Here is a 72,089-nt window from a genome sequence, read left to right as displayed (position 1 = left end):
GAGTTGACTCCGGAAGCGCGGCAAGCGCTGCAGGAGGTCCAACGGGCTGTTTCCGCTCGTCAGGTTTATCGAGTGGATCCCTCCATTGCTATCACTGTTTACATTACTATTCCAGACCTCCATCCTACAGGTATCATTGGCCAGTGGAATGCACAATGGCCTGATCCTTTGCATATCCTAGAATGGGTCTTTTTGCCTCACCAGCCAAAAAGGACGGTGACCACAGTGTTTGAATTGGTCGCTTCTCTGATAATCAAATGCCGTCAACGGTGTTTGCAACTGATGGCTGCGGATCCTGCAGTAATTGTCATTCCGATCTCAAAGGAATACTTTGAGTGGAGCCTCATCCATAGTGCTCCTTTGCAAAGCGCGCTGCAAAACTTTTCAGGGCAGATCACTTACCATCTGCCCAGCCATAAATTACTGCAGCTGGCAAAATCGACCGTACTTTCCTTGCGGCCGAGAAATAGCCGAGTGCCGGTGCAAGGACCCACCGTCTTTACGGATGGTTCAGGGAAAACTGGGAAAGCCATTGTTACCTGGAAGGAGGATCGGAATGGCAGGTGCTGAAGGAACACGAGTCAGGCTCTGCTCAGTTAGTTGAATTAAGGGCTGTTACCATGGCTTTTCAGCGATTCTCACAGGAACCTTTGAATTTGGTTACTGACTCTGCTTATGTAGCAGATATAACTCAACGCTTAGATTGTTCACTTCTGAAGGAGGTGAACAATGCGGCTCTGTTTTCACTGTTGCAAACCTTGTGGTCTGCGATTCAGGCTCGAGTGCATCCGTATTACATTCTGCACATTCGAAGCCACACCAATTTACCAGGGTTTCTAACAGAAGGCAATGCCAGGGCTGACATGCTGGCCAACCCTGCGTGGGTAGGGCCTCAGCCTGACAAAATTGCACAAGCCAAGGCATCGCACGGTTTCTTCCATCAAAGTGCACATACCCTGCAGAAGCAGTTCCATTTAACGCCAACCGAGGCGCGCGACATTGTCAGCGCTTGTGCTGACTGTCACGGACTCGCTGCGCCTTTGCCAGCAGGGGTAAACCCCAGAGGGCTAAAAGCCTTGCAGATTTGGCAAACGGATGTAACTCACATCCCAGAATTTGGTCGGCTGAAATATGTGCACGTGTCTATTGACACTTTCTCCTCGGCTATGTGGGCTACTGCTCACACTGGAGAGAAGGGCCGTGATGTCATTGCCCATTGGAAATTGGCTTTCTCAGTCCTGGGCGTGCCAGCTTCTGTGAAAACCGATAATGGTCCTGCCTACGCCTCGGAGAAGACGCGGCAGTTTTTACACCTATGGGGTGTAGACCATACCTTTGGTATCCCACATTCTCCTACTGGCCAAGCCATTGTCGAACGCGCTCATGGTACCTTGAAGCGTGTTTTGGACAAACAGAAAAGGGGAATGCATGGAGAAACCCCACAGAGCCGACTAGCAAAAGCTTTGTATACAATTAATCACCTTACAGTACCACAAAATTCAAATAATCCTGTTATTCTGAATCATTTTCTCTCATTGCAGTCTGCAGGCGACAGACAGCTGCCCCGGGCAAAAGTCTGGGTACGGAATTTACTCACTAACCAGTGGGAAGGCCCTCATGAGCTTATCGTTTGGGGTCGTGGGTATGCTTGCGTTTCCACAGATACTGGGGTACGGTGGCTACCTTCAAAATGCGTTCGCCCTGACCTGCGGCACCAGAGGCAGAACAGGCAACCTCCAAATGATGACCAGAACGCCAACCATCCAAATGGCGACCAGAATGTAGATCATCAGCCTAATGACTCTTCTGATGATGACCAGGATGTCAACCATCAGGCAGATGGTCCTTCTACAAGCAGAGACTGGGATGGTCCTTCCACAAGCAGAGACTGAATTTTAAATTTCTTGTTATGGAGTCAGATAGTTAAAGCCTTAAGGACATTTTAGAATTAATAACTGATGTAGATTTCTATTTAGGATTAATAGTAGGGTTGTTATCTTATAAAACAAAAAGGGGGAATTGTAGGTACAAAAATGCTGTTAGTGAGGATCTTCTTGTTATTTTTCTAAGTCCGTGAGAGACTTTTCTCTCTCACAGAAGAGGTAGCAGGGAATGTAAACAACCAAGCCACCTGCAACCTTGGAAAGTCTTGTTTATGGTATAGTAGAAAATATTTTGATAATGGATGTTTTAGGATTTTGGCCAATCACCCCCAAGGGGTGGCTGGTCCTTTGTCCAATTAGACTATGAAGAAAAAAGTCTATAAAAGAGTTTGTAAAATAATTAAATCAATCAATCTTGCTGCACAATTCCTGCCTGCTGGATCTTCTCCTCCTCCTCCTCCCTATGGCTGTGGGACACGGTGATATACCGTAGGAACCAGGCCTGCGGTAATACTGGTCCTGTCCTGACTGGGCCAAGGGCTACCGCATGAGCGATTTCCTGCTTGATCTGGGCGAAGGCTTGCTGCTGTTCAGGGCCCCAGTGGAAATCGTTCTTCTTGTGGGTAACCAGGTAGAGAGGACTCACGATCTGGCTGTACTCGGGAATGTGCATTCTCCAGAAACCTATGGTGCCTAGGAAAGCTTGTGTTTCCTTCTTACTGGTCAGTGGAGACATTGCAGTGATCTTATTGGTGACCTCGGTGGAAATCTGATGTCGTCCATCTTGCCACTTTACTCCCAGGAACTGGATCTCTCGGGCAGGTCCCTTGACTTTGCTCCTTTTGATGGCAAAGCCGGCTTCCAGGAGAATCTGGATGATTTTCTCTCCTTTCTCAAATACTTCCTTTGCTGTGTTTCCCCACACGATGATGTCATCAATGCATTGCAGATGTTCTGGAGCCTCACCCTTTTCCAGTGCAGCCTGGATCAGTCCATGGCAAATGGTGGGACTGTGCTTCCACCCCTGGGGCAGTCGGTTCCAGGTGTATTGCACACCCTTCCAGGTGAAAGCAAACTGGGGCCTGAATTCTGCTGCCAAAGGAATGGAGAAGAAGGCATTGGCAATGTCAATAGTGGAATACCACTTCACTGCTTTGGACTCCAGCTCATACTGAAGTTCCAACATGTCCGGCACAGCGGCGCTCAATGGTGGTGTGACCTCATTCAGACCACGGTAGTCCACCATCAGCCTCCATTCTCCACTGGACTTACGCACTGGCCATATAGGGCTGTTGAAAGGTGAATGGGCCTTGCTGACCACCCCTTGGCTCTCCAGTTTACGAATCATCTCATGGATGGGAACCACAGAGTCTCTGTCGGTGCGGTATTGCCGACGGTGCACTGCTGCTGTGGCGATTGGCACCTGTTGTTCTTCAACTCTTAGCAGTCCCAAGGCAGAGGGGTCATCTGAGAGGCCAGGCAATGTACTCAGTTGTCTGATATCTTCTGTCTCCACAGCAGCTATCCCAAAAGCCCAACGATGTCCTTTTGGGTCCTTGAAATATCCATTTCTGAGTTAGTCTATGCCGAGAATGCACGGGGCCTCCGGGCCAGTCCCGATGGGGTGTTTCTGCCACTCGTTCCCAGTTAAACTCACTTCAGCTTCCAGTACAGTCAGCTGCTGGGATCCTCCTGTCACCCCAGAAATAGAAATGGGTTCTGCTCCCACATACCTTGATGGCATCAGAGTACATTGAGCACCAGTGTCAACCAAGCCGTGTATTTTTGTGGGTCAGATGTGCCAGGCCATCAGACCCACACAGTCCAAAAGACCCGATTCTCCCTTTCCTCTACCTGGCTAGAGGCAGGGCCCCTCTATTCCTGGTCATGTTGCATGTTGCTCCCTTCCAGTGAATACGTTCCTGAGGTCCCTTCAAGAGGATCGGTCATATTATCATTCCTATACCGTCTAGAGTTCTGTGTGCGGGAGACTGGAGCAATGTTGACTCTAGATGCGCTTCTTGTGGTAGTTGTCCCTCTTTTTAGTTCACGTACCCTGGCTGCTCAGCAGGAGGTGGGTTTTCCATGCCACTTACTCATGTCTTCTCCATGTTTCTGAAGGAAAAACCGGAGATTACCTCGTGGGGTGTATCCTCTCTCCCTGGTTGGGGGACGCCGGCTCCTAATGGCAGAGACTGTTGTTGGTTCTGGTGAGATCTGGTAAATCTCTTCCTTAAGTTCCTTTTTCAGTTTCTGATGGCTTTCTTCAGTCAAGCTCCGGACTTGCTCAGCCAAAAGACTTGTTTCCACGGATGAGACATGGGTGCGAAACGGGGCTGTGACGGTGTCCTCGTATATCCTCAGTTTGTTCACCAAGACGCCCACCCTGTCCTCGCCTTCCCTCCATTGCAGCGTTGCCAGGTAACAGGAGTACATCTCTGGTCCGAGGCGTGCAAACCTCAACCACATCTGTGACGTGCACTGGACGCCATCTGGGCTCTTAGGAAATCTCTTGTCTTCTGAGAAAACTATTTCCAGCACAGCCAATTCCCTCAGGCACCGGATACCTTGTTCCATTGTGCTCCATTTTCCTTGGTGCACCTGGAGGTCTTCTTTACAAAGGTACCTGTCCCTTACACTTGTCAGAAGACGCCACCAGAGGCTGAGAGTTTCTTGGGTTCTCCCGATCCCCTGGTCAATGACCACATCCCGGGACAGAGATCCCAGTTGCCTGGCCTCACTTCCGTCCAGAATGGTGTCATTGGCTGCAGCGTCCCAGATGCGGAGCAGCCAGGTCAGGATAGACTCGTTTGTCTGGCGGGTGAATTCCCTCCGCAGGTCTCGCAGCTCACCCAGGGATAGCGACCGAGTGATGATCTCTGGCTCTGCCTCTTCTGCTGGGTGCGAAGGTCCTGCTGCATCCTCGTCAGTCACTATGAGGACTGATTTGGCTTTTGATTTCTTCTTCTGCACGGGGGAAACTGCAATCGGTTTAGGCTGTTCTGGTTCAGTGACAGTTTGTGTGGAGATGCTGACAGTGCTTTTGGTTCCTTTCTCCTCTGAGTCAATCTGCATAGACATGGACGCTGTCGTTTTGTATTTGGTTCCTTTCTCCTCTGTGACAGTCTGTGTAGAGATGGACACTGTTGCTTTGCATTTGGTTTCTTTCTCTGTTGCAAAATGATTAGAGGATCGGAGACATGGATTATTGATAAAACCAAATCAATAGAAGAGCTGTGCAGGCAAAGGCCTGCAAGCAAAGGCCTGCATGAGAAAAAACCTCCATGAGAAAGTGCCTGTGTGAGAAACAGGCCTGAGAAACAAAAAGGGAGTTTTAAGGAGGTACAGTCCTGTGCTGATAAGATATACTGACCATGAGAAGGGAGGAAGATTTTTGATCTCTCAAAGCAAAACATAAAGCTTGCCAAATGTCGTCTTTTATCTAACCCAGTTATGTAGAAGTAAGAATGTGCTTTTGTAAGCTTAAACCAATCAAGAACTGACAAGCGTATATACTGATACTATATAAGTGCCTCTGTATTGCCAATAAACGAAGCTTGCTTATCCATCATATTGATTGTCTGCATTGCTTCCCCCACCCGAAAGTCGGCATTTCTCCTGTGTCAGTCTGCGTAGAGATGGACACTGTTGCTTTGCGTTTGGTTTCTTTCTCCTCTGTGTCAGTCTGCGTAGAGATGGATGCGGTTGCTTTGCTTTTGGTTCATTTCTGTGTGACAGTCTGTGTAGACATAGTATTTGCTGCTTTGCTCCTTTTTACCTCCTCCTCAAGCAGACGTTGCTCCACACTAAGTAGTGTTTTGTATCTAAGCATGGTGTACACAATGCAGGCCATAGAGAAAAAAGAGAAGAGAACTGACAAGAAGATTATACCATCCTTAACATCCAGAGGGAACTCAATTTTTTCAAAACTGCTGTGCCTGGCCTGAAAGGCTGGAAGAAACCACTCTCTACTCCTCCCACCAGGGGCTGGGTGCGATTGTTGAAGAGATCCCAGACACAGGAGCCCAGACTAGGACAGCCAAACAAAATTGAGTATATATTCCGAACGGTATTAATTGCCTCGCAGGTTATTATGCTATAGACATAATAAACCAATAAAGCAATTCTCATACCATTCCCTGGTTTTAACAGGAGTAACACAACAGGCAGGTAGTTCCCCATGTGAGGAAAAATATAGAGAGCAAGATACAGTACCCATGTAGACAAGTTGAGCACCATGGTGAATAGGTTTCTGTTTATACAAAATTGTAATTCTGACTTTTTCTCAGAGCAAGCCCCACATTGGGCGCAAAATTATGTACTAGTTTGAAAACAAACCAGTGGGAGGCACCAAGTCAGAATAACAATTTAATGGAAATTAAAGAAAAGGAAAAAAAGTAAAAGAAAACACTGGTTCAAACTGACAGAGTCAAGATACAACATGAGTCCCAGTCTGGTAGAATGGTGCAGTCCTCTGAAGCGGTGATCCTGTAGTAAAGGGGTCTGCGCTTCCTCAGAAAGTCCAGTGGTGGCTGTGTAGCTCCTGTCCTCTGGAAATCCAGTGGGAAGGGTTGTCTCTGGTGTTCAGAGTCCCAGATTATATCCACGATGGGATGCTTGGTTCCTCCCTCTGGGTAGAGCATCTCACAATGGGGTAATGAGTCATGAGGCCAAGTGTTGATTAGGCTGATTAACAGAAGATAGTCCAGAGGAAGTGTAGTGGTTTGGCCCAAAATACTCATTACTGTTTATGTTCTGCGAGATAAGAATCAGGAGAAATGCAAAGCAGGCACCAAACTTGAAAGAATATAGAGAAGTTTATTAACAGACCTAAAAGAAGGAAAAAAAAATTATACCACCTTCAGAACTCTCCTCCTCCCCCCACCTTCCTCCCTTCTCCCACTGACAATGTAAAAAGACAACCCTTAAGATGTTCAGTCTGTTTACCACTTCCATAATCACCTTGTTCAGTCCATTTAGAAAGAGAAGTCTCTTCTTGCTCGTGCTATGAAAACATTATCACAACAAGACAGCCGCCCACTTCCAAATACTGTTCAGTCCATTTAGGAAGAGGAGTCTTTCTGATCACATGTGAGTCCCTTCCCCCGACTTGCAGCTTTTCCTGCAACTGCTTTTGAGGGTCCACTCTTGAAGTTTTTTGGGGTACAATTTTAAGGTTGAGCCGTTCAGAAACAAAAACAGAGGCCCTTCTCCTTCCCTGGGAGCAAAGGGTCTTCCTCATCTTCATCATTAGGACTATCTCTGGGAGCATCTCTAGGAACTGAGGTTTTCTCCTTTCCCATTTGGAGCCAAAGTCCTCATCTGGTCCATCTCTCCCTGTCCAAACTTCTCATGAAATTACAGCTGCATCAGCATCTGCCTATCTCAGTGCAGGTGCTTTTGCTTACGAGCTGAACACTCCACCCCCCATATCTTCATGAAATTACAACAGGATACTCTGATATAGCATAGCTTCACAACAGAATTTCAGCTTTAAGCATCTCCTCTTTCTCTTCCCTCAGGTTTTCAGCTCTTCTCAGCAATAAAAGGGTTAATCTCACCTCAGCCTTGCAGCTGCAATTCGGCTTATCGCAGTGGAGAGGGGAGAAAGCCGAGCCGCTCCGGCTGCCCACAGCAAGGCTGGGGGGGGGGGGGGGTTTCACAGATTGTAACAGGCCCATGGCTTCAGGATGGCCGTGGCCCGGCCTGGCCTGGCCCGAGCAGGGCCTGGCTGGGGCCCGCTGGCCCCTGCACGGGGCCCGTAGCCACCTGTCCCAGCACCGGAAACGAGAGAGAGAGCTGTGGGGGGTTGTCTATTCTTAAGTGTGTATCACAGAGGCGGTCACAACTTGAAGTGGCTTAAAGAATTGTCCATATTCAAACTGGCCAGCTGATGGGTTCTGTTAGGTCCCAGAGGAAGCTGTAAGCACCCCTTAGCAAGGACATCCCTTCCGGGACTATGCTTGCTAACCTATGACAGGGAGTTATCTCTGAGTCATGCAGCAGGGCATTGATGGGCCATTAACAGAAAGATAGTCTGGGGGGAGGAGGCAAGGAAACACTGCCCCACCTGATTTCAACAGCTCATGAGGATGGTGATAGAATACACTGCAACCCAGGATAGACTGTTTTCAAAAAACATAGGAAGTTTTTTATCAGATATTGTTTTCTCTCCCTCTTTTAAAAAATAGGATCTGTAGTTTTAGCATACAGTAAATGTTAAGTTCTGTTTGTTTCTAAGCCTACAGCAGCAACATCTTCAGCCAGAAGAGTGCCTGCCACCACCCTCAGAACCTCAAACAACCTGAGCTCCCTTTGGGCAGAGGTTTTACTGTAGGGACACAGTGAATGAGACTTTCTGATCACCAAAAAACATGAGAAAACAAACAGTCCTAGAAAGAATATAACCTACAGAAACCTGGGGACATATGCTGCTACATGTCTCAAGAGCCATTATACCAGCTGACACTTCTGTACAAACAAATCCTTCTAAGGCATTCAAAGCTGCTTCAACAAATTTTACAACAGCAGCTGAGAGGTAACCTAAGCAGTGAACACACACTGTGCAAAATACCTTCCTAACTCAAACTCTGTTCTGCCCACTCTGCTTATTCTGTGTATCTGTTGTGCAGCCAGCTCCAGCATGGAATCTGCAAGTACTGAGTCAGCTTGGCCACATCTTTTAAGTCCCACATACAATTTATACTTCATAACTAAGTTCTCTATTTCTCCTTGCCTTCAGGTACTCAACTCATAACTACAGTCTCCTTGCACCTTGTTAATTAGATACCTTAACTTCACATAATGACATTGATGGGAGTCCAGCCGACTAAAATTAGTTGGTACAAACGCAGACCTATTGTTCAATAGGTGGTAACAAACCATTTTTCTGCAACCATGGAGGCACAGGCACTTGCAGCATCATGTCAGACAGTCTGTTGACATAAAAGATGATGGGGGGAAAAAAGTGAAATCGAAACTCAAATCTCCTGCACATCCCAGAGATCTCACAGCTCTTCTCCACTGAGCTAAGATACCTGCTCCAATTCTCTGCATTCCTTCCATCCTTGATGCCTTTTCCTGGTCTTAAAATCAAGACTCAAACATGGTTAGAAGGGAAAAAGGGATTTTACCTTGGAATTTATTTTAAGGATCCTTAGGTGCACTACGTCTAGGTCGAATGCACCAAAATGCACACCACAATGCTCACTCCAAAAGATCTGGTATAACATTATAGGTCTTACTAATTAGCATATTTATCAAAAATTACCCAATGAGAGGCTTGAATGAGCCCCCCTCCCCAAGGAGCCTTCCTCTGGATAGTTCTATCTTAGTTTACAGAATGTGTTCTGGAGAGGACCTTGGGGTCTCGGGCGCACTGATACCTAGCTACGAAGCTTCTAAAATGTTGAGTCTCCTAGCTGAACAAACAAGTCCAAGAATGTAGGCAAAAAGCACTAAGAATACAGAAGATGTAAAAAGGTATAACAGGGGTATAAAAGAAAAGGCAAAAAATCATCACGGCATCATCCTAATAAATAACCCTTAAAATAAGAAGCCATGGCTCTTGGAAATACAACAAATCTATTCCAAGAAGGACACTGAAATGTTTGAAGCATGAAATCCAATCTCCACTTTTTTGAAACAGTCATGAAAAAAGGATGTTTATTGCAAACTAGCCGTTACCCAGTACGAGACCCAAATTCAAGTGATTGCTCCAAATCACATGCATGAGTTTCATTGTCCCATATCCTAGGCCCACGTGATGATAAATTTGTAACAAAGGGAAAAAAAAATAAAACCTGACTAGTTCTACCTGACTAGTTCTACCCAGCAGATTTCTTAGGACAGGATACGAGTCTCTGTGCATGTGTCCTGGAGTGATCCAGAATGTTATATTGTATTCCACAGCTATTGCACCCAAAAATTGCTCCTGTCTCTTTCAGACCCTGAAGTGGGGACCTTGTGTGGGGGGATGCTACCATAGGCATTTTTAAAATCACTCCACCCAGACAGCTTCCTGCTTTTCACCGAATGGTGTTTGCTTTGTGGGCTGTTTGGTCTTTGCTCAGGCAAAGGTTCTTCTTTTCTTTCCTTTTTTGGGTCCTCTTTTTGTTTTTGGGGTTTTCTCCTTGCTTCAAGAGGCTGCAGTCAGCGGGCTTGAGCTGCCTTGGGGCGAGTTGCATGGGTGCCTGCAGGTCACCGCAGGCAGCCATGCACCAGCGAGCCAGCCCGGACCTATCGGCCCCGCTCTAGGAGAGAAGATAGGAGCAAAGTTCTCTTTCTTTGGTGGCAGCTTTGGGTTTGCACCTGTAGCCATTCATAGAAACTGCATTTCTTAATTAGAAATTCTTTCAAAGTGAACTTTGCAAACCCTGCCAGCAGCAAAAAAAAAGCAAGCAAGGTCCTGGGGACAGGGCACCCCATGCCAATGCAAACAGACCAGTCTCATCCCCATCCCGTGTTCCTGCAGGGTTGAAATTTAGCACTTTGGTATCTACCAGTTATTTACTTTTTAGTCTCTGCCTGTTGGCATTCTGTTTGTTAATAAACTGTTATTTTTTTCACTTAAATCTACTTGCACCGTGTTCCTTATTGGTGGAAAGGGATTGCTTGGAATCAAGGGGGAGGTTACTCATTTTGGAGTGCCCACCTCTTTAAATTGTCTCAAACCAAGACACACAAACTCTCTTGCTTTCCATTTGGAAGACAGTATTCCCAGGATATATGCTGATAAGGAAGTACTGTTGCACAGACATATCTTCTAGGGAAAGGAAGAAAAAATAAGGTAGAGTAGAGCTTTCCAGTATTACTGTAGGGAATGGATTAGCAGGGCGAAGACTAAGGTTTCAAATATTTAGTCTCCCTGGATTTTTAACTTCAAACTGAAGCCAGGCACAAACCAATCTTTCATCTTTAAAGTGGAGAAATTGCATCGCCTGCTGTTTGCCAATGTGGAATTTTCACCTAGACCATAAAGAGTGAAGCCTGTAGACATTAAAGAACTTTAGTCCAGGGTCTATGAGATACACATGCTCAGCCCATTTCCTGCCTCTGCTGATAAGTTTTACCAGCACAGGAAAGACAAGGGGTTCATGCACAACTACAAGAGTATCTTGCCCACCCATAGGATCTCTGTAAATCAGACTGCAGGGCTGTGTAGGGAAGCCTGCTGTGTTACCATCCATGGCATGTGACAACAGAATCATTTGTCACCAGTAATACTCACCTGGTACCTTGTAGAAATATCATGCAATTCACTTAGAATAGAACCAAGAACATTAAATTCTGCTGTGCTCCAGCTTCATTATTCAGTACACTACTAAGCATTCTGCACCAGGCAAAGTTTCTAGATTGATTTAAGATACAGCCACAAGCAATAATCAAGTTATGAGGGTGTAAAACATGGAGAATGACAGCAACGCCTGTCCTGAGAGGGAAAATAATTACATCCTCAAGGCCAAACTAAGGTGCAAAGTACTGGTTTAAGTTCATCCACACGAACATCCAACCAGCCTTGAGGTATGGAGTCACATAACTGTCAATATTTACCTCAAAACCTTGTACCCCCTCATCAAGATGAAAGACTGTTTAATTACTATCAGTTAGCTTTTATTACATGCAAATATCACGTTCATCTTTTTAAAAATCATCTGGAATTCACTTGTATCACTAAGTAGCCCTAAGAGCTCTTAAATCAAGAAGCAGCAAGTACTCTTGTAGGAGAGCAACCAAACTCAAAAGTCTTACAGCAGAGAAATATGCTTTCTTCACAAAGACAAAACCAAATATTTTGAGTTACCTCCCTCTTTTTTATCTTCAGTCATTCCCCCACCCTCAAAGTATAAAACCCTTATGATTAGCAATTTGCCAGTAATCATAGACAAGAGCAAGTGATTTTACCTAATGAGCAGAAAATAAAAGCCATGTTTGATTTTCCCTAAAATCCAGCTGGATGCTTTGAAACAATCCTAGAAAGACCATGATTTCACTGTACTACACAGAAGCTTAATTTCAGAGTTAGTCGTAAAATTAAGATATCAACTGTGGATTATCATATAAGGAAGTCTGATTTGAAATGCATTTCTTTAAAGAGATGTTCTTTTGCATTTCATAATGTCTTATCAAAGTATAAATATATTGTGAGAATAGGCATACATCCCAAATTAAGTATTTAGCTGCATGAATCGAATGCTAGAATTCACAGAGCAGCTTTCCCTTTCTCCCTGCCGATAAATCAACACAGGTGGCTGAGGTGCAATTGAAAACTTATTATGTATGTTACAAACCTTACTATCTAGAAGAAAACCTAAATGCTGGTGTATTGAAAAAGAAATTTCTCTGAGGGAGAAAGATTTTTTTCAGCTCACGCTTTTCTGCATGACTGCGTTACAGCTATTGGTGCTATACACAAAGGAAACTAATAACTGCTTTACAAAAGCCCTCAGAAAAGGTCAGGCTTATAACTGATACACACAAAGACTGTCATCATCTCTCCTGTGATACTTAGTTCTCATTAGTTCCAATTACAGGTAACAAATCTGGAATTCAGTTCCCTACCTTCTCCATTCATTCACAAGACTCAAGGAGCATTTCAAGGGAACTTCTGGGAGATGAAAGACATGGAATAAGCATATTCAGTCATTATGAAAAACGTGGCAAGGTAAAGGAGGAGAGGGAGGATGGCAGCAGGAGGCTTGCATCTCCAACATAAGCCTGTGGGGAGGAGAACAATGAAAGAAGCCAAACTTTTATCCTTCCAACTAAGTTGTTAGGAAGTAGAAACAAATGAACTCACTATACTGGCTTGAAGATAATAATAGGAATGCAGCCTGGAGCTTCCTCAAAGTCTCATTAGCCCACAAATCCTTGCAGGAAGGTCTGAGCAGAATGGTATCTCACATAGAGTTGCTGCTTCAGGGAAACTGTCAGATGAACACTGTTAGCTATTTCAGCATCAGTTTAAGAAGGTCTAAGGGAAAAGAAGTTCTACCATGCAAGCAGTACCATCAAGCTAAGACCATCTGTCCTGGTGTGATGACACTTGTTTAGGCAGCCTTGGTCAAGTGAAACCGGGAGCAAACTAAAAATATTCAAAACCTACGTACTATTCTCAGTCAGCCTGAAAACTGTACAAGTTGGTAGCATGCAGGAGTGGCAGCATGCCCAAGCAGTAGGGACAAGGTTATGGTCCCTGAGTGCTTGCCAACATCTGGCAGAGATGCTAAGGGAACACGTTTCCCATTACTGCAGCAGACAAAGCATATCTTAGAGAGCATCCTGCTCCCAGAACTATTAAGCATGAGCACAAAGCATTTATGGTCAAGGCTGTCAAGGCAGAGGGGGCAAAAATGTTTTCTTAACACCTCTCTTTAGCTGCTGTATTTAAATGCATTCCAACTGATTGCAGACTACAGCAGCTTTGAAACATCATTTCTTCTTTTTTTCTACACACCTTATTATGCCTATTTTTTTCCTACATGTGTAGGAATCTGAATCAGATAAAATGCAGAACACTAACTGTAGCGGGTTCCATTTGAACCGGGCAGAAACACAAATTTAGTGTAGTGGTTTGGTCTAAAATACTCATTACTGCTTACCTTCTGTGAGATAAGAATTAGGAGAAATGCAAAGCAGGCACCAAACTTGAATGAATATAAAGAAGTTTATTAATGGACTTAAAAGAAGAAGAAGAAAATTATACTACACCTTCAGAACTCTTCTCCTCCCCCCACCTCCCTCCCTTCTCCCACTGACAATGTAAAAAGACAACCCTTAAGATGTTCAGTCTGTTTACCACTTCCATAATCACCTTGTTCAGTCCATTTAGGAAGAAGAGGCTCTCTTGCTTATGCTATGAAAACAGTATTATAACGAGACAGCCGCCCACTTCCAAATAACTTTGTTCAGTCCATTTAGGAAGAGGAGGAGTCTCTCTGCTCTCATGTGAGTCCCTTCTGCCCCGACTTGCAGGTTTTCCCACAACTGCCTTCGAGGGTCTACTCTTGAAGGTTTTTGGGGTACAATTTTAAGGTTGAGCTGTTCAGAAAAAAAAGTTCTCTTCACCCATCTCTGGGAGCATTTCATCTCTAAGAACAGAGGCCCTTCTCCTTCCCTGGGAGCAAAGGGTCTTCTTCATCTTCATCTTTAGGACTATCTCTGGGAGCATCTCTAGGAACTGAGGTTTTCTCCTTTCCCATTTGGAGCCAAAGTCTTCATCGCTTCCATCTCTCCCTGTCCAAACTTCTCATGAAATTACAGCTGCATCAGCATCTGCCTATCTCAGTGCAGGTGCTTTTGCTTACAAGTTGAACACTCCACCCCCATATCTTCATGAAATTACAATGGGATACTCTGATATATCAGCTTCACAACAGACTTTCAGCTTTAAGCATCTCCTCTTTCTCTTCCCTCAGGTTTTTAGCTCTTCACAGTAATAAAAGGGTTAATCTCACCTCGGCCTTGCAGATGGAATGTGACTTATCACTGTGGGTCACATGACCTCTGCCAGACAGCAGTTCAGCTTTAGCTGAAGTCTTGGCCTTGGCCGCAGTGGAGGAGGGGGGAAGCCGAGCCGCTCTGGCTGCCCACAGCCCTGCTGGGGGGTGGGGGGGCCGTTTCCGCCAGTGGAACAGGGCCCATTGGCTCCAGGATGGCCGTGACCCAGCCCAGCCTGGCCCAAGCAGGGCCTGGGCCGGGCCCACTGGCCCCCCGCACAGGGCCCGCAGCCACCTGTCCCAGCACCGGAAACGAGAGAGAGAAGCTGGGAGTGGGGGGGGGGTTGTCTATTCTTAAGTGTGTATCACAGAGGCGGTCACAATTTTAAGTGGCTCAAAGAATTGTCCATATTCAAACTGGCCAGCTGATAGGTTCTGTCAGGTTATGGGGAAAGCTGTAAGCACTCCCTTGCAAGAACATTACTTCCGAGACTATGCTAGCTAACCCATGACACTAACTTCAGCATTAACAGCCAAATACGTGCCTGTTCCTCTGACATCCATTTGTGACTGAATTTATTGAGAAATATGATGATTTGGTAGCATCAGTTCTAGGACTTGAACATAAGGACACAAGCTCAGAACAGCTGAGCAAAGGACTTCCTTTCTTAGCTACCTCTACTTCTACTTCCAGCAGCCAGCATTCCCAGGAATGCTGATGGAAGGCACGCCGATGTTTGGAACAGATATCACCTAACGCAACTTGTAATCACAAGCCTCAGCATGCCCTCGGGCAGAGGGGACACAGCGTTAGCCTCCACAACGTCCTCGCTGGACGGCTCAGTGGAATAGGCGTGAGATAGATGCGTGCGCTGGCTCCTCCTCAGAGGAAGCACGTCGGGCGGCCGATGGATTAGGCTGGCGTTAGTCCGGAAAGCAAAGAAGGCAGGAGGGGCTTCTGGTGTGGGTTCCAACAGGTTTATTTGCGGGAGGGTCCAGGGACCAGAGAAAAGCCTCAAGAAGAAGCGGGCACACCCTTTTATGGGGGGGTGGAGCAAGGCGGGGAAAGAGAAAACAACCAATGGGGTACAAGCAGAGGGGAGGATACAATTTTTCAGAACAAATGGGGAAAACAGGGAGGCAGGAGTCACAACAGGGAACCAATTAATAACTAAGAAAGGGAGAACTTTCTGGAACAGGGGGAGGTAACTTAAGATTGGGAGCCACCCAGGGGGAGGTAACCTAGATCTCAGTGAACTCGTCTGGTCTGCCTTCCGATCCACTGTCCTGGGTGGTGAAATCCACCCAGTGGATGGCCCTGGTTTGACTGACATTTGATGATTTCAGCCCGAGAGCAGGCTGAGCCACGCCAACATCTCCCCCTTTTTTATTACATTGAAAAGGAAGGGAGGGTTTAAGGGTTTTTAAAATCAAATACTTAAAAACAGGAAGGGCTAATAAAATCAGAAAAATTGTGAACAAAATCCATAAAATGTCCTTTATCACTGATGGGACCCAGCTGCTGAAGCTCCACGTGGATGAAGGGGAGGTGGAAGCAGAAAATAAATTGCTGAACCAGTCCTGTCTTCCACTTGTAGATTTTGTACTTGCTGTTGTATTTCATGTATCTTGGCTTGGATGGAATTGCCTTTGGCGGACAGGTCCATACAACAGAGTCCCTCAAATTCCTCGCAGCTGTGACCATGGGTGAGAAGAAGGAAATCAATCGCTGCTCGGTTTTGCAGCGTCGCCTGCCTTGTTTTCTCCTCCTCAGATAAAAATTTGCTGAGGGCGGAGGACGTGGCTTGGGCATTTTTTCCAAGCCAACAAGAAATTTGCTCAAGCTCCCCAAGGGCTTTGGCTGCCGCCACCCATGGCAGGAAAATTGAGACCACAACCCATTTGGAGTGAGGCCAATTAACAACCGAATCATCACAATCATCTGACATTTTTTGGATGGATCGTTTGGTTCATGCCTGATTAACAGATTGATGCCATTTGAGGAGCTGAGCCCTGTCAGGGGTAAGGGTGGTCAGTCGCCCCAAAGTGCAGGGTCCCCTGGTAAGGTAGGGCGGGATTCCGTTCCACACTCGGTCCCCACAGATCAAAAACAATCCATCCAGCAACACCTTGTTGTGGCCAATGGATCTGGAAACCGACAGGGCCATTTTTTGGCACCAGCCCTTTTTATAGATTTTATTGTAAGGGCTAACCTGGAACTGATGCCTTGGCTTGCTGTAAAGGGAATCGAAGCAGTAAGCTGCTCCAGCAGACCCCTGCAGATGTAACTCTTGGGGCATTGGAATGTCTGTCGGGAGTTTCCACATCCATCGGTCCCAACGGTGAGGCTGGAGGATATGTGTATCGTGGGTGTAAGCAACAAACTCCTCAGCATGCAAGGGAATGCCAATAAGGCAGGTCAACATGGGATCCTTCGCCCCGCCCATGCCTAGACACAGCCCAGACTGATTGAGGGCTTTTGCTAGAGTCACCCACACGTTGTGTTGTGGCTGCGGGATGATCCACGCTTTGCTTTGCTGGTGTTGACCTGGGAGAAGTGGCAGCAGTAGATAGTAAAGCAACACAGGGTTCACCATCTTGTAAGGGCTTTAACTAAAGAAAAGCAGAACAACATATAAATGAGATAAACATAAACAGAACAATCATTAAGTTATGGTTCCCTTAGACTCCCCCTCTTTCAAATAAAACAAAGGGCCACTTAGGGGAGGGAAACACATTAGGGAAGGTGGGAAAGGGAATGTTTGTCTTTGCAGCCTGGGAGGAGAATATCTTGTTTATTCAGGAGGTCTTGTTTCTCCTCCTTTTCCAGGCAGTTGCTACCGCGTTTTCAGGCTGCTTTGGTTTTGAAGTCTTTGTTAAAAAAGGTTTGATCCACTTTCCAGGGATCCGTCTTGGACCCGCTGGGGTGGAAACATACCCATAGCCTCTACCCTGGGTGACTAGGGGGTATGGGCCATGTATTTGTAAAGTATCAGGGTCTTTTATTAGGACCTCAGGTCTCTCAGTCAGTTTATGTTTGGCAGAGTTTGTGAAGTGTCTCAGGATGGGAGGATCAGGTTCCTCATAGGAACAGTTTAAAAAGTTCAAAGTGAACAATGCTTTGGACAGTCTTATGATGGGGGCAGCGATCTCATTGCCACCCTTTTGTTGTTCTAGCAGTCTTTTTAGTGTTTGATGTTTCCTCTCTATGATGGCTTGGCCTGTGGGCGAGTGAGGGATGCCAGTGATGTGATCCACACCCCACTCACTCATTAATCTGTTTAACTCCGCAGAGGTGTATGCAGGGCCATTGTCAGTTTTTAATTTATTTGGTGTCCCCAACACAGCGAAGGCCTGGACTAGGTGGTTGATGACATCTTTGGCCCTCTCCCCACAGTGAGCTGAGGCAAAGGTTGCACCAGAAAAGGTATCCACTGAAACATTAATATATTTCTGGCGGCCAAATTGGGGGAAGTGGGTGACATCTGTTTGCCACACCTCACAACTGCCCAGGCTTCGGGGGTTAACCCCCTGACCTAATGATGGAAGCTGATGTTTTTGGCAGTTGGGGCATGTCGCCACAATGGCTTTCGCCTGGTCTCTGGTGAGGTGGAACATTCAAATGAGAGCTGGAGCATTTTGATGGAACATTGCATGGCTCAGCCGGGCTTGCTGGAATCTGTTAGGCAGATTTGCTAACTCGATCTGCATCGCTAGGGCATCTGCTCTCCTGTTCCCTTTGGCAATAAATCCTGGCAGGTCAGTGTGTGACCTCACATGCATTACGTAAAAGGGTTGCTTTTGGTGGGAGACAATTTGAATTAGCTTCGAAAGCAAGTTATAGATTTTTGGATTCTCCACCTCTCTGAGCGATGCTCTTTCTGCTCTGGACACCACTCCTGCTACATATGCGGAATCTGTTACCAAATTAAAAGGTTCGTTGAACCGCTCAAATGCTCTGACCACTGCAGCAAGCTCTGCAACCTCCGGTGATCCTTTGACCACCTACACATCAGACTCCCACTTCTGAGTGCAAGGATTCCTCCAAGTGATGACAGACTTGTGAGATGCCCCAGAACCATCCGTAAAGATTGTCAGGGCATTGAGGGGTTCACGACTCTGAATTTCTTTTGGAATTAATTTAACGGCCGAATTGAACAATTTGTGTTTTGGGTTGTGAGCCGATATTTGTCCCTTATAACTATCAAAGGCAAACTGGAGATGATTGTTGTTTTGAAGGAGATGGTCGAGTGCATTGGTGGTTAGTGGCAGGTAAACACATGTGAAATCATACCCTGCAAGGGTATGAGGGTGAGACCTAGCCTTTATCACCAAATGAGCCATGAGCTCCTGTGGCGTGGTAATACTTTTGGATGGCTGGTGTGACAGGAAAACCCACTCAATAATCAGAAGGGGATCCCTCTGCACTTTGTCCCACTGGAAAACCAGCCCATGGAGGTATGGCATTTTCCCCAACATTATAAACTGAAAGGGCAGACCTGGGCATAACAATGGGCTTGGCGAGATGACAGCACCTTTTGGACCTTGATGAGGGAGTTTCTTGCCTCTTCTGTCAACCACCTCGGGGATTTGAGATCCTCGTTCCCATGAAGCAGGTTGAACAGAGGGGCAAGGTCCTCAGTCGTCAGTCCCAGGAGCTGCCTCACCCAGTTGATGGATCTGCAGAGTTGATGGAGTTCCTGCAGAGTCTTGGGGTTATCATTGATCTTTAACAGTTGGGGCACCACCATCTGCTCCTCTATTTTTAGTCCTAAATATTTAAAAGGTGAGGTCTTCTGGACCTTCTCGGGATGGATTTCGAATCCATCGGCCTCTAAAGCCCTGATTACCTCCCCCAGAGTCCAGTCCAAATACTGCTGTGTGGGCGCACACACCAAAACATCGTTCCATGTAATGTAGGATCACAGCTCTAGCTGCTCTTTTCCGGACAGGGGACAGAATGCGAGTGACATACCACTGGCAGATGGTGGGCGAGTTTTTCATGCCTTGCAGCAGAACTCGCCAGTGGTAGCGCTGCATGGGAGCCTCTCGGTTGAGGGAAGGCACCGAGAAGGCAAACCGGGGTGCATCGTCCGGATGCAGGGGGATATGGAAGAAGCAGTCCTTGATGTCTATGACTGCTAGCTTCCACTGCCTAGGGAGCATAGAGGGTGATGGCATTCCGGGCTGCAGGGGTCCCATGTCCTCAATGACCTCGTTAATTTTCCGCAGGTCGTGAAGGAGTCTCCACTTGTCTGTCCCCGGCTTCCGGATCACAAAGACCGGGGAGTTCCAAGCGCTGTTGGAAGGCTCAATGTTCCCCTTCCCCAGCTGCTCCTCCACGAGTGCAGTGAGCGCTCTCAATTGGTGTCTTTTTAAAGCCCACTGGTCCACCCAGACCTTTTTATCTGTGAGCCAATTCAATTTCTGAGTGGGGTGCTCCACAGTGGCCCCTACTAAAAATCCCGGGGTTGAGATGGGATCTCAACCCGGGCTCCCCACTGAGACATGAGATCCCTGCCCCACAATGTAAACCCAGAGTCAATAACAAATGGACGGACTGTTGCAATCCGCCCCTCTGGACCCTCAATCTGGACATGCGTCCTGCTTCTCTGGGCAGCCACGGATCCTCCCACACCTGTAACAATACCTTCTGCCAGTTGCAACCCCCAATGTGATGGCCAGTTGTTGGAGGCGATGACCATCACATCTGCCCCCATGTCCATCATCCCTGCTAGGCTGATGTCCGAGCCCTGGCATGAAATCTTGCAGCTTAGCATCGGCTTATTACTTACCACCTCAGCCCAAAGGATAGATGGGTTGTAGTTTTCTGGTGAACTTCTAGGCATGAGGATGGCCTGGGTGAGAACCTGGCCAGCTGCGAGAAAGAAAGGTGGGTTAATACATTGTATGTTAATTGTAAAGAGTCCTTGTGACCCTACTTGGACGATCTCTGGTGTTATTGAGATCTCTGGTGGTGTACGCGTGGTGTCTCCTATAATAAACAAGCAGCAGTCTTTCAGTCCTTCGCAACTGACGGGGACCCGTTGGGGTGTGATGGAGCCCATCGTGGTTGCAGTAGCGGTAGTCACAGTTTTTCTGGTCATGGCTTCTTTATTTATGTCATCACATGGGGCTGCAGATCCGCGCTGGGTCCTCAGTTTCCCAGCTGTACCTCCATGGGAGTGGGCGATGCTACTTGCCCTGGGGAAACAGCTCGGGAACTTTGATTAATTGGGGCTGGAGCTCTGCAGTTCCGGGCCATATGTCCTGGTTTGCCACATCTATGACAAGTCCAGGTTCTGTTTGTCATCCTCTTGTCCTGAGGTGCCGTTGCCTCAGCGGCACCCGCAGCTCCTACCACATTCCCCCTCGTTTTTAAATTTGGTTGGTCAATTGGAACTAAGGTTGTGCAGTGTCGAATCATTTGCTTTAGCGTTGGTGGAGGATCAAGTGGAAGGCTCATAATCACTCTCTTACAAGGTTCATTTGCATTAGCTTTTGCTATTTGAGTGATTATGCTTTCTCTAATTCTTGTATCTTCCACTTGCTTCTCCACCACTAATTTTAATTTGTCAGTAAAGTCAATAAATGGCTCATTTGGGAGTTGCCGAATTTCAGTAAAATTTAGTAGAGGCGCCGATTTAGGGGGCATCATTAAAAATGCTTGCTCCGCCGCATGTTTAACAGCATTTAAGACCGGCTCTGGGGTGTTTCGGGCCTGGTCTTGTGGCTTGGCAAGCAACCCCTCACCGGTAAGGTGGTCCATGGAAACCCCTGCGTTATTAGGGTCTTGCAACAGGATTGGGAGGACCTCTCTTAGTTGCTTTCTCCACCCATCATCCCACAACTCGAATTCGGCTGGAGAAAGCAAGCAGGAAAAAATGCTTTGGAGGTCTGCTGGGACCAACACTGTATTAGTGAGGGTGGCCCGCAGGAGATTCCGGAAATATGGACTCTCCCTCCCAAACTCCGTCTGGCTTTACAGAGTCTTTGAGCCCAGCATGTCAAAGGGTTTCCAAGTGGGGGTTGCCGCCAGCTCGGCTATAAGTAACCGGAGCGGTGAAGGGACCGGAGGAGGCTCCCGGTTCCGGGTTCAAGATGGTGTCGGTTCCGGTTTCCACAGCGTGGGAACCGGAAGATGAGGCGTGGGAACCAGAAGGCTCCTCCCGGTAGGCGGGGGCTGAGGACAAAGAGGAGTGGCCATGGGAAAGGCGGGGACTCCCGACGCAGGGGATGGTACCCGATGTGAAGGAGGAGCTCACAGTCGTCACGTTAGGAGGGGGCGGGGCCAGGAAAGGGTGAGGAGGAGGGAGGAGAAGAGGGTTGTGGGAAGAAGAAGGAAAAAAGGTTGGCTGTGCCATGCGGTCTCCTCCATTTTGGGAGAGTGCAGGAACAGCAGGGAAAGGAGGCAAAATGGAAGACAAAGAAAAGCCTTCGCCGTCATTTTGAGGGCAGTAAAACTGGGAACCGCTTTTTGGGTGAACAACCAAGGAAGACGGCATAGGAGAGCGGGTTTGGGTAGAAGCTGAAACAGCTTGGCCAGGGCTACTTCGGCGGGGTGGCTGAGAGGGTCGAGGAGGGTCAGGGAGACGGTGGCAACCCCGTGCCTCTGGGCAGTTTACACCTCCCGATCTTCTCAGCGAAGGGGTAGTGGAATGAGGAACACGAGGGGGGGAAGGAGGGACTTGGGAAGAACTGGGGAGAACTCAGGGCTTTTCTTTTATTTTCCAATTAGCTTTGTGTATATCTCTCAAAGCCCAGACCATGTAGAGAAAACTCTCTCCAGAGGGATTTCCCCGTTGGTTTAATTCCAATATTTTGTCCCCCACAAATTGCCAAAACGTGGCTGACTTCAAATTAGCAGGGGACATCTGGGGAGAATAAAAGAAGAGCCACTCAACAAACCTTTTCAAAAACCCCTTTGATAACTGTAACCCACAACTCTTCAGGGACTCCCCAACTTGGAGATAAACCTCCCCCTGAGGCTGGGAAAGCTTAGCTCCCATCTTAAATCTCAGCCTCAACTTCCCCCACTACCGGCAAAAAGGAGAAACTAAAGGTAATTTCCCAGGGGCCAGGAATCACAAAAATACTTGCACACACAAGAAGAAGACACAGGCGTCCGGTCCTGGAAACAAAAAGGCACGGTGGGTCCTCCGAGTCAGGCTGTTCTCCTGGCAGGAGTTGGCAACCTCCTCTTGGAGCGCAACTTTTAAAACAGAGCGCGCTGCCACGAGAGGCATTGGCGGCTCCAAATCGCTGACCCTCGCAGCCCCCTGGCAGCGAGGACAATGCAGGAACTCACGTGTGTGTAGTCCCTGTTCGGGCGCCAACCTAACGCAACCGGGGGCTTGTAATCACAAGCCTCAGTGTGCCCTCAGGCAGAGGGGATGCAGCGTTAGCCTCCACAGCGTCCTCGCTGGACGGCTCAGTGGAATAGGTGTGAGATAGATGCGTGCGCTGGCTCCTCCTCAGAGGAAGCACGTCGGGCGGCCGATGGATTAGGCTGGCGTTAGTCCGGAAAGCAAAGAAGGCAGGAGGGGCTTCTGGTGTGGGTTCCAACAGGTTTATTTGCGGGAGGGTCCAGGGACCAGAGAAAAGCCTCAAGAAGAAGCGGGCACACCCTTTTATGGGGGGGTGGAGCAAGGCGGGGAAAGAGAAAACAACCAATGGGGTACAAGCAGAGGGAGGATACAATTTTTCAGAACAAATGGGGAAAACAGGGAGGCAGGAGTCACAACAGGGAACCAATTAATAACTAAGAAAGGGAGAACTTTCTGGAACAGGGGGAGGTAACTTAAGATTGGGAGCCACCCAGGGGGAGGTAACCTAGATCTCAGTGAACTCGTCTGGTCTGCCTTCCGATCCACTGTCCTGGGTGGCGAAATCCACCCAGTGGATGGCCCTGGTTTGACTGACATTTGATGGTTTCAGCCCGAGAGCAGGCTGAGCCACCCCAGCAATCACCCGCACCTCCTGCATTGAATCAGAAAAAATAAAGATAATCAAATCTACAGAGACACAAAGTCACAGATGCCTAAGCACCTGACTTCACAGATGCACAGACTACAATCTATACCCAAGAAGACAGGAAATATTACAACTACACACAGGAGACAAGCCAGAGTTAACAAGCACTCCAATGCTCCCGAGACATGCAGTGATCAAAGCCTTGTCTTTGTTCTACACTCCACAGCTTAGATGTATCTTCACAGTTTACTGAAAAGAATGAAGTAACTGCAAAGATGCATTTTATACCATTTCAGTTTACAAAAATACTCAATGCTTGAACAGAGTACATTTCATTAACAATTTCCAGGCATCTGACAAAAAGATCCTTGCTAAAATTAGAGCTGCCAAATGGCAACATAGGACTCTACAATAGGGAGGAGAATGCAAATGAGGGAGGTAGGATGGCAGCGAAGAACAGATGCGAAACTTGACCAAAAATTTGAAATAAATGAAGACTCACACAGGCACAAAGTCCTGGTGGATAATGATTTTTTTCCCCTTGTAATTATTGCTTGGCAACTGCCAGTCACTCACGCAGTCCCTGGTTTAGTAGGTGCTGTTTCAGTTTTCAATAGTGTTACTTTAAAAGCCAATATAGACCATACACAGGAAATCAACTGTTTCTTCAAATAGTCTCTTTCCTTCGAGACATCAATTCTGCATTAGTTACACCAAAATTCTTTGTTCCTCCACTGCAGGTACACTGTAACCACCACTTTCCAAATTCTACAGTTCTTGTCAGTTAATGGCCCAAACCTTCCTTATATTAAATTACCTGGACAAAAGAATCCAAAGAGCTCTATGCAGCAATGAATGGAAAGCACAAGCCTCGGGAAACTGCTGGAACATCCTACAGCTTCCAGAGCTTGCAGGAATTTCATCCACATCTGAAGATTCAAGCTGAAAATAAAGCATATTTAAATCTCTTTAACTGTCTCCCTGATTATTCATGGACTATCTGGCCTCAGATCTGTTTACCATGGCTAAAAAAGTACACTAGGATAAAGCTTTTCAAAGTCTATACTGATCCCCCACTTTCACGTGTCTCTGTTCTGGAAGCTGTACTTTCCTGGCTGTGATCTGCCAGCTACTTTCAGAACTGCAACTACCTATGTCACAAAGATAAGAAAGTTTCTAAAGCAGCATTGTTACTGTGTTATTGAGCACAACAGTTAATAACTATTTGCTGTCAGGCTCTTTAAATCACTTATTTTACCAGAGCTGCTTTGCATTCCATTCCTTCCTGCATGCTAATTTGGAACATAAATTCTTTTCAGCTGTATCTCATTACTATACAAAATAAGCAGTTCACTACTCCATCACAATTACACAAGTTCATCCTCCCCTTCTATTATCTTCAGTGACAAACCAACAGAGAACTTGAATTTTGCTGGCTTTTATTGTGCCAACAGTACAATAAGGAGAAACCAAGAATGGGCTGTCAAAGAGTCCTGAGAGACTGCAAGAGCCCCAAGCCCCTGAAGTTTTACAGAGTTCTTGTCTATTTCTTTTAGACTCCTTGAAAAAAATCTCATCAATACTCTTGTTTTAACATACACTGAAACTTTACTTAAAGTAGCAACTCTCCACTAGATTTTGATTTACAGAAGTTTGAGTTATGCCTATGACATATGTGCTTTAAATGCTAGGAAGGCTACCTAAAAATAAAAAATGTTATTTGTTTTATATATACAAAAACCACAATAGTGGTATCTGAGGATCTATTTTCCCTAATGTTCAGTAAATGTACTATAGATGCTTTTACTTTTTGCACATCTTTTTAGTTAAGAAATCTTTTTGGAAACCCATAGGTTTGTTTCTATAATGCTTGCAAGAAACAGGTTACTGATGAAGGTCTTTCAGAGAAAATCAAGAAATGCGTCAATACCTCATCAGGATACACACCCTCTCCCCTCAGACAGAGATTTGGGGATGAGAACAGATCTGATTGGGCAGATTGCTGGGCAGAAGCACCCACCATAGGGACAGGCAACAGCACCCACCATAAGGACAAGCAGCTCTAGGGGTGCATCACAGCTCCCCAAGGTGCCAGCAGCCGCCCATGTGGATACGCCTGTGGGTGTCTTCCTGGCACCACGCTCCAGATCCCCGAACACGGAGGACATCTGACACCACACAGTACCGTGGGGGAGGCACCTTCTTCACCCATGTGCAGTGGGGCCGCCATGGCCCCCAGACCTGGCTGGCGGGGGACTGGCAGCAGCCACCAGCACAGTCCTGAGCCCACACAGGGAACGTACAGCCAAAATACAGCATGACTTCCCCAGTGTGCCAGAGAGCCAAAACACAGCATGACCCTCACAGAGTGCAAGACAGCTAGAAAATGGCGTGACCTTCCAAGTGTGCCAGAGATCTGGCGCACCCTAAAGCACAGCATGGTGTGTCCTATTTTAATGGCCGAGGTCCTCTACCTCTGCTGGCGGGCCTTTGGCTGAGGGGGCTGGTCGCCTGTCTTAGCTTCCCAGAGTGTCACAACAATCCAGGAGTACCTGCAGAGAAAAAAGAGAAGAAAATAAGTACAGCGGTGCTTTTCTCACTGCTGGATGAGCAATGATGCAGTACCTCGAGGTTACTCTGCTGATCAGAGCCACCTCAACAGGAAAGCTGCCGGCAGTGACCACCACCCTCCCTCAGACACCGCTGCCATCTTTTTGCATGACACCATCTTCCCTCGTCCCTCTGCCTCCTGCCCACAAACCAAGGCCAGGCCAAGCTCGCCTCTTCTCACAGCTAGAGAAACAATCTCAAGCTTCTTGGGATGTGCCAGGGCCGCCATTGGGCAGGGGCCACTCTGTGTGCTGCTCCGGCCCCTGGAGGGACAAGTCCCAGCTGGGGGCAGCGATCCACCTTCCTCCACCTTCCTCTTCCTCCTTGTCTGTGCCACCCTTTACCATGCTCTGTGTGCCAGTTCTCCAGGAAAATACAGCATTTCCACTATTCCACTACAGCAAAGCATTAGAACAAAGTAATTAAGTCCATGAGGGTTACTCTCCTCCATAAAATTTCATATTAATAATTTAGAATGATACTTGAAATTGTGACAGCTCCCTCACTAAATTACAAGGTTTCACATGTAAGTTATGGCAAAGTTGTCCCTTGCATGTCTATTCTTTATTAAAAATAATAGGAACTTGAAATATTTATCAAAATATCAAAGGAAATCAGACAAGCAAATGGATGTCTTTAGCTTCTGAAAGGGCGTATATGCTGCCATGCCAAATCCTCAAGACATGGGATTTTCTTGGATCTCATATAGTACCACTTGGTCTTTTAACATGCAGTTCTGGATTTCCATTTGTTACAGTTGTGTGGCTGTTTTTAAAGTCACCTAATACTGCTCTTCACAAGCCAAACTGTCCCAGACTGAGGAGAGAACCTCCTCAACTAAAGAGATGAGTACTACCCAAATCTCTACTCTCCACAAACATTTGATAAGCTTTTTTAAATGAAATTGCATAATCTTCCTTTACCATCTCCAGTCAGGTATAACCAGGAAGTATATGATAAAGATACTTCTTAGAGAAATACCTTACTCCTCCATAACATACCCAATGGGCAGTTTTATCCATATATCTTGTATAAATCCAGAGATTCCTCTTTTACCAGGAAGCTCAGAAGAAGGGAAAAAGTATGATTTAGGGTTGTAGCTTTTTTCTGATTTAGACACTACTGAATCTTGCTCTCATTTGAAGACAGGTTACTTTCCACTTTTACTTACTTAAATTTAAAACTGCAAACAGACACATTTATTAGCATTTTACCTCCTTTCAACTTGAAAAAAATCCCATTAGTTTGAAGTTGGGGGAAACAAGGTCAAGTGCAAAGAAAACTACCGAGTATGTTCATTTACAAATACATGTGACACCATCATAACACTAAAGGTACCTGTAATAGTTCAGCTCCCACAGCAGTTTCACAAAGACTATTATCCTCAGTACAGACCCTCCTCTGGATGATTAACAGCCAGAGTCTTGTGAAGTCAGCATGAATCTTATTGGTCCATTCCAGTACATGTTAAAATTATTTTATTTTATTCATGCAGCCAGTTAAGAAGCTAAAAGACAGCTTTTCCATTCTGGGATTCAGTCACCTTAATTTGGTTTTACATATGTGTTTGTGCTTCCCAGTTGAAAGAGCCACTGTTGTGAAAACTCCTAAACATGTACTTTGCTTTTCTTCCTGGTTATCATCACTTGCACATACAAAGTTTATAAATTGAAAGAAAAACATAAAGTAAAAGCCCTCCCTTCATTCCTGTCTGGAGAGGATCAGCAGAGCTGTGAGCTAAACAGCATCCTGTAAGTAGTGCTCACCTGTCTCTGTTTAAATACTTTTACTTACATGCTCATAAGAGACAGGTATTCCTTGGACTTCAAGCAGTCTCAGCTTTTATGTATCTTCACTGGCTTCTTCACAGACAGAAGAGGAGCGGAAAATAATGCTTCTCAGAGGCAGGAGACACCAGCTACTACTCACATGCTAAGTTCTTTTGCTGGAAAAATTTGGTATTCATGTACAGAAGTATTTTCCATCTAGACCTTCCACTTACCTTGCAGACTCTTAGTATTCAGTTCTTACCTTCTCTACAGTCTGTTCCAGCTTTTTTTATCTCCTTAATTTTGCAGGCCCTCATCTTCCAACATCCACCTTTCCAAGAGCAGGCTGTTTCCCAGGGGATCCAGGGAAACATCTCTCATGATCTTGAGCCCAGGCCAGAACTTCAAGGCTAAACTACTTGCAATACATGCCACATTCCTGAACATCCGCCCTCTATAGAAGGGAGGCTGAGCTAATTAAAGAGAGTCATAGTCAGGTGGAGGATAAGCCTACCAAAGGCTCACGCTAGCACTCCCTTTTCCATGCTTTTCCTCAGTAACCCTGTGGATGAAAGAAAACTGGCCGTTGCAGAAAGCCTGGAAATACCCTCCCTGATACAAGGACAGGCTTCCTTCCACACAGGGTGTGCTCACAGGGCTGGGGGAAAAAGAAAAACCACCAAAATATCTGAGCTAATCACATATGAATGATCCCCATTTTATATTTAATTGCCTGTATCGCTTCAGGAAAGAACTACTACCAACTGCTGGAAAACCTGGGACAAGCTAGGGTACTAGATTTTAGGCAAGGTATGAAGCATCTCTTATCTACCATTTACCTACCAAGGGAAAGGGAATAAGCAGAGACTTTGCTGATGAGAGACCCAAAGGTCAGGGATACATCTCACTAATGCTGGCACTCACACAAGTTGAGAAGAGGAAGGGCTGCTTGATTTGTGTTGGCCAGAGAAACCTCACATGCATCCCCTCCATCAGGACTTCACTTGTTCTGTGATAACTGTCCCAAGCACTCAACTTGAGAAACCACATCATTCTGAGCCTCAGGTGAGAGAGCAGTTAGTTTCTGAATTCATGCTACCCAGTGTTTGACTCTATGAAGTTTACATTTTCATGGGCTTTCTTTTCAGCACACATAAAGGGCTTAAAGCGAAAAAGCAAAACTTTCCAAACAACACATTATCAGCACAAAAAAAAAGACTTCTTTAGGTTATCACAGGTTCCACTAACAAGTGAAAACAATATTTTGGGAGTTGTCAACACTTCACTGCAAAGCTGAATAATTGCAAATAGGTAGGAAAGGGAAGAAGGTATTCCCAAGTGAGAGAAGAGAAGGTGGTAAGAGGAAAGAGTCAGCACCTTCAGACAAGGGCAGGAAAAGAATACTTATCACTGTCATCTAATTAGGTCTCGAGGGAAATCAGTAATAAATTCCACATAACAGTGCAAGCTGGAGGCACGAAGAAGTGATTTGGTAGGGTGATGGCAAATCAGAGTATTTGTACTTCCTAGCTGGTGACATACTTTCTTACTGAGAAGCCATGTATTTGAGTAGAGCTTTTTTATTTCCTATTGTGTATTTCCCACTGGGAAACTGCTGTGCATTTTCAGATTGATAGCCACAGAGACCTTCTGTGTTCTGAGCAGCTAAGCCTCAGTTAAACATTGCTGGACCCTGCAGTGTACTTCTACATTAAACATAAAGTATTCTCCTTGGAGTTCAGCCAAAATGCTTTCACATCTTTATTGAATATGGCAATCCCTTAACTATGACTAAAGCCTGATCACCAGTATTTTTGTCTTGACAAAACAACATCATTTTCATTCTGTGGTACATCCATAGAGATGTTTCTTCTTCATCCACATACTTTTCTATTGCAGAATTATGCCTGTGCTGTGATTCCCCTAATGGTCGGCACATTAACATGACCTGTTACAGGGGCTTAGGGGTTTAAAGAGCTGACAGTGACCCTGCTTCTTTCTTGTTTTGCTGGAGAAGGAACCAGGTGATCACACAGAAGCCCTGGCCTACAAGATACTGACTTCTCTGCACTTTCTGAAACTAGAAGAAACATTTCTCTACATGGTATGAGAACTCATCTCCTAGTTACTTGATAGTACAGTGGCCTTAGTGCATTACACTATACCATATAAATACAAGGGAACATACTACACAATCACACTCACCTATATTTAGAGCTCTGCTTAAATATCAAAGCAGCATTACAACTGTGTGTATTTTCAGTATAGACAAAGGTGAAATGTTCACACTGGTGAGAAGAGCAAGATTTAAAAAGCCGTACCAGTCAAGTGGAAACAAGGATGGAAAAGGGGAGATTACGGCATAGAAGCAACTGAGGGGAAAAAACACCAAACCAGCCCAGAGTGTATTAGGTATGTTCTCAAACAAGCAGTGGCAGTGGGAGCTGGAAGGAAGGCCAAGAGGGAGATGCAGAAGGTTGAAAGTGAGATGAGAGGCAGATACACATGGACAGTGGAGACTGCATATAAAGATATAGAGAGGAAAGAAACTATGAGCTGACTTTGGAGTATCTGTGAGAAAAAAAATCAGAGCTCAGGGAAAATGGAAAGATAGCACCAGGACACATCACTTATATCTGGCTGTATTCAGGTGAAAAAGATAAGGAAAGTTTGTGGGATTTCATGGTTTGAACTTCTCAAAAAGGTCCTACAATGTCAATGCATTCCCTTCTTGCCATGAACTTGACATGATTCCTGTCTGAGAAGGCTTTGCTACCCAGTCAGTGTGTTATAGTAAAATAAATGTTCATTTCTGCAGCTTTATATGCCAAAAGGAAACTTCAGCCTCAATCCCCAGAAAGGCAGTGGCACTAAAAAAAGTCACCAGTTTTTGCTGTGGGATTTGAAGAAGCACCATCTGACAGACAGACTTCAGCAAAGGTTGGGCACCAAGTCTCTCACGACAGAAATTCCTCTTTATAACATGAAGAAATACAGGACCATGACTGCAGCATGGGGTTTTCCACTGAGAAATTAAGTATATGTAATAAAGTATTTATTTAGGAAGCCTGCCTGGGAAATTGTGTGTGTATTTAACTCAGTGGAGAAAGCATTTAGAAGTAGTTCAGCCTTGCAAAGATATTGCCCCTCAGTGTAGGCAAGGTCAGAAAGAGGCCTGAGTTATCCAGCACATAACAACCCATCCGCCTTTATAAACCTGACAGCAGCATGGTTTTGTTCTCCTCCTGAGAGCACAGGAGTTGTTCAAGGATTTAAAATGCAGTCAGTTTTATTAGTTCCTGGAAGGAAGGATGGTAATGCTGTAACTCCCTTTAGTAGAAATGTTTGAAATGCCCAGTGACTCCGAATGGCTTTGTTAGTCACACCATCCCTGTAGGGTATGAAAGGGCACATTCTTCCCATTTACTTCCAGACAGTGCATTTGTTTTTGAGCTACTCAGGGTTACAACCTGTGTGTAACATGTTGAAGAACATTTTTGTCAATCACCTGTTGATGTGTTTCCTGCTTTTAACCTTTAATTATTCAATATTCATGTTATAAAAGGTTCTGCATGCCAGTCCTTTAGCAATTTTCCTTGAAGAAGAATGAGCTTGTAAAATGTAAAATCCCCTAAGAAAAAATAAAGGTTTTAATTTCAGCTTACCAGCACCACTTGCACAAGAAAAATGCTACAGATAATGCAACATGTGCGAGTGCACATTATAAGGAAAGCTGCTTATCATATTAGCAGTGTGTGCACATGTGCCTGCATATTTTCTGTAGATATGTCCCTTCTCACAATGGGATTATTCCGTATTTTAAAATCCACAGGAAAAAACATTAGCAAATGGGTTGCCATTTCTTGATGTAAATCACTCAAAGTGCCCTCATTTTCTTTTTTTTTTTTTTCTTTTTTGTGGGGGAGAAGGATAATAGCAAAGAAATTACTGAGATTCTCCCATAAATTTTATTTATGACATATTTTGAGATTTTTATATGGAAGATGTCTAAAAGAAACAGCCCCACATTCCCTGTTAAAGTTATTTCAGAGCAAATCCTTTGCCACAAACTTGACTATTTATTCCCAATTATGGAACAGTAAGAATAGTAGGAGACATAAAATACTCCATAATCTTCTTCAGGTGAGCAAAATTGAATTATTCTGAAACAAACAATAACAAATACATGTTCACCCCCAATACTACAAATGTCTTTAAGATGCTGTACTCATCCAAAGCCTTTTTCTCAACACTTTATCTATATGACTTGTTCAGTGTGATTAGTGGCAGGCAGCCTTGACCCCTTGACCTTGCATTGGCATTCCCAGCAGCATGTCCTTAGCAGTGATGGAATGGTGCTTGCTATTTCCTTTTAGTGCATGCATAGATGTGAAACACTTCATGCAGGATAACATGTTTTAGCAGTCCTACAGGGCTGAACAAGTCAGCCAAGCTAAACAGCTTCAGCTCTTTAAAGTCATTTTGGAGCCACCATGAGGTTGCCAGAAATAGAGGTAAATGGGTAACAGAAACGCATTCCATAATGGGACTAAATAAACTGTGGGCCAACAAACACTTGTTGGATTAAGAAATTTGTTTCTTGCAAGGCCAGCAGACAGTTTGGGGCTGAAAGTAAATGCTAAATTGCAAATGCTGTCTTGGCAGCCAGCAGAGGCAGGCAGGGTAACACTGCTGAGAGTGCTGCTGATGCAGGAGTCAGTGCTCACCAGGGCAGCTGCAAGGGTACATCTCCCTCCATGCAGGGGCTCAGCCTGTGCAGCAAGAGCTGCTGGAGGCACTGGCCAGCCAGCTCACAGAGGGCAAAAACATTACTTCTTCCCTTATAGTCTTCTCTTACATTATTTCTTCTCTAACATTTACCAGAATCCAAGTAAATTTAATTTTTCCCATCCAGGCATTTAAAATTCAAGAGTGATCCCAGAACAGTGTATTACGGAGTACAAAGACAAGGAGTTACTGAATCTTTTTCAGTATAGCAGAAGGTGGTGTGAGCTTCCCTGTGGTACCCATGTCCCTAGTAGAAGGGACACAGGGTGAGAATACACCAACAGCTGACTTTGATTATAAAGGAGCAAGTATCATTTACTAGGCACTGGGGTGCACTTTGTTATCACTGAGCTATAAAGAGTAATTCTGAGGTTATTCCAGTGATTCCATGGAAATGGGGTAAGCTGTCTGTTTTGTTATAGGGCAGGAGAATTTCTGTCTGGTAATTTCCATGAAGCAGCTGCCAGGTAGGGACACATCTCTTGCTTTTGGCAGCAGCATCCCTGAGATTGCGCAGTGCCGCAGCCTGTCCTCGTGCCGATGTACTATAAGGCATGTGCCATAAGGACTGCTGCTGATAAGGGCAGTCCTCTGAGCCCTCCTCCTCCACTTGCAAAGTGAATTTGCAACTGTCCAATATCCAGCTCGTGGTTTTAATCTGCTGTAGCTGTTTTGCATCATGTGATGGGTGCAGAAACTGCTGCAATTGATCTTGTGAGGTTTTGTTTCTTCTGGGCCGTTTTCTCAGAGGTGCGCGGCTCTGCCACACACATGCAGCATTCCTGTCTTGCACAGCAAGACCCCACACACTGCTAAAAGGAGGCTGACAGAGCTGCAGCCACACATTTAAACTCACCCCTGAGAATGGCACAGAGAACACAGTAAGTAGTTGTTCAGAGGGTACGGAACATGCCATACTGAGGTCTGTGTGGGTGAGAGACACACAACTAATCAAAAAGTAAAAATAGCAAGTTGTACACTGAGCAAAAACTCCTTTGATGTCAAGCAGCATATAATATCAGTTGATCATTAAACCCCCCCAAAAGACCAAGAGAACAATCCTTACATGAGCTGCTGTGAGCTGCTGAGGATGCCACCACTATAAATTTCTCTACAGCTACAATCATGAGCATGGCCAGCACTCCCTTGAACTATGCTAGAACAAGCACTCTGTCCATCTGTACGAAAACATTAACTGACTATTTATTCATTTATTTCATCAGTATTTATTGGTCTATCACAGCTCATGCATATTTGTCAGGGCAAATAAACAGTCTTTTTTGACATATCATCCAATGCTACTGTGTATAGTAAAAGCCACCACTCAGTCCACATCAAAAATATTGCCAAAACCCCAAACAATCTATCTTATTCTTGAATGGGGTATAACAAATGGAAGAAAAATACCCCCACATGTCACATGTGTAAAGGGAAGATACCTGTGCAGGTATTAAGGGAAAGGGAACATGGCACAAGGTAATGGGGATGTAGGTCTAGGAAAGTAACCAGCTACCTGACTGCAGCACACAGCAATACTCTGCTCAGTGTATCCGGAGGGCACAAAAAAAAAAAAGAGTAAGGAGTGGAGAAAAGGAACACCAGTCTTCTCCTGACTGCTTCTGGAGCATGATAGCAACTGGGTCGTAAAGAAGCTGCAAACACACTTCAGCAACCAGTGAGAGGAGCAGCAAAGACACATCTGCAAGATCCAGGTGACCTCCAGACACCTGACTGGGATGGGAGTAAGGAGGTGAGAGACACCCACTAGTCCCACGTGAGAAATGCTGTATTTCACACTCCAGGCAAGAGACTGAAAACTAGTTTGGGTGGGAAGGAGAGGTTGAGGATCAACCCTACACCAAAAGCAGAGAGGAAATGATGAAAATAGGGACAGGCAGTGGCTCAAGCAGAGTTAGAAGTATTCCTGGACATGGATTTTTCTTGTGATTTGCAGAATCAAATTCCCACATGCTTTTCTCTTAGTTTATTTTTACTTTGCATTAAGAGTATGGTAAATACCAATTTATTGCTGAAGAGCACAATTACAGGTCATGAAATAGGGCTTATATGCCCTTCTCAGGATTCTCTCCAGTGCATTTCCATTTTAAATTATACACCCATTTTAAAGGACTCCCCTTTAAAGAGCAAGCCCCTCTAACAGTTTTTTAAATATTTTGCCAACATGCCTTTGTAGTTCAGGACAGCAGCAGTGCAGTTTCTCTCCATTTTTCCTCTTACTTTGACTTTCATTTTGTATTTTCTCCTGTTAGTGAAAACAATTTATCTCTGTTTAGAGACAGGTTTAGAAGAAAATACTCTGGAATGAGTGTTTCCTTTAAAGAAAAAGGGCTTCAGCAATCCCTTTTCTTCCAATGTAAAAATGAATACCAGTGTGTGAAAGTGAAAAAAACCCCCAAAACCAACTATTTTGGCACGGCACAGGAAAAAAATGAATGAATGCTAGATACTGAACCGTCAGAACATTACCCCCCACACATACCCCCACCCCCGGCAGAACAAAGAAACCCAAAATAGCAGGGGAAGGAACAAACCGGCTGGCCGCATGGCAGGGGGAACAAAAGGGGACCGGCTTGTTGTCTCAGGAAGGAAAAAAACGTTCACGCAGGAGCTCGGGCAAAACCGATGGGAACCTGCTGAACCTCTGGCGGCGGTCTCCTCCTCACAGCAGATGAAGCTGGTGGGTTTTGGTGTCCTTTCTCTTGTTGGTTCGGCTTTTCCCAAGCTCTGGGGCCGGGCGGAGTGGTTACCGCGGCTCCCCGCAGGTCCCCGTCTCCCAGCGATTGTCTGATCTCGGACCAAAACCAAGCCGAACGGTTCAAGAAAAAGCAAAAGCTGCTGAAGGACAAAAGCCTCTCCAGGCCAGGGAAAGGGGAAAAAAGAAACTTCTTGCATAAGCTAACAAACAAACAAGCTAGTTAAGCAACAAAGCAGCTGCTGATCTGCACCACACCGAGCACGCCGGGAGTGAGGCTTTGAACAAAGCCCGCGCAGGAGCCCCCAGGGCTCCTGCCCCTGCTCCGGACTCACCCTAAAGCGACAGCAGCCATTTCTGGGCATAAGGCAGGCGAGTAGGGAGTAGAGTGTCATCATAAAATCACCCCAAGATACAATTAAGACTGCAGCTTGTCCCATCCTATTTTAAACTGACTTTTTATCTGGATTGTTGCTCCCATTCCACTGTTTCTTGTCATCCAGAGGAGCACTGGCTTTGGATCCCAGTGCCACGAGGCCTTTCAGCAGAGCGTATGTACCCGGCAGCTTCATTGAGTTCATTCTGCTGGAAGGTAGGAATTGTCTTTTCACCAGGGGGTTCTGGGGGAGATGGGAAGGTGGACAAATAATGCTTATACGCAGGTACAAGATCCAAGAAATTACATATCCAAGACAATACTAGGAAAGTCATAATGAGAAGTACCTCATACTTGTCCCTTCGGTTAGTATCATCCTGAACCTGACTTCTGCAATTTCATATGTCTGTCAGTCAATCTACCCTTTGTTCCTAAAGATTACTTTTTAGTCTCTGTATTAACCCCGTCATGGCATGCTTTTCCACAGCTGATACAACCCATGCCTTAATAGCAAGCTGGTACAAAACATAAAACTTCTCACAAAATACAAGCAAGAACTGTAGTTCTCTCCAACAAAGTTAGGAAACCAGAAATTCCTAACAGACTGTAAGAATTACACCTCGGATTTACTAAATGATTTCTACATCATTACTCCTACCCTTAATGCCCCATTCAAGTCAATGAGACCTCAGGTCACAGCAGTTTGCAGAAACAGGTTTTGTAAGATGCAGAATACCGCTGTTCAGCATGTAAAATGTCTACACAGTTTTATTGTAGATTCAGTGACTTAATAGTCTTAAAAGCGGAGTGGATCAATGAGGAAAGCTTTGTGCCCAACTGGACCATGCTCCTTTCTGGAGGTCTGGATCATTGGGAAAGGCTTGCTGCTCTGACCTGCCCACAGCCACGTAAGCAGAATAGAAGTTTGACAAAAGCAAGGTACAAAACCTTCATTCCCTATTCCACACAGAGATTGCAGGTGACTCCTGACCTTCATTTAAAACCACAGGGACAAATCAGATCAGAGTCTTTTCCTCTCCATAAGCTCAGCAATGTAAGCTGTTTTATCCCAGCCTCTCACTTAAAACCTATAATGAATTTCCTGACAATTTAATTTGTGTGTGTTCAACCCTTTGAAGTTTCATTAAACTACTTTATTGGCCTTCTATGAATGATTTAACTATTTTTTCAGTGATAATAAATGACAGGAAAGAAGTAGGTAAACAAAGAGAAATACATAGGCATCTCCACAATTAATTTTTGGGGAAAAAATGTAACCATGTCAGTCAGTAAAGAGTAAAAAATAAAAGAGCAATTACACTTAACATTAATGCAACCTTTACTGTAGAAAAGCTAATCCGCAAAATGGCCATGAAAAGAATGGAATCAGTAAGGCTGGAAAAGACCTCTAAGATCGAGTCCAACCATTAACCAAGCACTGGCATCATACAAGAAATATCGGTTTTTATTGGGAATTCACAAAGTAGGGAAACAAACAGGAGAGAAAACATTTTTCAGCTCTTAATGTCATAAAATGAGGCTTTTTCCTGACTTACTATTAACATCACTGGCAGTGTAGTTATCAGACACAGTGTTCAAGTAACATTATCCCTGCAAAATTAACATTTTTAGAATAGAAATATCTCTGCAATATTATTTCCCATTATGACACTAAAAATGGCATAAACAAAAAGTAAAAATGTTCTTCTCAATGATTTTATCTGCCTTATTAAAAAGTAGATGCTCATAAGATGCAATGAAAGCTATTTAAATCCATCCAAATACACAGTACTTCAGCTAGATAAAGTGAGACAAGAATACATTTCTTTATCAGAACTATGGTGACAATTTCAGCTGGATGACTATAAATTAATTATGATTTACATAGCAAATGTTTAGGATGTTTTTTATTACTTCTGACTGCCTGTGAGTGTTCTCAATTTTTTCCCCTCAGTGAGGAGAGGTTCTAGCAATAAGGAATGTTTTTTGTGTTTCACTGAACAGCAGATGAGAGGAAGATCTCTCTTTTTAAAATATTGGCATTACTTCAGGATACTGAAGTATTTATTTGGACAAATAAAAAGAGACATGAAGTGGCAGTCAAAGGAAAAAAAAGAAGTCACCATTTCCAGGATAATCTCCCCAAAAAATAAAAGAGCAGAGAATGATTGTAGTAGTAAAGTGTTTTTAAAGCTACAAATAGTGAATGCAATTCCCTGCTGTCTCTGATCCTTTGAGACTTTCACACCTAGGAAAATAGAGCACCAAAGGTGAATTGCTTCCACTTTGCAAAGAGGTAACTACATATTATCCAGCCAGTCTTAAGTATTCACTCCGGTTCCTTGTGACAATTGGTGGGGGGTAGGTCTAATGCTGCACCATTCATATTATTCTCACCAAGTCAGAAAGTGAGGGACGGAAACCGTGCCAAAACCGCATCGCTACCATCCCTGCCCTTTCCCCTAAGATAAAAGGGCCATCATGTTTTCTGCCAAGGCAAAGGGCTTCTTCTCAGTTTATAACAAATAGGCCATGTCATATGAAAAAAAGGTGAAACAGGAGCACTGATGATGCAGACTGAGCTGAGAATAAAGATAATCTAACCCTGGCTCAAATACTGTACAGATCCCTTGTTTAACTATTGGGAATGGTAAGAAGGTTATCATGGGTTAAAGCAGGATAGCTAATAGAACAGAAGCATGGTGTCCTGGGTTGCAGTGTATTCTATTACCATCCCCATCAGCTGTTGAAATCAGGTGGGGCAGTGTTTCCTTGCCTCCTCCCCCCAGACTATCTTTCTGTTAATTGCCCATCATTGTCCTGCCGCCTGACTCAGAGATAACTCCCTCCGGACTATCTTCTATTAATGAGCCTAATCAACACTTTGCCTCATGACTCATTACCCCATTGTGAGATGCTCCACCCAGAGGGAGGAACCAAGCATCCCATCGTGGATATAATCTGAGGCTGAACACCAGAGACAACCCTTCCCACTGGATTTCCAGAGGACAGGAGCTACACAGCCACCACTGGACTTCCTGAGGAAGAGCAGACTGTTTTACTACAAGATCACTGCTTCAGAGGACTGCAGCCACCATTCTACCAGACTGCTACCACCACCGTGCCTAACAGGGTGTCAGGTTGTACCTTGACTCTGTCAGTTTGACAGTGTTTTCTTTTACCTTTTTTTCCCCTTTTCTTTAATTTCCATTAAATTGTTATTCTGACTTGGTGCCTCCCACTGGTTTGTTTTCAAACTAGTACATAATTTGGCGCCCAATGTGAGGCTTGCTCTGAGAAAAGGTCAGAATTACAATTTTGTATAAACAGAAATCTATTCACCATGGTGCTCAGCTGGTCTGCATGGGTACTGTATCTTGCTCTCTATATTTTTCCTCACATGGGGAACTACCTGCCTGTTGTATTACTCCTGTTAAAACCAGGGAATGGTATGAGAATTGCTTTATTGGTTTATTATGTCTATAGCATAATAACCTGCGAGGCGATGAATACCATTCGGAATATATACTCAATTTTGTTTGACTGTCCTAGTCTGGGCTCCTGTGTCTGGGATCTCTTCAACAATCGCACCCAGCCCCTGGTGGGAGGAGTAGAGAGTGGTTTCTTCCAGCCTTTCAGGCCAGGCACAGCAGTTTTTGAAAAAATTGAGTTCCCTCTGGATGTTAAGGATGGTATAATCTTCTTGTCAGTTCTCTTTTTTCTCTATGGCCTGCATTGTGTACACCAGGCTTAGAAACAAAACACTACTTAGTGTGGAGCAACGTCTGCTTGAGGAGAGGTAAAAGGAGCAAAGCAGCAAATACCATGTCTACACAGACTGTCACACAGAAAGGAGCCAAAAGCAAAGCAACCGCATCCATTTCTACGCAGACCGTCACAGAGGAGAAAGGAACCAAACGCAAAGCAACCGCATCCATTTCTACGCAGACCGTCACAGAGGAGAAAGGAACCAAGAGCAAAGCAACCGCATCCATCTCTACGCAGACTGACACAGAGGAGAAAGGAACCAAACAAAAAGCAACAGTGTCCATCTCTACACAGACTGTCACAGAGGAGAAAGGAACCAAATGTAAAACAACAGCGTCCATGTCTACGCAGACTGACTCAGAGGAGAAAGGAACCAAAAGCACTGTCAGCGTCCCCATGCAAACCATCACTGAACCAGAACAGCCTAAACCGATTGCAGTTGCCCCCGTGCAGAAGAAGAAATCAAAAAGCAAATCAGTCCGCATAGTGACTGACGAGGATGCAGCAGGACCTTCGCACCCAGCAGAAGAGGCAGAGCCAGAGATCATCACTCGGTCGCTATCCCTGGGTGAGCTGCGAGACCTGCGGAGGGAATTCACCCGCCAGACAAACGAGTCTATCCTGACCTGGCTGCTCCGCATCTGGGACGCTGCAGCCAATGACACCATTCTGGACGGAAGTGAGGCCAGGCAACTGGGATCTCTGTCCCGGGATGTGGTCATTGACCAGGGGATCGGGAGAACCCAAGAAACCCTCAGCCTCTGGCGGCGACTGCTTCCAAGTGTAAGGGACAGGTACCTTTGTAAAGAAGACCTCCAGGTCTTCTGCACCAAGGAAATGGAGCACAATGGAACAAGGTATCCGGTGCCTGAGGGAATTGGCTGTGCTGGAGATCATTTTCTCAGAAGATGAGAGATTTCCTAAGAGCCCAGATGGTGTCCAGTGCACGTCACAGATGTGGTTGAGGTTCGCACGCCTTGGACCAGAGATATACTCCTGTTACCTGGCAACGCTGCAATGGAGGGAAGGCGAGGACAGGGTGGGCGTCTTGGTGAACAAACTGAGGATTTACGAGGACACCGTCACAGCCCCGTTTCGCACCCATGTCTCATCCGTGGAAACAAGTCTTTTGGCTGAGCAAGTCCGGAGCTTGATTGAAGAAGGCCATCAGAAACTGAAAAAGGAACTTAAGGAAGAGATTTACCAGATCTCACCAGAACCAACAACAGTCTCTGCCAATAGGAGCCGGCGACCCCCAACCAGGGAGAGAGGATACACCCCACGAGGTAACCTCTGGTTTTTCCTTCAGGAACATGGAGAAGACATGAGTAAGTGGCATGGAAAACCCACCTCCTCCTTAGCGGCCAGGGTACGTGAACTAAAAAGAGGGACAACTACCACAAGAAGCGCATCTAGAGTCAACATTGCTCCAGTCTCCCGCACACAGAACTCCAGACGGTACCGGAATGATAATATGACCGATCCTCTTGAAGGGACCTCAGGAACGTATTCACTGGAAGGGAGCAACATGCAACATGACCAGGAATAGAGGGGCCCTGCCTCTAGCCAGGTAGAGGAAAGGGAGAATCGGGTCTTTTGGACTGTGTGGGTCTGATGGCCTGGCACACCTGACCCACAAAGATGCACAGCTTTGGTTGACACCGGTGCTCAATGTACTCTGATGCCATCAAGGTATGTGGGAGCAGAACCCATTTCTATTTCTGGGGTGACAGGAGGATCCCAGCAGCTGACTGTACTGGAAGCTGAAGTGAGTTTAACTGGGAACGAGTGGCAGAAACACCCCATCGTGACTGGCCCGGAGGCCCCGTGCATTCTCGGCATAGACTATCTCAGAAATGGATATTTCAAGGACCCAAAAGGACATCGTTGGGCTTTTGGGATAGCTGCTGTGGAGACAGAAGATATCAGACAACTGAGTACATTGCCTGGCCTCTCAGATGACCCCTCTGCCGTGGGACTGCTAAGAGTTGCAGAACAACAGGTGCCAATCGCCACAGCAACAGTGCACCGCCGGCAATACCGCACCGACAGAGACTCTGTGGTTCCCATCCATGAGATGATTCGCAAACTGGAGAGCCAAGGGGTGGTCAGCAAGGCCCATTCACCTTTCAACAGCCCTATATGGCCAGTGCGTAAGTCCAGTGGAGAATGGAGGCTGACGGTGGATTACCGTGGTCTGAATGAGGTCACGCCACCATTGAGCGCCGCTGTGCCGGACATGTTGGAACTTCAGTACGAGCTGGAGTCCAAAGCAGCGAAGTGGTACGCCACTATTGACATTGCCAATGCCTTCTTCTCCATTCCTTTGGCAGCAGAATGCAGGCCCCAGTTTGCTTTTACCTGGAAGGGTGTGCAATACACCTGGAACCGACTGCCCCAGGGGTGGAAGCACAGTCCCACCATTTGCCACGGACTCATCCAGACTGCATTGGAAAAGGGTGAGGCTCCAGAACATCTGCAATACATCGATGACATCATCGTGTGGGGAAACAGAGCAAAGGAAGTGTTTGAGAAAGGAGAGAAAATCATCCAGATTCTCCTGGAAGCCGGCTTTGCCATCAAAAGGAGCAAAGTCAAGGGACCTGCCCAAGAGATCCAGTTCCTGGGAGTAAAGTGGCAAGATGGACGACGTCAGATTCCCACCGAGGTCATCGATAAGATCACTGCGATGTCTCCGCCGACCAACAAGAAGGAAACACAAGCTTTCCTAGGTGCTATAGGTTTCTGGAGGATGCACATTCCCGAGTACAGCCAGATCGTGAGCCCTCTCTACCTGGTTACCCACAAGAAGAATGATTTCCACTGGGGCCCTGAACAGCAGCAAGCCTTCGCCCAGATCAAACAGGAAATTGCTCACGCCGTAGCCCTTGGCCCAGTCAGGACAGGACCAGAGGTGAAGAATGTGCTCTACTCTGCAGCCGGGAACAATGGTCTGTCCTGGAGCCTCTGGCAGAAGGTGCCTGGTGAGACTCGTGGCCGACCACTGGGATTCTGGAGCCGAAGCTACAGAGGGTCTGAAGCCAACTACACTCCCACAGAGAAGGAAATCTTGGCAGCCTGTGAAGGAGTCCAAGCTGCCTCAGAGGTAATTGGCACTGAAGCACAGTTGCTTCTGGCACCCCGACTACCGGTGCTGGGTTGGATGTTCAAGGGAAAGGTTCCTTCCACGCATCACGCCACCGACACCACATGGAGCAAGTGGATCGCCCTCATCACACAGCGTGCCCGTATTGGAAACCCAAATCGCCCTGGGATTCTAGAAATTATAACAAACTGGCCTGAAGGTGAGACTTTTAGATTATCCTCTGAAGAAGAGGAAGAGCAAGTGACTCGTGCTGAGGAAGCCCCACCATATAATGAGCTACCGGAGACTGAAAGACGTTATGCCCTCTTCACTGATGGTTCCTGCCGAATTGTAGGCGCTAATCGAAAGTGGAAAGCTGCAGTATGGAGCCCCACACGACGAGTTGCACAAGCTACCGAGGGACAAGGTGGATCGAGTCAGGTTGCAGAGCTTAAAGCCGTCCAGCTGGCTTTGGATATTGCTGAACAAGAGAAGTGGCCGAGGCTCTATCTCTACACCGACTCGTGGATGGTAGCTAATGCTCTGTGGGGATGGCTGGATCGCTGGAGAAAGGCCAACTGGCAGCGCAGAGGGAAACCCATCTGGGCCGCTGAGATTTGGCAGGACATCGCCGCCCGAGTAGAGAAGCTGACCGTGAAGGTTCGACATGTGGATGCGCACGTACCCAAGAGTCGGGCTAATGAAGAACATTGCAACAACGAGCAGGTGGACCGAGCTGCCAAGGTGAAAGTATCACAGGTGGATGTGGACTGGCAGCACAAGGGAGAATTATTCCTAGCTCGTTGGGCCCATGATGCCTCTGGTCATCAGGGGAGAGATGCAACATACCGATGGGCCCGTGACCGAGGGGTGGACCTTTCCATGGACAGCATCTCACAGGTCATTCACAGTTGTGAGACCTGTGCTGCAATCAAACAGGCCAAGCGGGTGAAGCCTCTGTGGTATGGTGGACGATGGTCAAAGTACAGGTATGGGGAAGCCTGGCAAGTTGACTACATCACCCTTCCCCAAACCCGCCAAGGCAAGCACTACGTGTTGACCATGGTTGAAGCAACCACTGGATGGCTGGAGACCTACCCTGTGCCTCATGCTACAGCCCGGAACACCATCCTGGGCCTGGAAAAGCAAGTCCTGTGGAGACATGGCACCCCTGATAGGATCGAGTCAGACAACGGGACTCATTTTAAGAACAGCCTCATCAACACCTGGGCCAGAGAACACGGTATCGAATAGATATATCATATTCCTTATCATGCACCAGCTGCCGGAAAAGTTGAACGCTGCAATGGACTACTTAAAACCACCCTAAAGGCACTTGGTGGGGGGACCTTCAAAAATTGGGAAATGAACTTAGCAAAGGCCACCTGGATAGTCAATACCCGAGGGTCCATCAATTGAGCTGGTCCTGCCGAGTCTGAACCCTTGCACACAGTGGATGGAGATAGAGTCCCTGTGGTACACCTGAGAGGTATTTTAGGAAAGACTGTTTGGATTAATCCCACCTCAGGCAAAGACAAACCCATCCGTGGGATTGTCTTTGCTCAAGGACCTGGTTGCACTTGGTGGGTAATGCAGAAAGATGGGGAAACCTGTTGTGTACCACAAGGAGACCTAATCTTAGGTGAGAACGGTGTGTAGATTTCACTGTGTGTATATATATATATATATATATATATATGTATGTGTGTTTTAGAGTTTAAGAAGGTATTGATTTGGGATAATGTAGATGGTAATAGAATAAGGGGTGGATAATGTCCTGGGTTGCAGTGTATTCTATTACCATCCCCATCAGCTGTTGAAATCAGGTGGGGCAGTGTTTCCTTGCCTCCTCCCCCCAGACTATCTTTCTGTTAATTGCCCATCATTGTCCTGCCGCCTGACTCAGAGATAACTCCCTCCGGACTATCTTCTATTAATGAGCCTAATCAACACTTGGCCTCATGACTCATTACCCCATTGTGAGATGCTCCACCCAGAGGGAGGAACCAAGCATCCCATCGTGATATAATCTGAGGCTGAACACCAGAGACAACCCTTCCCACTGGATTTCCAGAGGACAGGAGCTACACAGCCACCACTGGACTTCCTGAGGAAGAGCAGACTGTTTTACTACAGGATCACTGCTTCAGAGGACTGCAGCCACCATTCTACCAGACTGCTACCACCACCGTGCCTAACAGGGTGTCAGGTTGTACCTTGACTCTGTCAGTTTGACAGTGTTTTCTTTTACCTTTTTTTCCCCTTTTCTTTAATTTCCATTAAATTGTTATTCTGACTTGGTGCCTCCCACTGGTTTGTTTTCAAACTAGTACACATGGAAAAGAAATTTGCCAAATGGGAGAGAAGGAAAAGGCAAAAGATCTCAATCTCAGAATGATGAAAACATCCTGTAAAGATGTATTGAGAGCTTCTGAGCTCAGTTCTGGTCAGCCATCTTTGAGCAAGAGGAATTACACTGTAAGAGGAGGAGGCTCCAGGGGTGATCAAGGAAAGGAAAGCTGGTGCTGAGAGGAGATGACATTGCTCCACACAAACTCGTCATGAGTTTAGAAGAGAAGACTGAGGTCAGACCTCATTGAGGTCTTCAACATCCTCCTGAGGGGCAGTGGCAGGGCAGGTACCCAACGCTTCACTCTCCTGACCAGTAATAGGACTTGAGGTAATGACTGAAACTGTGTTGGGGAGGTTTACGTTGGATATCAGCAAAAGGTTTCTCCCCCAGAGGGTGGTGGGGTACTGAACAGGCTCCCCAGGGAATGGTCACAACCGCAAGGCAGCTAGAGCTCCAGGAGTGTTTGGCCAATGCTCTCAGGCAAGGGGTAGGATTGCTGGGTTGTCTGTGCAGGCCAGGAGTTGGACTTGATAATCCTGGTGGGACCCTTCCAACTCAGCATATTCTGTGATTCTATGATTCAGTTACTGGTGATGATCGGTGAGACATTTCACAATAGCAATGTCGTAAGTAAAGTTGCCCTTTTGCCTCAAACAGCTTGCCAACAGCATATTTCTAAAGGCACAGGATGATGCTGCCTAAGCAGTAAGATTTTCTTCACTTTCCTAGTAAAAAGTGTGTTTCAGTGAAGTTTCTCATTTGAATGGAAAACCTTGAAGTACAGATCAGCAGCAAAAGGCATTTCTCCTAGCCCAAGCAGGAACTGCTACTCCAGCCTGCCTTCAGAGAGAGGCTTCAGTGTCAGGGAAGTGAATGGATATGCTTTCTGCTCCTAAAACAGCTTTTTTTAAAAAAGTGTCAGCTAGACCTGACGAGACATTTGAATGATACAAGGATGCTTCTGAAAATCTTATTGTAGGATGTGTCAGCTTGTGACAAGGTGCCAAAAGTTTCACTGAACAGAAAAAAGAAGGGTCTTCCTTTCCCTACTACTTCCACCCAGATTTCAGCCACAGAAAGACTTTCTGACCTTCCTGAGAGCTTCTAATTAGAGGATAAATAGCCTGAAAACCCATTTCAATGAACATTTATCCACCTGGACAGAAGGTCACTTTACAGTGAGATTTTCCCTTAGTGAGAGGGAGGAACTTAAGAGAGAGAATAACACGTTCACTCAGCACTCTCAGAAAGACTTTACAACCAGGCACCACAGGACTCTTGTAAAGGCTGACAGGCTCTCTATTATTTATGTAAATCCTTTGTACTTCTTACACAGCAAAGACACTACAATTATCTTAACCAGCTAGTTGGCAAAGTATTTATAACACATTCCTAATGTAGTACTTGGAATCCAGGTATATGTTAAATAAAGTCTGTGGCAGATCCCTTTGGCTCGGTGCTAAGGTTGTCTTCATACTGTATACAGATTATTTTGGTTAGCAAAAATGTTGACATAGACAACTTTTTTTTTAAAAACCAAACATCACAAAAGCAGACAGGCAGTTTAGAGAAGAGCTGCCCATTCCTGAAACCCTGGGAAATACTCAAAGACATTTGGATTTAGTCCTTCAGTTGGGGACTGTGACATTCAGGGACAAGATCCAGGCTGTCTGGTGTAAGAGGTAAAATCTTGAGTGAGCTAGCAGATACTGACCAAGGATGAGATTTCAAAAATAAATTCTCAGACGAAAAAACAGGCAAGGAGAAATCTTTCCCTATTCCTGCCATGCCTTCCAATGCCATTCCTGCTGGAGTATCTCCTTAATTCTCACAGCATTTCCAATATGTAAGAAATTCCTTATTACTGACATCTCTCTCATGTTCAATGCTCAAGGTGAGTAGGTTGCTCGGTTCTCACAAGGTACTGAGAGAGGGAATAGAAGAGCGATGCCTGACCTCACATGCTGATGTAAAAGTGACAAAGGGCCCTCCCTGCACCTGCAGCTCTCAGCACCCAACAGGAACAGTTACAAGTTGGAAGGATTTTGGTTTGTCTGAAAAGGAAGGAGAACTTGAGCTTGCAGCTCTATAGAAAATTTCTCTGATATTTAGATGCAAAAACCAGTCTATGTTTAAAAAGCACAGTTCTATAGTACCTTTAAATGATCTTTCATACCATGAAATGTCAAGAACCTATTAAAAGGCTGAAAGTCTGGTTAATCCAGACAAATGACCCAGAAACTCCACACATTTCCTCAGGCATTTGAGGGTCACCCGTATCATTGCAAGCTGAATACCAGTGTGGTGGTCTTTATGCAAAAGGGATTATAGAGATATTCTTTTCTACAGAGAGGATTATTATTATCTATTTCTATAGAGTCTGAGACAATTGGGAGCCCATCTGTTTATTAACATTCATTGCCACATGGGCAGCTTGCTCTTTCAAGTGTCTTCAAGAACTGCCACCAAAACTAGTATTTCTAAATGCAAGTTCCTAGTTCCTCATGCCATGTGTTCAAAAGATAACCAATGGAAAGGAATTCCTATTCAGAGAAAAACAATGGGTTTGGAAAAAAACCCAAGATACCGAGTACTGACTAGAACCCAGTTTACAAACTCTTCAGCATTATCTGAAGCCTCTCCCACACACCACAACAGGCTCGGGGGATTTTGCTACCATCCAGAGTGGGAAACAAAGGAGTCATTTTCCAATTATGTTGTGCCTGAAGTGTTCAGCTCACTATAGGAAGTCCATAGCCACCAGCTACCAGTCATGATTAGCATACTGTAATGGCATTTAGTTTTTCCTGTGGGACTTATGGTGGCTCAGATGTGTAGTATAATAATTACCTTTAACTTAAATGGGTAATTTATACCTCTTAGAGACAAAGTTATTAATTTTCCATCTCTGTGGAAAATCAGTTATATATAAAGCCTACTGAAACCTACTCAAATTACCTTCCCTTGTGTTTTGCCTTGGTCACTCCTGCTTGGAATGAGTCTGTGCTGCCAGGGGAGAGCTGTTTGTCAGGAATGTTAATGACAGTCTAATAAAGAGGAGTTTGATTTTAAAATACGAGGAAAATTAACACAGTGCAATAAATAGAAAGCAACAAAAGGCAAGGCAGAAGATTTTTGGGAAGTGATGACAAGGGACAGGAAAATGAAAGGTATCATGCTCATCACAAGGGCTGGCTGAATCAAAATACCAATAAAGATCAAACATCTTCCATCCCAAATTTGTTCAGTTTCTGGTTATGCCAAATTTTAGACTGTCCCCATAGACCATCTGTAGAAATAGAGAAGTTCCACAATCTTGTTGAATCACAATGCCCAGAACATACTTTCAGAACATACGAGATTTTATTTTATTTATTTACAAGTAAAGAGTTTGTTAGAGTAGTTAACCTGCTCTTGGAAGGTTATGTCATCTTCTCCAGAAATCATTCCTTAGTTTTCTAATATGTTATGCTATTGATTTATTTTCTGTTTCCTCATATTTATATGTTGACTTTCCACACTGCAATAATATGAGTGTGAACAAGTTTTCCCCTGTTCAGGCTATTTAACTTCAACAAATGAAAACTGGAAGTGATTATTTTTGACAAGTCTTCACTCTGCAGGCTACCAATAGCTAGATAACTACCCTTCTGAGAGAAATGTCAACATACAATTTAGATGCATGATTTTTTTTTCTGTCCAAATGAAGATGTCAGCAAGATCTAAACACTTCAAGTTAGTATATAACAATTAATCTTGGAATTAATAAATTTAACAGCCTAAAATATGCATGACACAGCCATGGTGGGGACCATCCTTAATTATAATAGAAAAATTAACCATGTTCCTATGAAAAACAAAAGACAATAGTTCTGTAGCCCAGAAGTCCTACTCAAAGTTTAGAGGACTATGCACTGCTTAAGACACTGAAAAGTGTCTCTTTTCAAATTTGGCCTTCTATTTTTTTGGTGCTATTCTGTATGATGTGCTCACTAACAGTGGAGTTAGGTAGCCTTGTCCGAGTACTGGCTTCCACAGACATCCAGCGCTTTCATTTTCGTTAGAAGCAGTACCACTTCTTATCAGTCCCTTGGAGTTTTTGGAGGTTGCTCTTTCCCCAGTCTTTTTTTTTCTAGTCAGTGCATGCACATGTGTGTAGACACAAATGCATATATATATATGTAGGCAGGCATATGTATATATATATTCATATATGCATATATGAAATGAAGTCCAGAGTCAGCAGTTTAAGAGTTTGTTTGGGCCTCTCTTAAACAATGCCCAAACTTTTTGACCCTCTCACACCTATTACTCTCACCATTTCCACAACCAATGTCAGGCCAAAGCTTTTCTCCATCCAGAAACCCAGCTTCAGACATGAGTGAGTTCCCACACATCTACAGGCCAATGGTGTTTCCTGGACAGGATCTCTTCCCACAGGATATCTTGGGAAGAGGAGATGTGTCTCACGAGGCAGGGAGGAAGAGTTCACACACAGGATATCAGTCCATGGCAGCTGATGTCACACATCTTCTTCCTCACAAAGAGGGTGGCTGGAGGCTCTTTTGGGCTCTCCTACTTCTGTTTGTATCATTCATCAGCATTATGCTTGTCTCCTTCCAGTGAATGCCATGGAAGAACTCCAGGGAGTCCAGAAGAAGTCTGGACAGTGGACAACTGACTGATTTTAATTGCTTACAAACTCCATGTGAGTTATGAATCACAGGTGATCTACCTCTACATTCAGGTCCTAATTGAAGACATTTGGGTATCTTGAGTTCTGCAGTTTGTGGCTGTGCATTTATCCCATAATATATCACCTTGGTTCCTGAGCTGTATTTATCCAGGAACAGAAAAGGCAAAACCAGGGTTTGTGTGTATGCGGACATGTGGGGGTGCATGTGTAGGCAGACACCAAGCCTCAGGAGAAATTTCCTTGGAAAGGACAGCATCTCCAGCTAATTCTCCAAAAGACCACAAAGCTGAAAAACCACAGAGCTGTTTAGTTTAGATAGTGCTGCAGGCCTTTCCAGGGCACAGTGACACAGGCATATCTGAACTTGCTGAAAAGCAACTAATTTACAGAGTTTCATGGCTTCACTGGTGATTCTGCTCAAACACAAAGCCCAATGTGTCTCCTCTACAATTCTGGTTAGATTTCTTTCTTTCCCTTCAGTCCACACTAATTTTCCTCATTAAGAAAACTCCTTGCAGAATATATTCCAGAAGCCTACAAGCTGGAGCACTGCCAACTCTATTAGCAAAACCTTCAGTCCTTTGCCAGAGAGGCCTGAAACGGCCAGCGCTCGCTCAGCCCAGAGTGGCAGCACAACAGCCTTCTCTGATCCCAGCCATAAATCATGGCAAGTACAGGTGGGAGGGAAAGTGCTTAAACCAAATCTCTGGTCACGTAGAGAACCATAACTCAACATCACTGCATAGTGCCACACACAGAAATAAACCAGGGGCCAACACAGCCCCTAAGAAAGTAAGAAAAATTCCTGTCGCTGGGACTTTGTGAAGAAGGACTGCGACTTCTGTGCACATCCAATGTTACTGCTCACGCTTTCTCTTATACCAAATAATCTAAAAAATCAGAGTTGGATATAGGTCCAACCCACAAACTGTGTGTTACATCTCCATGAGATAAAAGGCATATATTCTCCATATGGAAAGTACAAGACTGTTGATCATTTCCTAGGGAAAAATGAGGTGCTTTCCACCCAGTAAGTTTTCAAGCTGAACCACTGAGCATCTGGAAAATATTCTCTCCCATGTTCTGCCATTGTATTTGTTACATTTACACACAATGTATTGAACTAACTTACACACTTGGATCTGGTGAACAAGTATTTAAAGATGACATTTTTCTTTCTGTTACTTAGACCAGCACTAAGTTCTATTTCAGCACATGAGGGCTACATACACTCAGTCTTACAGCAGCCTAAAAGATTTCAATAGTGGTTTTTAATTTTTAAAGGAGTTCTCAAGTGATCACTCAGTGAACCTGTCATGGCAATAAGAGAAATCTTCCTGCTCAAACTGGCTGAAGGGATTACCACATGCTGTCTTGCTGCTGACTTCTGCAGAAAACCCACAGGGATTGCTTGGGAAAGGACACAAATCCATGGCCATCTGCCCATTAGACAGATGTGCAAGGGAAAGCCAAGAACATGCCAATATTTAAATGCTACAAGGAGTTACCTGTGTCTTGGAGAGCCTCACCGGAGAGAAGTCTGAGCAGCAGATCTAAGGCTTTATTTCCCCCCAGCCACCTCTACTCCTCACAGAGATTTTGACTGCTAACATAATCAGTTTTCCCAGCAAGCATAAAAAATGGAAATGTTTGTGACTGCATTTCACAAAGTGAAAACTTTTGGTCCGTTTCCAAAAAGCCATTACTAGCTCCTGGGAAGGACAAGCAGGCATCCTGCACCCTTTTCAGTCCAAGCCCCTCGCCCAGTACTGACCACTGCTGAGAGGCAAAGCTCTCTGCTGAGTTCAGAGATGCTCAGCCAGCCTCTGTTCTTCATGGTACTCCTTAGTCGCTTGGGGATCAGGTCTCTCCTGTGAATATTTAATGAGACATATCTCACTTGGTAACAGGGCACTATCATGAAGACACAGCTGCCCTTCTGCTTTAATGGCCCCCCATTCCTGCTCACTGTGGGGCTGCATACAAACTGTGAAGCAACGGGAAATTCAGCAATACTTATAAAGTATTGTTAATACATGAGCACTCACTAGTTCAGAATGCAAAATGAAACCTTGAATAATTCAGCATGACTTTCTTTGCTGAAAAGTGTTAAATACTATTTTAATTAACTATCAATTAATATATATTTATAAATCCTCTAAAACAGTTGATAATTCCATGACCAAACGAGCAGCATAGACCAAGATGCAATCTCCATTATTTGCAGTATACTATTCAACTGAGAAAAAAACAATTGGTGGCCACAAGTGTCCAGTAGGTGGGGGCATGACAGAACATGAGCACAGGGATGTAGGATGTTCCCCTGATGCTGCAGGCTGGGAAGTGAAACCATGGCCCTGCCCTCTGTCCCTTCGGCCCAGGGGACACCAGTTCCAGTGGAGCCACAGGGATGCTTTCCTTGGAAAAGGCACATAATCAGTTTTTAAATTATCTGTTAAAGACAAAACTCACCAGTACTATTCTTACAGTGAAAAAGAGAAAATGTCAAAGAGAAAGCAAGTAAATACAATCAAAGTGTATGTAGGAAGAAAATACAGGTCACTACTACGAGCCTAAAACACTCAAGTGGAGCCAAACATGACAAGATCGCATTTCCCCACCAAAAGCCATAGCCATACTCTTTCATCCCAGAACCTGAATCCATAGGAAGTTAATCCTTATACAAACACTATGCCATGTGTAGGACACTCTTCAGCAATAGTCATTGCTCTTCTATTATGCTGAAGAAACGTTTTGGTGACAAAAATACTTGCTGAGCCTCTGGTTGGAGAAGTTTATAAGTTCTACTTCTCAATTGTCCTGGAACTGAAAATGAGAAGCAGTAAGTAATGAGTTTAGTAATAATAAACTAATAATTACTTTTTAAGCCACTCTCTGCTTTCTTATTTTTGAAAGTCCTGTCTATGTATTTTGTGCCCATCCAAGCTCAGTACAGGGCCAAATACATTTAACACTGCTGACAGTCAGAGAAAACAGCCTGAGAGAAATCCTAAGGGAAACTCTTAGACCAGAATCCTCTGAAGATTTGTAGGCCTTATTTACGCAACTTCCCTATGCCAGTAAATCTCAGTTAGAGGCCAAGCTCCAGAGAGAAACCCTGGTGAATCTTCCATGCCCACATTGCCTGATCACCACCTGGGAGCAGATCTCAAGCGACAATGTAATCTCCCAGAGATCGATCCCAACTGCTTCCCTATCACTCATGTCTCAGTTTTTTCTGTTCTCCCAGTAGATGCAAGATATCACCATGAAAAAACACTGCTGCTGCCAGTCCGATGGATGCCCAGATCTCTGGAGAGCTCTGCAGAACAGTTATTGCTGTTTGTAAACATCCTAGAAAATATACACTTCAAGTAGAAAATGCCTTCCCTATTCCAATCTATCTCTAAAGAAAAGAAATTTCTTTTTCTCGCTCATTTGCCATTGTTCTCTCTGCCACATAAACAAGTGCTACAGGGGAAAAACTGCAATAAAGATGCCTCTTTAGAGAAGCAGAACAAATCCTGTTCTTACTGCAAAGATTTAAAAAAGAAAAAAACCTGCACACTGAACAACAAACAAAGTGGTAAACAAAACATACTGATGTTTTTTCTATGTTTTCTATTTATCCTCAAAATGCTTCAGTCATAAACAGAATTTTAAGTACTGTATTGTCTTTAAAACATAAGGATCATCATAATTTAAAGGCAAATTTGGATTTTCTGGGTAAGGAAGCAGCATTCAACTTTTGAACATGAGTGATTTTCATTTAACAGATAATTGAGTTTGTAAGTCAAGTTTTAAAGTAGCTAGGTCTTCAGAGCTGAGGATCTGAATGTCAGAATTACAATTGCTTTTTTACATGTAAGCACCATACTCTAACAGCAGCTCCACAGCCACTTATCAACTCTCAACTCAATGCCTTTAGGGCAGGACTGTTTTTCCTAAGTTGTGGTGGTGCACCTCTTAATTCAGGGGCAAAGGACAAAGACAGCAATAAAATACAAAATCATGGACTGAGAGTCCATTCTTGGCTTTGGAACATTGTCGCCACTGCAGCAGCTTTAGTTCCTTGCACTCACAGCTCTGCTTTGCTGCCTGGTTGCCCATCAGTCCTGAGTCTTGGGGACACTGTGTGACACACTGGCCTTCACTACAGCCTTGGTTTGCTCAGGGGGAGAAGCCTGGCAGCAGCCTGCGGATGAGATCCTGGGGAGGAGATCCTGGGGATGAGATCCTGCAGGACACAGCGAGGGCCAGCTGGCTGTGGGGTCTCCACTGCTCCCGAGAAACTAGCACAACACCAAAACAACAAGTGATTCCTCCCACACCAGCATCAAGTCGTACCTTGCCGAAAGTCTACAAAGTCTTCAGCCATAATTATTTAGTCTTAAAGTGGTAGGTGTTCCACCCCATAACGAAATCCCTTATCTTGTAATAAAATATCCACGGCTCTCTCACAAACCAGCACCAAGGATTATTATGTTCCCAGAAGAATTCTCCCTAAAGCTGAAACAGAATGTAAATTAAACTGCACGTTTTTATGGAGGAGGAAGAGGAGGAGGAGGAGGAGGAGGAGGCTGGTATAGGGAAAGAGGGAGGGGTGTTACAAGGGGAACAGTAGGTTTTCAAATTCATCTAGTTTGATACAGTTTATTATTAGATAAAATTTAAACTATTTTGGTGGGCTAATTGCATTCTGATTTGAAGGGATGATCACATATCACAAAATTTATGTCAGGTCCCTGTACTCAAATAAATGAACAACAATCACAAAACCCACTAATGGAATCACAAGGTGATTATGGAAACATTCATTTCAAGCACAGATATTTATCACTGAGTTAGTTGCATTTTTTTTTAGTAGTGAGAGAATAGCTGCTATCCCATATACCATATAAAGTCTTCTGAGGTTTCTAAGACCTTGCTGCTGTAATATTCAAGCATTTCAAAGCTTTCAATGCCTTTGTCTTCCTAGCAAATCTAAAAGCTTTGGAAAATCTCATTGCCTAGAATAGAGGAAAAAATGGAACTCCCTATCCATGGGGAAATAAAAGAATTTTGAAGCATCCCACTTCAAATCAATGCTGAGACAAAAGATACCTCCTCCTCCATCCTCCTTTCATGTTTCTGCAAGAAAAGGATCCCAAAAATTTCAGTTTCATGAGAATCAGTACAGACTTTCTAGATCACTGGGCATCTGAGAGCATCCGCAGAAGGTTTTCTAGGTAGGCAGTAACAGAGATACACATTCAATTCAAAAGGTGGCTGCTGGATCTTCTGTTCCACAAGAAAAACCAAAACTTTTTTCTTTAAAAAAATCATTCCCACTTCAAACTAGCCACCACCCTGCTGTGGCTTTGGGGTAGAAAGAGGAGAAGGCCCAGAATTACAAAGGGGCTCCTTAGGTTTGGTCCACCTTATTTTGAGCCCCCAGGAATGGGCCTCACAATCCAAGTGCTGATTTTAACATTTATATTTCTTATAATCTTCTAATAATTGCTAGAGCCAGCACACTAGCCATGATTCAGAACTGCACCAAGCAACAGAAAACATGAAGGAAAGATGTGTCTGAAGTCTCAGCCCTTTATTCTGGTGTTTGACCCTGAACTCCAAGTCTGCTATTATAAAATTCTATTTCAACACCTGAAAGTCACTTCAGTGGCTTCTGCACTGCTGTATTTGACAGCCAGTAATTAAATCCCAGCTTTTCTCTAGCAGGGATGGAAGAAGTGGACATCCAAATGCACCTTACACAGTGATTTTCATGCAAAACACACAGCTGTTCCCTGGGAATTAGGACTTCGATTTTCACTGAAGCATCCATGTGAGTATTCAGCAGCAATCCATGAAAACAGACTTATTCTTGCTCACCCCTTTTCTGGCCCTGGAGCTCCCACTGCAGTTTTCTCACACACAGAGCAGGACAGCACACTTTCCTCTGATGGCCACAGGAACAGGAAAAACAGAAAAATGGTGTAGAAACTCACAGCTCTAATTTGATCTGACATTAAATCCTCCTGGCCAGTCACCCCAGTGTGCATTGCAGTAGCAGAGTCCCCAGGACTCCTCTCTTTCTTTTTTTCACTTTAGTTTCCCTCAGGACAACCTGATATCACTTCAATTTTATTCCCAGACTCAGAGGGTTTTTTGTTAATTCACTTTGAAACACTGCACTGAATTTACATCAGAACATGTTACAGCTTCACTTTTTGTGCTTTCTTGTTTTGTAGCTGTATGTTTTCAACCTTTTTTTCTTTTTTTTTTTTTTGCCTCCAAAAGGACCCCATGGTGACAAATCCAATCAAGTTCCAGTGCTGCAATCAAGCTATATTACTGCTGTGATTCTGGTGTGTGTTCCCATGTGCAAAGCCATTACTGCATCATCTCCCTAACACTGCATTGCAAGTTTTTCTTTTAATCATCAGGAGCACAGGGATCTGGTTTGGTCCTTTTACAATATCATATGCATGGGAGAGCACTGGGCACTCCTGCTCCTCCAGATAGGAGTCTGGGTAATTTGCTTGCTCATTGTTTGGAAAAGCACAGAAATTCACCTTCATTTTCTAAGATTTTCTGTAGGAGCCTCATGACATATTCCAAGGGCTGGTAGCAGGGGGACAGCTATGAATGTCACACCAGCTCCCTTTCATATAAGAAATCCTTAAGCTAATTTGATCCATATATTCATGGTTTCAGGTTAGTTCTTAATGCACAGTTATTGCCTCACACTCTCAGCTTGAAAGGCAGAGAGGTACAAGAGTTCACAGCTTTTCCCACTGTTGTATTTTTCCTCCTTTCCTACACGTCAACATAATTAAACCCCTTGTTTTTGAGGGAGTGCTCAGATCCAGCACAGCTCCAACAATCTGCCCACACCCAGGTGAAGGCTGCAGGAAAATATATCATCTCAAGGATGGAATTTTGTGCAACTAAAGTGATGAGGCCCAGAAAAAACCCCAGCTCCTTGTGCTTGTCCTGTGAACATGCAGGGAGGTCAGAATGACAGGCAGTAGCTCCCAGCACCCTTCCACGCTTGGCCATGAGGATAAAATACTCATGAGTTGGTAAAAAGCCCGGCAGCCTCCTCCAGGTTAGAGCTATCAATCATCTCCAGCACAAGCTCCACACAGTGTTTGCAGAGAAATCCAAGAGCCCTAAACCATCCCAGCCAGCTTTACTAATTATTTTCTCTTTTGCTTTTACATGAGTGAAGTTACCTGAGCCACAGCTCAGGTGTGCTCACATTTTCTAGATGTGCCTTCTAATTGGACTGGCTCAAAATAAGCACCCAAAAAGCCCCAGGAAGACTCTTAATTATTCTGCAAAATAAGGTTATTCAAACTTTTCAAGTGGCTATGTTCTATTTTCTCTGCTCCACAAATTCTGACTCATTCATATATATTATTTTCCTCCTTCAAACTAAGAGTTGTGTATAAATGGAAGAAGAGTTCAAAAATGGCACCACTGCTGTTAGAGCATGAGCAGACTATACAAACAGCACTTTTTTAAAATACGTTTCTGGAGTGCCTAGAAACTCCAATGAGGAGCAAGCCCTTACTATGCTAAGTTGTACAGAAACACAGAAAAAGCCTTACTGCTGCCTCACAGACTTGTTTGTTCTTTTTACTCCAACATCTTTACTCACTGCCATACTGCTGCTGGCTGGGACGATAGTTTTAGCCTCTCCTACAGTAGAGAGTAGAAATTAGTAGGAAAAAAATTGCTTTTATAGTTACTGCTTGTAAATGTAGTTACTAGTAGCTGTACTAGTTACAGTGACAACTAATTGCTGATAAAAACTAGACTTTCTGCCTTTTTTGAAGCTAGAATCAGTTGTAATGGTATAAGAAAAGAAAGACCAAACAGACCTGTTCTCTCATTATTAGGTGGAAGTTATTGGAATCTATTACATCAGAAGTTTATATTCAAGGTATCAATGGCTCATGGTCCCATTTCCCAAAAGTTTGTCAAATGAGTAATAATGTACTTCATCATTAAACTTACAGCACAAAGCTATATCCTGCAGCAAAATTAAATCTAGCTTAAATCAGTTTATTTCTCCATACCTTCCACTTTTGCAGGCTGAAATGCTCTCTTAGTGCCTCCCTTTCTAATCAGTGCCGTCAGCTGAAGGTTTCAAATGTCACACAGCATTTAGCCCATGATGGGGATTATTTCTTTCAAGTATTTTAAGCACAAATAAAACCAGCCATGATGCAAACGGCATGAGTAAAGGGTGCCGTGTGCAATCTGCATTGCCTGGAACAGGCACGTGTCAGCTAAGGCCTTGGTGCTGTCAGGAAGCAAGTCTCAAACTGTTGGATCAGGATCTGCTCATCCTCCATGGGGCTGCCCAGGTGATCAGCCCTGCTGGGTGCTCACTTGGGTTTCTCAGGGCAAAAGGAGCAGGCAGAGAGATGAAGGAATGCTATTTTGGGCAGCAACCATGAAAGATGGCATGACTGAGACATGGCTCTTACATCAACACTTTTATCCCGTTTTACAAAGCACCTTCTCCTAACAACCCACCCATACTAACAGCTGGGTTGTGTTTGAGCTCCGTGGCTGCTATGTTCCTGCTGGAGCTTAAATGTGCTTTGTATCCATCTCAGGGAGTAACAGGCCCCTCCCTGCTGCAGGTGTGAGCTGGTCCCTGCCTGTAGGATGCTTGTTTGCAGTAGGGAAGGTCATGCCTATAGGGACACTGTCAGGAGGTAACATCTTCCTTAGAAAGGCACTGTGCTCCACTGGCTGCTGGAGCTCCTTTTCCAGAGCCTTCCCTAGCTCTGAAGTGTCTTCTGCAACAGTGTGCAAATTCTGAATGCCACAGACTCGTCACTTTTATCTCTTTCTTTAAAAGTCATCTTAGAAATGATGGCTGCACATCCATATTACTTGTTGGGACCCTTACTAAATGTTTGCATGACATTAACCTACTGGCTCATGTTTCAACCCCAAACATGAACATCAGCAACGTTGTTCCAGGCAATATCACATGAATCCTGCTGCTTTCTGGGAAATTTAGGAATGCACATTTGATTTCACTGCTGCTCTTGCTTCTACTACACAACACCTACCTTTTCACTTAAACTTCTCTGATACATGGAATGATTTTGGTGCATGGATACTGGAGGTGAAGAAAATTCAGTCTTAATATGACAAAAACAACCCAAAGTGTAACAGTTCTAGCCCTACCAGATGTGACAGACCAGGGAGAATTAAAGAAAATATTTTTCCTTAAAAAAAAAATAAAGTATTCTCCTTCTGCAGCATTTCAGAGCCAGGATGGCACTAGGAACAAACATCTGCTTCCATTTTGATTTTGGATCAGGATCCTCTCTGTAGGAGTTCAAAACAGGTATCTGGAGTTGATCCAAAGTCTGTTTGGAAATCAGTGGGAGCCTTTACACCATTTCTGGTGTGTGTTGGAACAGCTCATTGGCTCCCAAAGAACAATTGTAAAGATGAAGAACATCCAAACTCTAACTCAGTTTTATTGATTCACAAACAACATTTACTGTGCAAAAATGTTTATCATGGCTTTTACTTCTTTATCTGGGTTTTCCCATATCTTGACATACTAAATTATTGCTGGAAAACAGAGCAACAAGGACTGAATCAACAGCTGCACTTTAGTGATAAGGGATCAATTAACAAGTTGTGAGGGCTGTTGCTGTTCAGCGTCTGCTAACTAAACTAAACTTCTGTGGCTGTGAAGGCCTAACTCCAACTAGCCATAGCAGTACTTCATACCATACATTTATGGAGTTTACTATCATCTCTTTAATTCTGATGCAGCATTTGAAAAAGAGAGAAGGAAGAGTTAGTGTTTGCTGATGCTCAGTATGGCCCAGTGAATAGCAACTGTTCCAACTTAGATTGAACCAGTAAATGATCACTCAAAAACATAATTAAGTATATTTGCCATACGTGCAACTGCGGGTTGGGGAGTTGCCTGTTGCTTCCATGACAGACAAGTGCTATGAATATGTTCCAGACATCAATCCATACTCTCAGGTGTTGAGATACTCAGGCAGAAGCATGAAAACCCTGCTGTTGTTGCACATTAGAAGAACAACATGAAACCAGCAGTCTTGGTGGAAGTTGTAGAGAAACACTGCTCTTCAAGTGTATTGGGTTTGTGTGGCCAGGCTTTGGTATGGGGGGGCTACAGGGGTGGCTTCTGCTTCCTCCATGTCCAGTAAAGCCAGGATGGAGCTGCTGCTGGCCAAGGCTGGGCCAATCAGGAATGGTGGTGACACCTCAGGGATAACAGATTTAAGAAGAAAAAAAAGTTATTGCACAGTTGTAATTGGGTCCAAGGCAGAGCAGGGTGAGGATATATGAGAGAACAGCTCTGCAGATACCCAGTGCAGGGCAGGAGGAAGGGCAGGAGCTGCTCCAGGTGCCAGAGCTGGGATTGCCCTGAGATTCCATGGGAAAGCCCATGTTTAGCTGCCATGGTGAGGCAGCTGTGCCCCTGCAGCCCATGGAGGGCACGGGAGTGCAGAGATCCATCTGCAGCCCCTGGAGGAGCCCATGCCAGAGCGAGGCGGTGCCCAAAGGGGGCTGTGACCCCTTGGGAGACCCACACTGGAACAGGGTCAGGTCCCTGTGGACCCATGGAGAGAGGACCCCACCCTGGAGCAGGTTTGCTGGAAAGACTTGTGACCCAGGCCGGAGCATCCTGTGCCTGAAGGACTGACCCTGTGAAAGAGTGACCCATGCTGCAGCAGTTCATGGTTGGACTCAGGCTGGAGAAGTTCATGGAGGACTGTCTCCTGTGGGAGGGACCACAAGCTGGAGCAGGGGAAGGACTCCAACTCTCCTCCCTGAGCAGCAGTTGAAATAACGTGATGAACTGACCATAACTCCCTGCAACACTGGGGTAGGAGGTGGAGCTGGAAAGGAGGGAGGGGTGGGGGGAAGGTGTTTTTAAGGTCTTATTTTACTTCTCACTATCCTGCTCTGATTTTGCTGGTAATAAATTCAATTAATATCTCTAATTCCAGTCTGTTTTGCCCATATTGTATTTGCTGAGTGATCTCTCCCAGTCCTTAACGCATGAACCCTTTGCTGTATTTTGTCTCCCCAGTCCAGCTGTGGAGGGGAAAGACAGAGAGGCTTTGGTGGGTGCCTGGCATCCAGCCAGGGGCAACCCACTACACCAAGCTAACTTGCATGTCCTCTTCCTGCAGCATTTGATGCCCATTCAATATCCTAGTGAAGGCTGAAATGGCCTCAGGATCTTTTATCTGGCAGTATCTGCTGGAAGCCCTTGGGCTGTTCCATCCCTGAAGACAGAACAGCCCAAATCGACACAGCAGAAAAAGGGATAACGCCACAAACATGGCTGAACAATTTCATCAGGCCGATGCACCGGGGAAGAAACAACACATACTTCCCATATTATGTAGTCTACTCTTCACCTTTGCCTGTCCTCACGAGAAAGAGCAATAAAGACAGAGTGTGTCTGGGAAAGCACTTACACACATACATATTGGACTATGAATTGAGATCTACACACAAAGTCCTCACACTCAGCCATGCCCAGAACACCATCACACATTCCTCATCTTCATGACTATTACATTAGACACTTCTCAGCTTAACAGTCATACAAATGCACACTCATACAAAGAGACTACTCATCATCTTTTAGCACTTCCCAGTGCAGCCAGACACACAAAACATATTTTCTCCTTTTCTTTCTGAAAGCTTTGCTAAAGTCACTGAAGCTGGAGAAGGCCCAGCATCTGCTGCAAGGTGAATTCACTGACCTGTTTAATCACACTGGAGACAGAGGTGTTTTGGTGCAGCAGGTCAGTAAAATGGTGTGTGCCTCCACATCTATTTGCACACAATTTCCCAGGTGAGATTACAGATATTTACTAGAGGTTTCATTATTAAGGTCATTTGGGGATGCTTTTAATTCTGATCCACGACCAGTAGAGAATCTGAACATGTTTATTCATATCAGCTAGACACACTAGGGTCATGGCAACCTGGGACACAGACAGAATTTTGACTTTGCTTTATATTGCTGACAACTCAGGTATAGCTTCTGCTCCCTGTTCTTCTTCTCCGTACAAAGCTGGAGCTGCAGCAGTTTCACAGCAGCCTGTGCTGGGTATGTACCTTTCTTCACAATGAAGGAAAGGCTGCAAACAGAGTGACATCATGTTGCCACCAAAAGTCATGTACCACTTTGAAGACTTTTACAAGCAAGTTAAAATTTAAATCAGAATGAATGGATGAACTCAATATATTTGGCTTCACTAACACCATAACTAATTGCACTCAATTCTCTGTTTCTTAAGAAATGACCCATATTTCAGCATGGATTATGGCCATGTCATATGGCACTTAGCTGTCATATATCCCACTGCTCCTTCCTCAGACCGATATTGCTCCACTGCAGTGGCAGAGACCTGGATGAATAAATCCAAGTTGTGTGGGAGACGAGAAAAGTCTTTTAGAATAAATAAAGGGTCTTTGTTCACTTTTGTTCACTGATTCACAAAAAGTACTTTGGGAAATGTATAGCCGACATGAAGACAAGAACAAGTTACGTAAGGTTCGTGTGGGCAATGCCTGATCAAAGTGCTAATTGGTCAAAGGAGCACGTGGACAGCAACACAGAAGATATGGCATGCAGCCAGTCTGTATTTGTTTAGTTAACAAGAATGCTAACAAGTATAATTTTAGCCAGAGTATTTTTAGCACAGTGTAAAAGCCTAGCATAGTCGTACAGTATATAAGGCCTTGCATGATGGTAATAAACAATTCTCTTTGCAAGAAGAAGCAAGAGTGTCCGTGCCCTCATTTGCTACAAAGTTGAATATATACCAAATTTATTTCCAGACTACCCAGATTTTCAAACAGAAATATGTATAGGCAAAACCCAGCAACTCCTTTCCACAACTTCTCTGGCACAGCCAAAGACTAGAAAAGCAGAGAGGAAGGAGCAAAGGATGGCTATGGGTGCAGCCAATGGCAATTGGTGCAGCCTTCAGGAAGGACATTATCAGACATACTGTTGACTGGCTGCCTCAGAATCCGACAAGAATTGCAGAAGTAAGGGAGCTTTACAGAGCATCTTTTTGCAAGTGGTCAGTCCAGCACTGGAGCAGCTGTGGCAGCACCTCACTGTGCCCATGGATATCAGAGTGGGCTCAGGAGCTGCCGTGGCTGCAACCTCCAGTGGTCACTAGTGGTGTCCCCTAGGGATCAGTGCTGGAGCCAGTCCTGTTTAATATCTTCATTGATGATCTGGATGAGGGGATTGAGTCCACCATCAGTAAATTTACAGATGACACCAGGCTGGGAGCATGTGTCAATCTTCTGGAGGGTAGGAGGGCTCTGCAGAGGGACCTGGAGCAGCTGGATCCAGGGGCCAAGTCCAACAATATGAAGTTTAACAAGTCCAAGTGCCAAGTCCTGCACTTTGGCCACAACAACCCCTGCAGTGCTACAGGCTGGGGACAAAGTGGCTGGACAGTGGCCAGGCAGAAAGGGACCTGGGGGTGCTGGTTGACAGCCGACTGAACATGAGCCAGCAGTGTGCCCAGGTGGCCCAGAAGGCCAACGGCACCTGGCCTGGATCAGGAACAGTGTGGCCAGCAGCTGTTCCTGAGAGTCCGGGATCGGCTGCCCAGGGGTTTGTGAAGCCTTTGTCCCATCCCTTCCCGGGATCCCAGGGCACCGGTGCCGCGTGTTTCCCGAGCTCGCTCCGGAGCGCCCCCTGCAGCCGCGGGGGAACCATCACACCTGCCCTGCTCACCGGGAGCCGCCAGCGCCCCTGCCGGCTGCGAGCGGAACTGCACCCGAGGGGAAAGGGCCCGACAGCCGAGAAGGCTGGCACTGGGTTTGTGATTGCTGTTACTGCCATAGTTGTTGTTTTGTTTGACTGGTTATATACATATATATATATATATATATATATATATATATATATATATATAGTAAAGAACTGTTATTCCTATTTCCCACATCTTCGCCTAAAGGCCCTTGATTTCAAAATATAATAACTTAGAGGGAAAAGGGGTTATATCTGCCACTTCAAGGGGGGGCTTCTGCCTTCCTTAGCAGACACCTGTCTTTCAAAACCGAGACACACATATATCAGCAAACTCAAGGCCAAGAGCTAACTCTCTTTCGGTAATCAAAAGCACACTTCACAAAAAACTCCTGTTACTGGTGCATTACAGTCATTTTGAATCACAGTTGCTTAAACTGTCTCACAAAAAAGAGCAAAAAGCTTTTAGAAGTGAAAATTTCTCACATAGGTAACAGATAAAAAGAGAATTGATAAAAACTAATGACAATGCCAGAGAAAATGGTGGTAAGTATAATGTTGAATAAGCTGTTTTCCACTCTCTCCTGCCTCAGGACACAGAAATATCGAGCCTAAAGAAAGATGTCACCAAGGTATCCAGGCCATGAAGTTCTCTCACATGTTTCTTCCAAGCACTCAAAGAAAACTCATTGGAAAAAGCCTTGGCTGACTTTATCTGTGCTGCTTTTAACTTTGTATTTCTGCACAGACTTCTTGTGCATTGCACATGTCCAGAACACTTCTGGCTGTACAGTGAGGTGCACACCAGTGAATATGTCTCCAGGAGAAAGAGCCCCATTTTATCCTTCCCAGGACAAGAAACAGTGATCGTTCTTGTTACTGGGATGAAGATAAGGAACAGAGCAACACCCAAAAATTAAAAACATTATGAAAATTGAGCAATCCATGTAGTCCTTTTAAAAGATTCTTTCTAACTAAATGTTTCCTTCTGGTTGATGCTCACACTTCATTCCTTTCCTGCAGCGACATCCCTCCCTTGCAGGAATCCAACAGGAATACGACAAAAGGACACTGCATGTGCTGCCATCCTTAACCAGGGCAGTTGGCACTGAATGCTGGGCCATGGCTGATGTGGACACACCCTCCAGCACAGCAGTGTTCCTGGGCTGCCAGGAACCTAGGGCAGGAGATGGGCCTGGAGGTCAAGGATGAGCAGAAGGGTTCTGACTTCTCTGTTGGCTCTGCACACTCCTTCAGAGGGATCTCTTCCAGGAAGGATCAAGAGAAACAAAAACCCTTCAAGCAGGTGGTACATTACTAATGGGATGCCAGAGTATAAGAACTGAAGTATCTTGAATTAAGGGACACCACCAGTGGCAATAAAAATTACGTGTCTGAAAGCTAAATACTGTTACATGGCACCCGACCCCAAGAACTGAGGAGGGAACAGATGGGGGACATCGCACTTCCCCTGGAACGTTTGTCAGGGCAGTTTCTCTCCTTTCCTAACTTTCTGCCTTTTTCCAACAACAAGATCCCAGCCTCAACTATTGAAACTAATACTAAGTCAGTCATACACATTGTCTTCAAGTGTGTGCAAAGAGAGAAAGTGGGATTAGAGAAAAAGAAAATCCACACCTGTACTACTGGAGGCTTTTGGGGTAGGTCCTGTCTGCCCATTCCTAACCCCAGGTGCCCTACCAGAAGCCAACAATCACTTCTGTGCTGCAAAATGAGGCAACCCTGCTCATTGCAGGCAGATTGAATGGATTAAGCAATTGAATTTTTGAAATATCAAAGTGACACCCATAAAGATATCGCTGCCTTTCTTTTGAGCAACAGCAGAAAACTGGATCTTCTCAGATCCACTTTAAAGAGAGGTGAAATCATCATCATCATCATCATCATCATCATCATCATCATCATCATCATCATCATCTTCCCTATGAATATAGTTGGTTTCAAAGTCTTTTGTACCAAAATATTATGACACACATGCACACACGGGCACCAGGGTAGGAGCGGTTAACTCCCTCTGGCTCATATCTCCTCTTTTAAGACAAAAGAGAATCTTCTTGGCTCAAGAAACAACACTGGTGAGAGATTCTACTGCTGCTGTGATCCCTTCTGACTTAAACTGTAGTTAATCTGTGATGGAGATTATCTGAAAAATGCCATTTATCTGGTTTTCCTAAGAATTACAACTTCCTTCTTTTTCTAGATGGATTTCTCACCTTTGTGCTCTCAGAGAAATGGGTGCAAACAGAGGAAGGCTGGAGTAACCAAACCAGGGACACCAAAACTCAGCCTGGTACAAAAATACCACAGCTGATGACACACTGCAGCAAATGAGGTTCCCACTAACAGAAGAAACAGCTGATGTGAAGCACAGCGAAGCGCAGATATGATACAAATATAAGTGGAAAGCTCTGATAATGACCACTGCCACAACTTTTTATTCCTTATAACAGACACTAACTCTCTTCCACCTGTGACTATCTTGGCCTGGGATGCTGGAAAGGGTAATGTTGTTCTTCTAATGACAGCTCTTCCACAGACTTAAAAATGTCTCAAATAAAAACTCTGTATTTTATATGATACAATAGGTTTTTATATCAAAGGGGAGAGGAATATTGCAACTTTATAGTGAGTCATTTCTAGCAGACAAAGCTGTGAACAGGGAAGAAAACCTACTTCAAAATTCCTGAAAGAAGGGAGCACTTCTTTAGTGGTGGCATTAAATGCCAATCCTTACATGAGATGTGTGCTGGTTTGGACAAATTTGGAGGAAAAATATCCTCTGATAGAAGGCAGGTTACAACCACACCTCCCTCACCAGGTTCAGTGAAAAGAGAATTTTTCCTTGGAGGAAAGTGAAAGAGATAAAAACTATTTATTTAACAAACACACGGGAAAAGGATAATAATTTTAAATAATAAAACCTCTCTTCTGTAGGTAGCCTCTCCCCTCTTCCTCGGAGCTGGGACAGGGTGGGCAGTCCTCTGGGGCCTTGATGAAAAAAATCCTCCCAATGTTTTCTGATGTTGAAACAGTCCAGAAAAGAAGAAGGGAAAAATCGGAGTCCCAGGAAAACAAAGTTTAACTCTCCAGAGGGAAAGAAAACTGAAAAACTGGATGAAAAAAAAAAGCAAGCAGGCTGCTTCTCCGCTCTCTCGCTGCAGCAGAAGAACGCAGGAGTTTGAAAAGTTTTACTCAGTTTTTTTCCTCTTCTCCCCCTCAGGCTCAGAAAAGGCAAAAAATTAAGTTCTGGGCATAGAGTGGCGATAGGGAATACACATCATAAAGTCACCCCAAGACAAGATGAAATTTAACTGCCAGGATTCAATAGCTTTTAGGTTCCTAATTTTTAAACTCCATGCTCCACAAGACACCTGTGAATTATTATTGGGAACCTGAGAGAAGGGCCTCAGGGCACAGCAGATCCCTCCTGGTAAAGCTCTGATTAAGGCCATAATATTTGATATTAATAAATGGTCTGCTAAAAGGAGGGCTAATTCCTCCTGTTCATCACAGACCAGTTGTAGGTCTGGGCTGAAATTATTGCCAGATGAAAAACTATTTGCCCAGCTGATGGGAAAATACAATTGTTATCTTGCAGAAACACTGGTCTGTGGAACCCCACAAAGCTTATTCTCTAGGATCATTAAATATTAACCAGGAAGATGCACAAAATCATGACCCAGCCTGGGTGTGCTAACTCTTCTCTGTATTTGGGAGGTAACACCAGTTAATCCAGTGGCAGCTCTGGAATCTAGGAGTACCAGAGGGACCCCTGGGACAGAAGAATGTGCAAAGGGGAAGGAACCTGTGTTAATGATTCAGGGAAAGGATTATCATACAAATGTTTACTCCAGGGAAATCAAGGAATATGTACAGTATACAAGCAGGAGTGTCCTGGGATAATGTTATAAGGTTTTTGGGTTTGTTTATTCCTTAACCATCTGCTTAATCCCCAGAGAGGCTGTGTCTTTAAGATGGACCCGGGGGGTGGGGCCGGAGCCACAGGACCCGGGTGCAGGTTGGTTGAACGGCAAGGCCCAACAGCTCGGGGTACCAAGGGTCTCGGCACTGTTCGGCAGGGAGTGTGCTGGGAGTGCTGGGTTACTCTTTGGTTTTTTTTATTCCGGCTAGCTGGAAAAAGGTTGTGTTGGGGTTTTTTTTTTGGTTTTTTCCCTTCTCCCCCTTGCCTCATTGCGTCCCTTCCCTCCAGTCCGGGGAGCCTGCGGGGTGGCCCCAGCGGGCCCGCGGGGTGGCCCCGGCTGGTCTGAGCAGTGTGTCTGTTCCCTCTCCGGGCATTTGTTGTATTTTGAGTTTTGTTTTTTTTTCCTGTTCTACCCTGTTTTGTGTTAATAAACAGTTTGGGTTTTTTCCCACTTTCACTTGCTGTTACCAATTTGTCTCATTGGCGGAGGAAAAGGGGAGGCCTCATTCCGGAGCGCTTCCTCCAAAAATTTTGCCTCCAGAAATCGAGACGAGCTTTCCTGTACTCATAATGCACAATTTTGGTGGAGGTATCCCCTTGTTCATCCAGCACTGTAACAAAGAATGTCTGCTTCTTAATGCTACGTTGGTTTGAAGGAGTTTTTGAGTGATTTTAGCAACGAAATGAGAGGTGACAACAGTCACTTTCATGTAAATTCCATGGGAGGGAGGAGGATGAAGAAAAGACTCCAGACCTGAGAGCGATTGGGAGGTACGATGAAAGCAGTGTTCATCAATACACACTTAGATGCACAACAAAAATAGGAGAACAGTAGTTCCTGGCTGAGAGATTGTATTATCAGCCCAGCCTCAAGAATGCCACAAGGTATCAGCTAAAATCCCTTTTTCCAGCATTTTCAGGAAAATGGTCGTTTCTGACATGGACCTCTCATTTCTCTTTGAAAATTTGTTTTCTTGTTTTTGTTGAAAGGGAGCTATTTCAGCATCAGGGTGGCAAAATGAAGAATTCCAGTGGCAGCATGGTTTTCAGCTTTCCTGCTCGGCTCCACCCCTCTCTGGGACTGGCCTTCAGCACCCCTTGCTGCACCCAGGCATGGCTGAACCAAAGGCAGGTAAAGATGTTTGGCCATACCTTTTTAGTGTGGCAAGTAATAGTATTGTTATATTTATGTTATAGATTTCATCCTATAAACCTTCAACACAACAAGAAATCCCAGCTGCACAGAAGAACGATCTGTGCCACTCATTTTTGGGTGAAATGCAGCTACATTTTCATACACAAATGGGTAACTCCCAATTGAAATGGGCAGTGCTGCAGCCCCAGGTAAAATATTTTGCTCTAAATAGAAGCTTTGCCAATATAGGAAGGGCTACTCCAGTGAGACTTCCTATCACAGGATTTCTACTGTTGTCAGCATGTGTCCAAACTACTGCCAAACCCCTCTTTGAATTGAGCAGTTCATAAATACTTGCCAGTATTCAACAAAACAAGATTAATTCAGCAGTTTTATTTGCATATTTAATTAGGACTTTGATGATGCCCCGGTGATTTGTGCCTGAAAATAACTGTTGGCTTTGGCCACATGTCCTGACCATCTGACCTTCACCCTGATGGACAGTTTCTCCTCTTCCTTTCTCATCAGCCAGTTCCAGTCCCGTGCAGCCCTCAGTACCTGCAATGCGATGCTGCCACTCCAGTCCATGGTATTTAATGCCATTATTCTGTCTGTGAGCAGGCACTGGCAGCAGCTCCCCATGCCCTGCAGCACTATGTTTCCTCTCAGACAGCTTTCCCAGTGAGCACAGCACCACACCTGCAGCTCTGGGTGTGCTAGGAAGTGCCACACTTTCCTTTGCACCTTCCTCATGCCTGCAGTGCCTCTCACCAGGCTGGCTGACAGCGCCTTGACATTTAGAATGTGATGCAATTCTGCCTGCAAAAAGATATAATAAAGCTCACTGTGAATTAAAGTGGTCGGCTTCTGTCAAACGCAAACTAAATCGAAATGGAATGCAGTATTTCCCTACATAATGAAATCCATACGCTAATGGGAAGAGATTATGTCTTGTATCAGATTTATCAAAGTAAACTCAATGCATTTTGGGAAGCATCTCAGTGCTGCCTATCCAAAGTGATATTTACTACCGAATATGCACTGTATCAAATAAAAGCTCCTAGACAGTGAATATACTTGAAGCATTTACCAAAAACAATGCATTTTTTGAACCTTGCTGATTCAAACTGACTTAGCATTCCACCTTGGAGTTCAAATAAAACAATATATGTTCTTTGATGACATTTTAATTATCTTCAAAATGGATAAAAAACATAGTTAGGGTCAATTTGCAAGGGCAATAAAAGTAAATAAAAACCACATTTATATTTTAAGTCTTGTAATGATAGAAAAATTTTCCCAGCACACTGGGAAATAACACTGATCAAAAATCTAGTAAAAGGTATACAGAGCTGACTGATTCTAGGACTGCTTCTGATAAATAAATGCCACAATCATATGTGCATGCAAGGCTCAAATTGATTCTGAATATCATGAATACACAGACTTTTTTACCTGGTGCAGATTTACTGGGAGGGAATATAGGTAAGCAACTGAAGTGCAGTCCCTCTCCAGTGACAACACACTGTTCCCCTCCCTCCCTCCCTTCTCCTCATCACAACACAGCTAAACTCTGTAAGTTAACTGAAAATATGGCAGAATGGTATCATTGCACTTATACTTTGTGGTATAGATATTACTTTTAGATACATAATTTACTCTTCCAGTACATGCACTCAATATGATCTGTCTCTGCTCTTAAGTACAAAACTAATTTAAACTCTAGCAAGTTACAGAGCCTTATGAAGTCAGACTGGGCCTAAGGCTTAGTTTCAGGTAAAGACACTTGAACTTAGGTGTTCACGTGCACCCTGTGTCTTTAGAGTCTTGCTGTAACCCCCAGTCAGTCCAGTCAGAGACCATATAAATATGACAAGTCTGTCAGAGTGGCCTTCAGCTGAAGGTCTAAAAAGACACAGATCCTCCCTGAATGCCCCACACCTGCCAGGTGTGTGCAGACATTGTGGATCCTGCAGGGCGTCCCAGACAGCACCAGACAGCTGTGCTGACACAACCAAATCCCCCCTTCAGCACCTGTTTTAGGATGAGCCCACCTGCTTTATGGATCTGCTCTCTCTAATGGCAGCTGAGACGCTTGACTCCCAAGCAGGCACTTATTGTGACATCTGTGGTCTTCCCTGGGGTGAATCCCTAGAGGCAGTGAGGAGAGAGGTCCTGACACATCCCTGAGAAGCAGCACAGCATCAGCAAAACCCAGAACTTCTCTGTTCAGACTCCCAGATGAACTGCCTGAAAACCAGAATAATGCCTTTTCTTGAAGTTTGAAGTGTGTTTTTCACAGTCTCATTCTCTGAGCAGGTTGAAACAGATGACAATATCCCCCTTGGCTACTACCCTCAAAAATGAGATCACCTTCAGAGACATGGCACTGCCATTTTCAGAACAAGTTCTGATTAAAGGGTGAGAGCGTGAGCCACAGAACAAAACAGGTTTTCCAGCACACAGCCATAGGCAACTGCAACTGTTTGAGGCTCCATTTACAGCAGAATGGAGAGGGTAACTTTTGTAAGCTGTTAGTATATACAGTAGTGATAATTAAAGCTGATTAATGCTTGCCAGTCAGCAGCAAAAAAAGGCAGTTTTGCAAGGCTGCCACATCCAGGAGGCACAAACATCTCACACAACAGCTGGGGCCCGGCACAGCAAAACTCTTTGCAACACCTCAAGCAAATGGTAGAGTATCTCCTGAAAAGGCATTTTGTACACTGCAAGCTGGAAAATGAGACAATCACATACTTGTAAATTGATTTTTAATAGGTCTAGCTTATTAGCAAAATGCTACACAGCCAAATTCTGCGTTCCAAACACAGATCAGCTTCTGCTACTCTCTTTATCTGCAATTTTTCCCTCTGCCTTACATAGAAAATAAAGCAAAATGGGCCCCTTTCTTTCTTGTGTATTCACCCTGCGATGCAGCACAGTGCACCTGTTTCTAGTCTTGCATTTTATTTTCTGGTGTTAGGAAATTCAGTGTTTCATATTCATTACTGATAGAATTATACTTGAGCAGGCCGAAAAAATGTGGTTTCCTTCCCATATTAGTCCATTTGGGAAGGACATCCTGCCCCTGAATATGTGCATGTGTGAACCCAAGGGCTTTTGGTGCTTCAGAAACACAAATGACAGTTACTTCTGCATTTCTTCTGTGGTTAAAGAGGCAGAACTCAGAGTCCCCGTGGATACGTACCTTGAGAAAACCAGGTAAACTGTTTCTGCCCAAAATTATCTGTGATAGCACAGAAGGTTAGAAAATCATAGCTAAACACTTCTTTCTGCACCTGAGCTAATTCTTTACTGAAGTATAGCTTAGTGTTCTCTTCTCAAGAGACTCAGAGAAGTATTCTGTTGCAAAATGATCAGAGGATGAGGGGCATGGGTCATTGATAGAATTATGGGATCAATAAAAGAACTGTACAAGCAAAAGCCTGCAAGCAAAAGGCCTGCATGAGAAAAACCCTCCATGAGAAGTGCCTGTGTGAGAACCAAGCCTGAGAACAAAAAGGGAGCTTGCTTTTCTCAACCATATTGGCTGGTCTGCAATGTCCCCCCCCGCCGCAGTCCTCGAACTTTTTCAACAGTATTCCACAGAATTTCCTATGCAATATGCTAAAGAATAACAGTTCCAGACAGATTTCCAAACAGAAAAAAGTCATAGCATTTTTTCCTTGGATTTATAGCACTTACAGTATTTGCTGCATGGAGGAATACTGTAAATAGCATTTATACTACTACACTGAA

General features: G+C 44.8%; 1 long non-coding RNA gene across 2 annotated transcripts; it reads right to left on the bottom strand.

Annotated features, from left to right (window-relative positions):
• Positions 1-23,087: 23,087 nt before the first annotated feature.
• Positions 23,088-35,562, bottom strand: LOC120410186. Of its 2 annotated transcripts, XR_005602143.1 has the most exons (4): positions 35,013-35,562; positions 25,768-25,845; positions 24,111-24,235; positions 23,088-23,299 (listed from the first exon to the last, which is right to left on the bottom strand). It is a non-coding gene; the product is annotated as an uncharacterized LOC120410186 (long non-coding RNA). The 2 variants fall into 2 exon arrangements; XR_005602142.1 differs by having other exon boundaries at positions 23,088-24,235.
• Between the last annotated feature and the right edge of the window lie 36,527 nt (positions 35,563-72,089).

Source organism: Corvus cornix, chromosome 6 (assembly GCF_000738735.6).
Source record: "Corvus cornix cornix isolate S_Up_H32 chromosome 6, ASM73873v5, whole genome shotgun sequence".
NCBI classification, from domain to species: domain Eukaryota; kingdom Metazoa; phylum Chordata; class Aves; order Passeriformes; family Corvidae; genus Corvus; species Corvus cornix.
The sequence above is the reverse complement of the archived record's forward strand: the minus strand, read 5'-3'. Positions and strand labels throughout refer to the sequence as shown.